General features: G+C 43.1%; 1 protein-coding gene across 1 annotated transcript; it reads left to right on the top strand.

Moving 5' to 3' along the window:
- Positions 1-513: 513 nt before the first annotated feature.
- Positions 514-7,155, top strand: IFT22 (intraflagellar transport 22). The gene is made up of 5 exons (XM_063091849.1): positions 514-591; positions 4,412-4,488; positions 4,621-4,710; positions 5,529-5,731; positions 6,628-7,155. Exons 1-5 carry the CDS (start codon positions 553-555, stop codon positions 6,774-6,776), a joined length of 558 nt encoding a protein of 185 aa, XP_062947919.1. The 5' UTR covers positions 514-552; the 3' UTR covers positions 6,777-7,155.
- Positions 7,156-60,948: the final 53,793 nt, after the last annotated feature.

Below are 60,948 nucleotides of genomic sequence, written 5' to 3'. Positions count from 1 at the left end.
CCAACGCATCATCTTTTTGGTTTTTCCCAGACCATGAAAATGATGGTGCATGGTGAATCCCTTTACGAGGCTAGACACTCGTTTTTTCCTGACTTTTTGTAGGCCGGGCGAAAGCTGTGATAAACCCGTTCCAAACGTGGACGTATCATGGCAGATATGAGTCCTAGGGCCTGGTTCCAAGCCCAGCTCAACAGCTACATGGCCTGTTTGAGCTCCCAGGGTTATTGGGAGGTAGATTAGGGACCGGCAATTCCTCCCCCTCCCGGAGTCTCACTTTCTGCAACTCTACAAACAGTGTGGCTGGACTTGCGACCCTGCGTCCGCAGCCCCAGGTACGTGGTTCCCCTCCTGCCCTCTACGGGTCCCTCTCACGCCCACTTCCCGCCTGGAGAGTCAGGAATTGGTCGAGTCCCGTCGGCCCCTGCGGGCCCCTCCCCGTCACCATGGAAACGGAGGCAGCCAATCAGCGCGGCGGCTTGCGCTCCGCCCTGACGACACGCAGGCTCCAACAGCGTCGGGTGGGCTCGGCGGGCTCCCGGGCAGGGGACTGCGATGCTGAAGGCCAAGATACTCTTCGTGGGGCCCTGCGAGGTGAGGCCCGGCCCAGCGCGGCGGCGGAGCACCGAGCGGAGGCCCCGGGGCCCGGGCGGGGGTGTCCCCCGGGTCTGTGCGTTGCGCCGGGAGCCCCCAAGAGGCGGGAACACGGTCCGACCGCTCCCACCCCGGCGGGCGCCGCTGGATTTGCAGGGATCTCCGCGCTTCCAGACCCGGATCCCAGCCACCGCCTGAAGGAGGCTGTGGGGGCGAACCCGTGTTGCCGAGGTCTGCAGGAGGCCCAGGGTAGTGAGTGGCATCACCGGAACCAGAGCCTAAGTCTGGTGACGCTCTTTGCCCGCGAGGTCGTTCCTGGTGGTTGTGTCTGTGAGATGAGAGAAAACTGAATTATTATATGGCCTTGGAACAACTCGCAATTAACGTGTGTGTGGTGGTGGTGGTAGGGGAGATTAAATCTCCATGTGTACTTCACACCGTACACAAAAATAAAATTCAGGTGGACTAAAGCTAGACGTGTAAAAAACAGCAACAACAGCCGTAGAAGTAGTAGATGAATATTCTCCAACTTTAGCGTGCGTCAGAATCACCTGGAGAGTTTTTGAAACACAAATTGTTGGGTCCCACCCCAGAGTTTTGATTCAATAGGTCTGGGAAGTACCTGAGAATTTGCCTTTTGCTGATACTGTTGGTTCAGGGACCACAGGTTGAAAACGGTAGTAGATGACTATATGGAAAGATATGTTTTTAATCTCGAGATAGGGAAGGTCTTCTTAAGCACAGCACAAAAATGAAGACTTAAATGACAGTGAAGTTGACGCCTGGCGAAAGTATTGGCAAAATAAATTACAAAGAAAGGATTAATAGAATACACAAGGAAACTTTAAAAATCAGTAAAGAGAAATAATTCAATAGAAAATCAAACATAGGCTCTGCACACAAGAAATAAAGTTGCCCAATAAGTATGAGAAGACGCTCAACCTCACAATTACAGGAACACAAATCAAGACAAAAAGATGATACTTGTTTGCCCATCAAATTGGATGGGAAAAGTTTAAGACTGATAACACGGTGTTAGGATGCATGTAGGGAGATGGGTATTCTAGGATTTTGTCAGTGAGACTATAAATTAAGAACAGTTTTTTTGGAGATCAAAGTATTATAATTTAAAATGTGCATAGCTTTTAGTGGAGCAATTACATTTCTCAGAATCGACTGTAGCTAAATGCTTGTCCATGTTCCCAGTGAGCCATGTACAATATTGAACCATTGGAAACACATTAGCCCATCAATAAGAGAATGTCTAGGTAAACGAAGGTACATTCTTACTTTGGAAGACTGCAGCAATTAAAATGAGGCAACTCTGTGTGCACTGACTTTGAGAACTCTTCCAGACATGAACTTAAGTAGTCAAGAACGAATAATATGTGCAGAATTATGAAAAGCAAAACAAGTACAGTGTTTTAGTCCATTTTGTGCTGCTGTAACAGAATACCTGAGACTGGGTAATGTATAATGAACAGAAGTTTGACCCACTGTTCTGGAGGCTGGAAAGTCCAAGATTGAGGGGCTGCATCTGGCAAGGGCCTTCTTGCTGCATTATACCATGGTGGAGAGGTGAAAGAGCATGCTCCAGAGAGAGAGAGAAGGGGGGCCAAACTCATCCTTTTATCAGGAACCCCCTCCTGTGACTACTAATCTACTCCCACGATAACAGCATTAATCCATTCAAGAGGGCCTACCCCCTGTGGCTTAATCACCTCTTAAAAGTCCCACCTCAACACCGTTGCATTCGGGATTAAGTTTCCAGCACATGAATTTTGGGGGACACATTCAAACCATAGCATATAGATATCTCGTGTGTGTGTGTGTGTGTGTGTGTAAATTCTCAAACATATACAAAGCGGGAAAGAACGATGAACTCCCAGTACTCGTCCCCAAGCTTCAGGAACAAAATATATTTCTGCATATGTATTTCTCCCCCTCCTTCACTACTCTTCAAACTCACCAATCTTTCTATTCCTTTAACCTGCTATAGCCATTTCTGCCCTAGTACCTTCGAACTAGCTATTCCCTCTGCTGGCTAGCATCCCAGTCATTCAAATCTCAATTTAAACTTCACCTCTTCAGCCTTCCTCACCCATTTCGAAGTCTCTATTTATCATAGCTCTTACCACTACCTCATCATTTTCTCATTTATTCAACAGCACCTGACACAAGGTAGATACTTAAAAATGTCCTATAAGCCTGACTAACAAGCATTCTTCATTTTCCCATAAGAACCCCTCCTGCCTCAATAAATTGGTTTTGGCCAACTTATATATATAAACTTTAAGGGCATGGATAAAATATACTTTTGTAATGTTTAGTTAGTTGATGCAGTTATATACACATGTATACGTCCATTGAGATATATTAATTGGAAATGCTGTTCATTCTATTTAATTTAATGATACAGTTTTTTTTGTTTGTTTGTTTTGTTTTAAAGATGACTGGTAAGGGGATCTCAACCCTTGACTTGGTGTTGTCAGCACCACGCTCCCCCAAGTGAGCCAACTGGCCATCCCTATACAGGGATCCGAACCCACGGCCTTGGTGTTATCAGCACCACACTCTCCCAAGTGAGACACAGGTCGGCGCTAATGATACAGTTTTATTCAAGCTCCTAACCTGAGCCTTGGACACCTGTGTTGCCTTCATGACTAGAGCAACTTTTTGAATCAATTTCCAAAGCACATCATCTTTCTTAGCTCATCTAAGTTGTTAGGAAACAGTACTTTTTGAATCTGTGTATGACACCATTTTTTGAAATGTATTCCAAGCCCCAGGAACTGTTCCTATAACATCAGGCTATTTGCTTTATTCATTCATCCTAAAAGTAAATATTCATGACTCCACAACATAACCACTTACTGTGTTATTTTTAAGTGATACTTAATTTGTGACACCACATCCTCAGGAAAAATTACTAAAGCAGTGTTGAGCATCCTCCCTATTTTTTCTTTTTCTGTCCAGTTACCTCTGCAAGCCTCCCAAAATAGCATTGATTGAGTCAAGCAGTCAAAATAAAGTAATTGAAAGAGCAGAGCATGATTGGAGAGATTTTTATAAGGACTTAAGTACAAGAGATTGCCTTCCTTCTGAGGAATAATTTTGGGGGAGGAAAAACACTCATTTTATATTCAGGCATATACAGTATTTGTTAAATGAACAATGCAAATGTATAGAAAAGATCTGAAAAACAGATCATAGTTGTTAATTCGGGGAAGGGAATAGGACAGATGCACAGATGGATGGTTTGGGTGTAAGGATCAGGAGGGCTGTTTTGTTGATTTTTTTTAAATGGGAACGTGTATTATATAATCTAGGAGAAACAGCCCTTTATGAGATTGTGGCACAGCCAGCCAGGAGTCCCCGGACCTGAGACTCTGCTCTGACCTTGATGTTTGTGACTTTGAAGAATCCTTTCCCCTCTCTGAGCCTCAGTGGCTTTATATCTGTGACAGACAGTTGTTTCTCAAAAATGTGGAGAGGAGTAGGCAAGCAGAGAGACACACACACTCACAATTTTTTGTTTTTCTTGTTCTCAGATAAGTTAACTGAGCCAACCAGGGAAAGCTAGTTGGGTAAAGTCACCCAGCAGCAGACAGCACTAGAATCTCATGCTCCCTGGGTCCCAGACCAGGCCATACCCACTTCTCTAGAGCAAAGCAGTGCGATCCCAACCAGAGAGATCTCGGGGTGGCCATGGCCTGTACTCCATCACACCTAGTTCCAGGCAGCTATTGGGGGGCTCTTTTATGGCTTACTTTTCTGCTTTTCAGCAAAGACGTTCTTTTATCTGTTTTCATGTTCACAGAGTGGAAAAACTGTTTTGGCCAACTTTCTGACCGAATCTTCCGACATCACTGAATACAACCCAACCCAAGGAGTGAGGTGAGGTCTGACAAATCTGTGTCCCAAACAGTCCCTGACCATCACCCACCCCCTACACCGGGTGTTGTTGGCATTCCAAAAGCATAATATTTCCTAACTATAGGTGTTGCCGCTGTTGTTTTTATTTTTTAGGATCCTGGAATTTGAGAACCCACATGTTAGCAGCAACAGCAAAGGCGCAGGGTGTGAATTTGAGCTATGGGACTGTGGCGGTGATATAAAGTAGGTGTTCTCTAAAGAAAGTCTGCTTCATCAAATGACATAAAATCAGCTGCCCACCAGGCACCATGGAGTTGGGCCTATTGTGTTTCCCAGCATGTCTGAGGGACTTGATAAATTATTTTTCAACATGCATTGCTTTATAAACTTTAGTGATTGGGTGTATTAGTCCATTTTTGTTGCTTATAACAAAATACCTAAAACTGGGTGATTTATAAAGAAAAATGACATTTACTGCTTACAGTTTCTGAGGCTGAGAAGTCCAAAGTCCATCTGGTGGTGGACAGTGACTCAGGGGTCTCATATTGAAGATGATGGAAGCAGAGAGAGCAGAGCAAGAGCAAGATAGACCCTCCCCTTTTAAAGCCCTCAGAACCACGCCCCTGACCACCATTTTTAATCCATTCATTACTGCACAGTTCTACAATCCAATCACCTCTTCAAGGCTCCACTTTGCAAAGATCTCCCACCCTCTTAACAGTCACATTGGGGGCTAAGTTTCTTCTTCTTCTTTTTTTTTTTTTAAGATGACCAGTAAGGGGATCTTAACCCTTGATGTGGTGTCAGCACCATGCTCTCCCAAGTGAGCCGTGGGCCGGCCCCAATTCCAAATTCCAGCCCTCTAAGATGTTCTTTTTAAGTCAACAGTTAGAAAGCAGAGTGACCTGGGCCGACCCGTGGCTCACTTGGGAGAGTGTGGTGCTGATAACACCAAGTCAAGGGTTAAGATCCCCTTACCAGTCATCTTTAAAAAAAAAAAAAAAGAAAGAAAGAAAGCAGAGTGACCTAACATTCCCTCTGACCCCTTTCCTGCCTTGCAGGTTCGAGTCCTGCTGGCCAGCTCTGATGAAGGACGCCCATGGAGTAGTGATCATCTTCAATGCTGACAGCCCCAGCCACCTGCAGGAAATTGAAATGTGGTATTCCTGCTTTGTCCAGCAGCAGTTCTTACAGGACACTCAGTGTCTGTTAATTGCACATCACAAACCAGGCTCTGGAGGTGATAAAGGAAGCCTATCTTTGCGTAAGGAGATTGGAATTTCTTTTCTACTTTTGTCTGGAATGTTTTGGGTACTTATTTATTGCTATATGTCTTTAAAACCAGCAGATACATGCAGTTATTGAGCACTTACTGTGTCCTAGGCATTTGTTTTTCTCACCGTGTATGAGGGGACTTCAAAAGTTCTTGGAAAATGGAATTTGGGCCAGCCTGTGGCTCACTCGGGAGAGTGTGGTGCTGATAACACCAAGGCTACAGGTTCGGATCCCTATATAGTGATGGCCGGTTCACTCACTGGCTGAGCGTGGTGCTGACAACACCAAGCCAAGGGTTAAGATCCCCTTACCCATCATCTTTTAAAAAAAAAAGAAAGAAAGAAAAGAAAATGGAATTAAAAGATAAAAATAAAAAATATAAACTTTATTTCTCAATATAATCTCCATCAGGTTCAAGACTCTTTTGAAAGTGATGATATCAGCCAGTTAGTCCATCCCCAAAGAACTGAGGGTCCTGAGAATTTAACCATGTCAATGCAGTCTTCTTAACATTATGACCTGATGAAAATTGGGTGCTCTTTAAAGATTTTTTAACATTAGGAAACAAAAAGAAGTCAGAAGGAGGCAAATCAGGACTGTAAGGTGGATGCCTAATGATTTCCTGTCAAAACTCACAAAACTGCCCATGTTTGATGACAGGAATGAGCAGGAGCATTGTTGTTTTGTTAAGTTGTTACCTCATCACCAGAGTGTGGTGTGGTGAAACCCTTCTCTGTTCAATTGTCTCACGTAAGACATAACTTTATTTTGGGACTTTAGAAAGTTAAATGAATTGGCTTCTAGAACTCTCAGGTCATTTGGAGCTAGAAAGGGCCCCTTATTAAAAGTTTATGCCTAATTAACCTTATTTTCTTCCTTTTTAAGCACCACCCTTGAACAAGCTGAAGCTGGTGTACTCGAACCTTGAGGATGCCCCTGAAGAGATCCGGCTGGAATTCATAAAGTACTTAAAAGGCATAATCAACTCAGTGTCTGAGAGCAGAGACAGGGAAGAGATGTCAATTATTACCTAATTCATCTGCGACTGCCATACCCCAAACGAAACAACTTCTTTCCTGGTACAGATCTGAAATCTCATCCAGCTACTGATGTTTTCTTCTGCCAATGGCTATAAAAGAAATTTTCCTTATCTGCTAGAAGGGAGTTGACCCATACCATCTACTGTCTGTCCTTAGTTCAATTGAGAAAATTCTGTCATTGAATTCTGATTCCTTGGCCCCAGACCTTTCCAAAGAGCCAGAAAATTGAGGTTTTGTTTTCCCCCCTTCACATATGTCAAGTTACAAAAATTGTGGTATTATAACTGTCACAGTCCAATGATACAACTGTAGTTTAATCCATGTGTATTGGTTTGAATGTAATTTTCATTCCTTGATTTACTCAACAAATCCTGACTGGTTGAGCATCTACTATGTGTGAGGCACTGAATGAAACAGACAAAAATCCTTATCCTCATGGAGCTTCCATTCTTTTGTTTCTGAATAATAGTAGAGTCAAAAACTTAAAACTACATCTTGAATATGCAAGAAAAATTGTAGATCCTTCATTTTCTATAACTGATTTAAATCTCACATGCTCCCACCCCCAAGATAATGAGGGACCTGGGGTACTTTCAATGCCAAATGAAGGTATAGTTGATCCTCATTTCCGGATTTTGTATTCAGGAATTCATCTACTTGCTAAAAATTTATTTGTAACCCCAAATCAATACTTCTGGCATTTTCTCAGTTATGTGCAGACATACACAGAGTAGCAAAAAAGCTTGAATCACCAGATATGCACGTTTCCAGCTGAGGACTAACAAGGGACACTCTGCCTTCCTGTGTCAGCTCTCATAGTGTAGACAGGTTTCCTTTTCATGGTCTTCTTAGTGCCATATTTCCACATTTTTGAGCTCTTTTGCGGTGATTTCACCGTTGGCCCCAAGTATAGTGCTGAAGTGCTGTCTAGTGCTCCTAAGCATGAAAAGGCTGTGATATGCCTTATGGAGGAAATATGTGTTAGATAAGCTTCATTCAAGCATGCATTATAGTGCTGATGGCTGTGAATTCAATGTTAATGAATCAAGAATATATATTAAATAAGGTGTCTTTAAAAAGAAACACAAATTAAGAAGGTTATGCATCGATCAGCTGATGAAAATGTTGTGACAGAGGCTCACAAGAACCTAACCCTGTATTTCCCTAGAAGCAATGTTCAGTGTTTGCTAATTCAGTGTTCATGGCAACTTTATGGAACATAACTACTGGGAATAACAAGAATCTACTATATCCATCTCTTACAATGTAAAGTCTTTCAGTTTAGTTCAGTGTCTGGGAGATAAATATTTAAGCAGTTCCTGGTTACACTACACTTCCTCTGTCTTCTCCCCAAGATGATGTCAGGCTGTCTGGAAAGTGTCCTATTGAGGTGGGGCAGCTGTCCCAACGGCAGTTCCTCTGGTTCCTCCCTGACCTCTGTGGAGATATCACTGGCCACCCTTCTGGCCATCTGCAAAGTCCAAGGCTTGTGGCATGGGCTCTCCCCACACATTTCAGAACCAGGAGTCCCCAGGCTGATTCTGCCCCATTAGAGTTGGGGCTGAGGCCATCTTCTGAGAGTCAGCTCTGTCCTCTACCCAATCCCAGGCTTCTAAGTGTCTGTATGGCAGGATCACTTTTTAACTGTGATAAAAAAAACGTGTAACATAAAATTTACCATTTTAACCATTTTTAATTGAACAGCTCAGTAGCATTAAACACATTCACAGTTGTGCAGCCATCACCCCCTTCCATCTCCAGAATTTTTTCATCTTCCCAAGCTGAAACTCTGTCCCTCTTATAGACACACTGCTCGTTCCCCCTCACCCCAGCCCCTGGCAACCACTATTCTACCTTCTGTCTACAATTTTGACTCCTCTAGAAACTTTGTATAAGTGGAATCATACAGTATTTGTCTTTTTGTGACTGGCTTATTTCACTTAGCTTAACAACCTCAAGTTTCATCCATGTTGTAGCATGTGTCAGAATCTCCTTCCTTTTTAAAGCTGAATAATACTCCATTTTATGGATATACCACATTTTGTTTATCCATTCATCCGTCAATGGACACTTGGGTTTTTTATACCTTTTGGCTATTGTGAACATGCTGCTAGAAATATCTGTTTACAATTCACCCAAGATATTTTTGAAGATTATCATTTAACTTCTCCAAAATTTTATATTTATCTAGATATCCTTGATATCTTGACATTATATCCAATCGGAGGGTGGGCGAAGAGGAAGATAGAGCAGTCACAGATTCTCCTCTATGTTTAACTTGATGGTAAAGCTGTTTCCTGTGGCTGCTATAACAGACTTGGCTTAAAACAACAGAAGTTTTTTCACTTACAGTTTTGGAGGCCAGAATTCCAAAATCAGTCTCACTGAGCCAAAATCATGATGTTATCAGGGTCACACTCCCTGTGGTGCCTCCTGGAGAGAATCCATTTCCTGCCCCTTCCAGCTTCTAGTACCTGCTGTCATTCCCTGGTTTGTGGCTGCATCACCCATCTTTAAGGCCAGCATGTCAAATATCTCTCTGCTGTGTCTCCACATTGCCTTCTCCTGTGTCTCTGTCTCAAATCTCCTTCCGCCTCTCTATTATAAGGACAACACTTGTAATCGCATTTAGGGCCCACCCAGATAATCCAGGATAATCTCCCCATCTAAAGATTCTTAATTACATCTGCAAAGACCTTTTTCCAAATAAAGTAACATTTACAGGTTCCAGAGATTAGGGGCTGATATCTTTGGGGGCCCTTTTTCGGTCTGCCACAGATGCTGTTCACTGAGGCTTTAATGGAAGAGGAGGAGCAGATTTGGAAGGGAAGATGACAAATGACTAGTCTAAGGTGACCCAGCAAGTTAGAGAAAGGGACAGGGCAGGACCCACACCTGTGTTCTTTCCACTTTCTTGTAATAACTGGGCAGATGATTCCACAAGTGAACATGGCTAAGACTGTCACCCTCTGAAACTGAAACTAGTGAGACAACAACAACAGCAGGAGAGCAAATAAGGGACATTTTAACTATTTTTGAAGTGGAGCTATCCAGAAGATGGTTTGCAAGTATGTTGCAGGTAGAACTAGCATCATTTCTTTGAACCAATCAAAATTGCCAACTAGTAGTCTGAAGCACTATCTGTCCTAAAGAAAACTATGATCTATTCACTTAAATTGTAACTTGAATATGCATGTCTCAAAATTGTTCAGACAAAGTTCCTAGAGATCATTACACTCTTTGTGGGATGCCGTAAGACCCTTATATCCATAAGGTAGGCTAAACTGCTATAATAAAGAGTAGAGCTTTTGCTGGTAACTGAGGATGCATAGGATCTGATTTTAAAAAAAAAAAAAAAAAAGCAGTACTCCTGATACGCATAGAAAAGACAACTGGATTTGTACCACTTAAGAAAATTACTCTGAAACATGGCTTTTGCAGATCTTGACCTTCAAGGTGACCGCACCTTCCCCACTGTATTAGTCTGTTTCTGTTGCTTATAGCAAATACCTGGAACTGTGTACTTTGTAAGAAAATGTAATTTATTGCTTACAGTTTCAGAGACTGGGAAGTCCAAAGTCCAGATAACACATTTGGAGAAGGTGTTATTTGGTGGTGGCTTTACAGCAATGCAAGGATCTCACATGGCAAAAAATGGTGGAGTATAGAGACAGGAACTTTCACGTGCTCTCCTTGTAAAGCCCTCAGAACCACTCCCATGACCACCATTATTAATCCATTCATTAGGGCATGATCTTCAGAATCTAATCACCTCTTCAAAGCCCCAGCTTTCAATTACAACAATAGGATTTCCCACCCTCTTACCACTGTCACAGTGGGGACTAAGCCTCCAACACATTAAATTTTGGGGGGACACAATTCAACCCACTGAACTCACCTAATTGTTGAGAATTACATGAAAATCCTGGCCTTGGCTGATGCTTTCTCAACAAATGTACTCTTTTCCTAAGCAAGAAATGAATGATTCCATGTTTTGAAAACCAAAACCAAAGAAATTAAATAAATGAGGAGGGAGGAAACTGATTTTGAATGTTAAAAAAACACATTACACATTTTTGATATGAATTCTAAACTGCTTTATCAGTTAAATAATTCTCAACATTTATGATGTGGGCCATTCTTCCTACTGAAAAAAGCCAATGGAAATGTTGTGTCTGCCAACTCTTCCCACTTCAAAAGGAAAGCTCTCGGTGCTTTGATGTGAGCAGCACATCATTTATCTTTCTGCACTCTACAGTTCATTCCTATCTAGGCTTTTTGACAGGCTTTAAATATATGCTTCCTTTCTCTAAAGCCTCAGTGCAGATTTACTCTTTGGGTCACATGTAATTATAGTTCTTAACATTCAAGGTGTTGTGTGAAATAAAAATAACCTATCTCTTTTACCTTTACAGTCTTACTGGAGTTCTGTGATAGCACTTTCTTAAATAAAAAGAACCATCTTTTTTCTTCTGTGTGACTTTAAGAGGCCCAGAAAAATCCTTATCATGTAATGAAATATTTTGTTCAGAGGAATAATGTTAATTTTATCAGAGTAAATGAGGAACTTGGTTTCTACACATAGAAACCAATTTCAAGTACTTTTCAAGAATGTACCTACTTTGCAAATCCAACTACGCTTGGAATTTATAACCCTTTCTGGATGCAACTGTTAAAAGCAGGAAATTGAGCTCTGCATTTGGAAAAACAAGTGGAAAAGGCACCAGTCATAAGTAAAATGAACAATCTAAGTATGATTATTTTGTATGAAGAGGAGAATAGTGGAGGACAGTAGGTGAGGTCCATTATACAAGCCAGCCAAGGAGCACAGACTTGATTCTATTAGCCGTTGAAGAGCTGTAAGCAGAGCAGGGACAGATTACTTCGATGGCCACGTGGAGAACAGACTTAACAGAAAGAAGAATGCGGACAGGCTAACCAGGTAAATGCTCCACCTAGGAAACGTAAAATGTCTGAAACACAGCATTGAGAGTTGGCTTGAAGAGAAAGGGACAGATTCTGAAAGCATTTAGGGGGCAAAGTTTGTGCTTGAGTGGACAAAAAGGGAGAGAGCTTTACCCCCTCTTCTCGGGGTGCCTGGCTTGTGCAGGTGCAGCAGGTGGCGTCAGGTAATCAGCGACTACATTTCCCCCAGTTCTTCGGGCAGCGTCGCTCGCATTTCCCAGAGGGCCGTGCGACGTTCGCGCCGGCCCTGAGCGTCCCGGTAAACAAAATAAAGCAAACAAAAGGGGGCGTGCTCTTTAACGTTGCTTTGTAACCAAACTTCCTATTCTTCCCTTCTCGACCCCTTTTCTCTAACTCCCGCTCTTCTGCTCGCTGGCTTCTGGGGCCCCAATACCCCAGACTTATCTCCTTGGCAACAACTCCCCGACGTTACCGTCCTGATACCGCGCGACCAGAAGCGGCGTGTGCCCGGAGCCTTCTGGGAAATGTAGTTCGGCCTCTCCACCGGCCCCGGCTCGTCGAATTGTTCAGCCTTTTCGGGCCGGGTGGCGGGGGCGCGTGGACGGCCAGCTTCGTAAGCCATGGAGGCGGGGGTGGTTCTGCGCACGGCCAAAAGCAGGCCCAGGCCACCGACGGCCGCCCAACTGTCGAGCCTGCCCGTCTCCGCGGTAAACGGTTGGCCGCTGAGGGATCTGGGAATTGTAGTTGAGCAGAAGCCGGCCCGAGCCGGGAGGACTGAGCCGCCGCCGTTAGCGCTCGCCACCGCCCACTGCTGGCTAGAGGCCGGCACCGCAGTGAGAGCGAGGCGGGGATCCGCAGTCCGACTCGCCCTTCAGATGGTGAGGACTTCTGGGTGTCCCGGGAGAGATCTTCCTGTCTTACCTCGGCCTCCGGATGCGCGAGAGGCCGGGCCCCAGGGATCCACGAGGGGGCGTCGCTCCGCCTCGGCTCTCCGCTGGGCTTCCCTAGGAGTGTATTTGGCCGGACTTTGGCGTAGAATCGCGGAGTGGATCCTAGTGATCAGAGGGGTCCGTAGAGTGGGTCAGAGTGGAGCCTTCACGTACCATCTAGCCCGGTCCTCTTCTGTTAGCGAAGGGGAAACCGAGGCCAGAGGGTGTCCGCAGGGTCCGGGCCGCGGCTGCCTGCTCAGTCCTGCATTTCCAGCACAAAGCACAGTGCCTGGCACAGAACCGGCGCTCAAACCTGTGTTACGTGTCATTTCGTTCTAAGGACAACCAGCTGAAACACTTCAACAAATACATGATTTAAAAAAATTTTTTTTTATTTAAGAAGGCCGGTGAACTGGCCAGTTAGCTCAGTTGGTTAGTACACGGTGCTAAAAAAAATCCAAGGCCCGGGGCCGGCCCGTGGCTCACTCGGGAGAGTGTGGTGCTGATAACACCAAGGCCACGGGTTCGGATCCCATATAGGGATGGCCTGTTAGATCACTGGGTGAGCGTGGTGCTGACAGCACCAAGTCAAGGGTTAAGATCCCCTTACCGGTCATCTTAAAAAAAAAAATAAAACCAAGGCCCACGGTTCCATACCTGCCCCGGCCAGCCACCAAAAAAGAATAAAGAGAAGAAAAAGTTCCTAAGAGGGAAGTGGGCCTATATAGATGAAGAGACTTATCAGCCAAATGCAATGTGTACACATTCGGACCATGACTCTAACAACCAACAGAAACTTTTTAAGATCAGGGGTATGTGAACATTGATTGATATGAAGGAATTATTGTTTAAATTTTTTAGTTGGGATAATGCTTTTGAGGTTGTGCTTTAAAAAGAAAAAGACTCTCAGAGACACATATGGCAGATTTTATGGATGAAATAATGTCTGAGATTTGCTTCAAAAATACCCAGTGTGGCATGGGCATATGATATACTATCATATATCTTCAAATTTTTAAATTTCAAAGTGTAATTTTAATTCTCATCTGCTAGAGATACATACTGAGTTATTTATCAGAACAAAAGTATGTCTGATTTGCTTTAGAATACTCCACCAAAAGAAGTGTGCAGCGTGGAGGAAACGAGTGGCGGAAAATGACTCGTTATTGAAGCTGGGTGATGGGTGTGTGAGAGTTCATTGCATTATTGTATCCTCTCTGCTTTAGTGGGACTGAAGATTTCCATAATCAAGGGTGATTTGGTTTGGGTTTTTAAACAAATGTATGTGTTTCAGGAAGTGTCTGAAAAATAAAGAAGCTCCTGAGAAGTTTCTTTTAACCATCCAATGGCCCAAGTGAGCCTCCTTGAGGTTCTAGTCAAGAGTGGGGGCTGTGTTCTTGTCCCCCCAGGTCCTTTAACAGCAGAAAAGAGTTCTGATGGTGAAGGTGGATGAAGAGGACAGAAAAAGAGACCTGCTGCCCAGAACCATCCACCCTGCTGTAAGCGGGCCCATCAGCACTTCAGACAGTTCTAGGAGGGTTTACAATGTCCCCGGGAGGTTTGCTCTGCCCCAGTGGCTGAGGAGAGAGAGGCACAGCAAAGAGCCCAACATGGAGCAGCTGGTGCTGGAGCAGTTCTGACCATCCCACCCAAGAAGCACCAGGCGTGGGGCTGGGAGCGCCGCCTGGGCACTGGAAGGAGGTGCAATCGTGCTGGAGAGTGGGAGAGAGAATTCAGTGAAGCAGGACAGCAGGTAGGCAGAGAGAGAACTGATTTGTCAAACTGGGTAGGCCCTCCACAGAAAACTAACACCAGACCTATTTTGACCCAATGTCAAATCTCTATCCCTCTTAGCTCTTCTGTTTTACCTTTAGGGCATAAAGTAGACTTGGGATGATTTCATAGGTTTTTGTTTTGTTTTTTTTCCCCCTTCTGGTTTTCATTCATATCTGGGTATGGTTCCTTTAAATCATTGTTTAACCCACTCAATTTTTTAACCATTCTCTACAGAAACAAAAATACATATTCTCCCTTCCCCGTACAGAACTAAGTGCAGGTTCCACATTTCTTGCTGAGCTCTACGAGTTTGAGGCTCTTTATTATCCTCTGAAACTTTTAGAGAAAAGTAAGGGCTTTGACTCCATACACTTTCTCATGCCTTCTTGCTGCAAGAGTAACTATAGGGCTCTGACGTTTGTTATCTTTCTGCACTGTGTTCTTAGCAACCTTGTTATCTCTGGGGACACAAATCCAAAGTTTTAAAAAAATTCTCAGCCTTAGCAGACATCTTGGCCTCAACCTCATGAGGGACTCTGAGCTGGAACCACCCGGCTCAGCCACTCCCAGATGCCCAGCCCTTAGAAACCATGGGAGATAATAAATATTTGTTGTTTTAAGCTAAATATTGGGGCAATTTCTTATGCAGTGATAATGTAACAAATCTAACAAAGAATTTGGGTACTGATGACAGGTTTTAGAAGCTGTCTGGGAGAGGTACTTTGGATTCAGAAAAACTGGAATTTCTGGGCTATTTTAATGGCTTTTGAGAACAACTAGACAGATTATTTGAAATTCGGACATGTAGGGAAAAATTCAAGAAATATGGTTATTGTTTCGATATATCCAAATTACATCTACATTAACATAAAGCTATTTAGTTTTTAAAACTATAACTATTTTATCAAAAGTTGAATTAAAGTATAATTTAGATTATTTCTGGGAGATAGCATTGTGAAGGACTTTGCCTTTGTATATTTTTATAAGTATGTAACATTTAATTGTTTCTTGCCATGTATAGATGTTTCTTGGTAATCAGAAAACAAGTTTTAAAGAAATACACTGGGGAAAAAAAATCTAACAAGAAATTTTCTAAATAGAAGAAAGCAAGTAATCACCTTCATTTCCTTTAGAGCTCCCGATGTTCTTCACTGTTCTCAGAACAGGAAGTTTTCTGGGGCAGATGGCACCTCCACAGTGAGTTCAAGAATCACCAGGCAACACCAGCTTCAGCAAGTTGAGACCCCATTCAAATGTGGATCTTGGGAGCCCTATCCCTCTGAGCCAGTGGTAAGAAGCAGGAATCCCCAGGGAGGGGATCCGCATCCTTGTTTCTTTTTTCTGGGCCCTTCTGTGTTGAAGAGCAGGACAGACCATCAAAGCTGACAGATCTGTACTGGAGCCAAGTATCATGATCAAATTAGCATAAGGCCCGAAGTACAGAACTCGGCAAGGCACTGAGGTCATTGGGGGACACCAAAGAGAATGAAAACCCTCTTCTCAGTTATCTGTGGGTGCTTCAGCCCAAGCTGAGTGCCCTTCATTCCCTCAAGAGTTGCACACTGCACACAGGATTTGGCTTTTTTGAATTGTAGTGTGGTACCTTTTTAGCCAAACCACACTCCGTGTTCACATACTTCATGGTTCCTGAAGACCTTCATTGACGTTAACATCATTTCTTCTTTCCTTCATAAAGCCCGTACTCAGGATTTAAGGGAACCCTAGGAGCAATCAAGCCACTTTGTGAAGTATATGCGGGGGGGGCCTACTCCAGGGAAAGTCAGGGGGGTTGAGAATCAAGAGAACAGACCCGATGAGGCATCTACCCCAATCTGACAGGCAGAGGGCGGGCTGGACACGCTGGCTGCCTCCTTCAGGGAGGATTCGTTACATCACTGTTCTGATTGCTGTAAATTCTCAGAACTCAGTACATGTATTCCTTTATAAAGGGACTATAAACATTCATTGCAAGGCCAAATTACAACACTGTGGGGTTGCTTTTTTAGATTAGCAGTGCCCACTGATCTTGCAGGAGGAGCCAAGAGCCACAGATTTGGACATGTCATTGAAGCCAACATCAGGGGACCATCAAATCCCTTCACTTTGGAGTGTGGTTTGACTGAAAAACTACCACACTGAAATAACTGACACATTGGACAACCTCTGAGTCTCCTATCACCATTGCAATCCACATGACATAGAAGTAGAGGAGGCCGGAGGCAGAATGACATTCATCTGGGGCCCACCAGAGTAGATGGATGGGTTGTGAAAATAATGAAATGCTTCAGGACTGGTTGCTAAGCAGCTGCTGCTCTGTTCCCCTAAGTGCCCTGCCAGCCACCTTAGCTACTGCAGCTACCCACCCCCACCCCCCAGCTCCTAAGACTATTTCAGGGTCTAGCATCTAATGGTTACTGCCTGGTCCTGCGAGAGGCCCCTGCTCCAGCCACGGGACCAGCATCTGTTCTGATCTACAGTGTTCGGGCCCTACCAGTTGCTAAGTAACTTTAATATCCTCCTTGGCCTCAAGCCTTTCCGCACCTTCGCTGCCCAAGCTCACAGTACAGTGAAATGAGCACCCAAGCCAGCTGGGTTCGGGTCCTGGCTCCACTGCACACTAGCTGTGCAGTCCTGGATCTTGGGCAAGTCTTTTAACTTTTCTGAGCTTCAGTTTCCTCATCAGTAAGCATCAAATAGAATAATAGATGAGAAAGTACTTTGGAGTTCTTTTTCTTTTTTTTTAAAAGATGACCAGTAAGGGGATCTTAACCCTTGACTTGGTGTTGTCAGCACCACGCTCAGCCAGTGAGCGAACCGGCCATCCCTATATGGGATCCAAACCCGGGGCCTTGGTGTTATCAGCACCGCACTCTCCCGAGTGAGCCATGGGCCGGCCCTACTTTGGAGTTCTTTGTCCAACACAGGACCACAGCCTTAAACCCAGCTTCCTTCCCTCTGCTTCTTCCCTCTATCCTTCCTTTACCCTTTCTGCAGATCCCTCAGGCCTGGATCTCATAAGCCTGCAGCTGCCTTCCAAGCTGCCTCCAGGCCGCCACTGCTACCTCCCTCCCTACCCTGAAGGAACTCTACTCCTGGAGGTCACTGCCCTTTGCCCCTTGGGCAGCCTCCTCAGCTCCCCGCTGGCCACACCCTCCTGCTGTTATTCTTCCCAAATGTCGCACACTGCCCTCCTGCTGTCCCTCGTCCCTCACACACTGCCCTTCTGCTGTTCCAGCCGCTGCTTCAGTCTCCTGCTTTTTCCTCCTCCTTCCCCAGACTTACAAAATAAGACTTTGAGGGTTTTTTCTTATTATAAAATTAATACATGTCCATTGTAGAACATGTATAAAATACAAATATGCCTAAAAAGAAAAGGAAAATAACTCATATCTCATTGCATATATAATATTTTAGCCTGCTTTTTTAAAGGAAGTGGGATGGTAAAGGGTTCAGATACCATTACTGGCCAGCCACCAAAAAAAAAAAAAAAAAAAATTGAGATCATTAAATATTCTTCTACAACCTCATTTTTCATTGTTGTGGTATATGCCATCAGTTATTTAATTAATCCTGTGGTAGGCATGGATTTTATGTAGATGGCCTTTTTGTTCAGTCATGAGTCACTAATGACAGGGATATGTTCTGAGAAATGTGTTATCGGGCAATTTCATCATTGTGGGAACATCACAGAATTCACTTACACACTGGGCCGAGCCCGTGGCGCATTTGGTAGAGTGCGGCGCTGGGAGCGCTGCGACGCTCCCGCCGCAGGTTCGGATCCTATATAGGAAGGGCCGGTGCACTCACTGGCTGAGTGCCAGTCACGAAAAAGGACAAAAAAAAAAAAAAAAAAAAAAAAATCTCTTGGGCCGGCCCGTGGCTCACTCGGGAGAGTGCGGTGCTGATGGCACCAAGGCCCCGGGTTCGGATCCCATATAGGGATGGCCGGTTTGCTCACTGGCTGAGCGTGGTGCTGACAACACCAAGTCAAGGGTTAAGATCCCCTTACCGGTCATCTTTTAAAAAAAAAAAAAAAAGAATTCACTTACACAAACCTAGATGGTACAGCCTCCTACACACCTAGGTATATGGCACAGCCTATGCTCCCGGCTACAAACCTGTGCAGTGTGTTACTGTACTGAATACCATAGGCAACTGTAACACAATGGTAAGTATTTATGTATCTAAACATATTTAAACACAGAAAGGTACAGTAAAAATTTGGTATTATAATCTATGGGACCACCGTCATCTCTGTGGTCCCTCACTGACTGACATATCACTATGCAGTGCATGACTGTACAGGAAACAGATAATATTTGTATTTTTTACAGATGATTTCAGATGGTGACAACAGGACTGACAACAAGGAATTCACCTCTCATCAGGGACTTTCTCAAAGACAATCCCATGCAGGCACCAGAGCTGAGAGATACATCAGAATGTTCCAGTGCCTTCTTCTGGCATCAGAGAACCTCCCAGAGGGGAGGCTGAGCAGCTGCCATTCCCAAGAGAAGAGTTCCAAACAGGAGAGAGGAGCCATGAAGGGGACAAGAGTGACCCAACCTGCTGGCCAGGTGAGCCCCCTTGTTCCAAGTCAGAAGCATTATACGGGCAGAAGACCCCATCAGTGTAACGTGTGTGCTCATGTTTCCTAGCAGACCCAGCCCTTATTTCACATCAGGCCACTTGTGAGAGAAGCCCTTTGGATGTGAGAGAAACATGAGCTGTCATTAAACAGGGGAGGATTCGCACAGAAGGCAGTCCCATGAGGGACCGGGAGACGGGGCACCTTCCCAGGGCGCTCCGACCTTGCCCAGGGAGAAAAGCTGCTGCACCCATGGATTATGGGAAGGCCCTGCACCAGATCCAGGTGTAGAACCCATTAGAAAATCCATACCCCAGAGTGACCCCACAAGGTAATAAACTTGTGGAAGCTCCACCCTGAAACACCCTGTTTGGAGTCTGCAGGGAAAATTCCAGGCTATGCATAGCCTTGACTCGCAGCTGCACCCATTCTACCAGGAGGTTCAGAAATCAAGAGACACCATAAAGCACTAGCAGGTGCCTCAGAAAGAAGGCTGCTGAGTGTCACCTGAGGGCCAGCGGGGGGGTAGGGGGGTGTGCTTCAGGGGCGAGCCCTATGAGTGCAAGTGGAACCTCAGGTGCTTCCTTCTTGGGATTGTGCTGGCATAGCACCAGAGAACCATCCAGGTCCAGCTTGGAGCCCTTAAAAGGCGTCACAGAGACCCCTGGTGAGGGGAAGCTGCTTCTGCGAGCAGTGAGTGCTGTGAGAGGGACAGCTCCCTAGAGCCCACCCTGTCAGATACCATGTGACTCTGAGCATCAGGAGCCAAAGCCCGAGCGTCACCCTTGGCCTTGGACTGCACCTGGCCCAGTGCCACTTGTGGGTCCGCCCTGATGGAAGATGATGGGTGTGAGAGCTGGGGAAGGGCCTCAGTCCCAGGTCCTCTGTGCTTACCCAACAGAGAAGTCACACCCAGGAGACCCTCTGAGTGGTGGAGCTGAGAGTCACCCGGGATTAACATGGGTTAGACATTGATGCCCAGCTTCAGCTGCGAGTGGCAGCAGGTGCAGTGGGGGGGCTCCAGTTACACCCAGAAGACCCACGTGTGGGCCCCAGCTTGTGGGTAAACTTGGGCAAGTTCATTTCCTTTAGCTTAAGTTTACATGTCTCAGCCAACTATGTGTGTGTGTGTGTGTGTGTGTGTGTGTGTGTGTGTGTGTGTAGGTAGCATTTTTAGAGCTTGTTAATCTTCCCAGTAACTTGGTGAAAAGGATATTTTATACTCATATATGCCACATCAGAGACTCAGAGAGGTTCAGAAACATTTTCAGGACCACACAACAAAGTAAAAACCTGTACGAAGTTCATCCGAAGATGTTCCTCAAGATCAAATGAAATAAACGTGGAATTATGTTGTGAATTCTAAACTATTGCACATATTAGGAACTGTTTTAATTCCCTTTCTCGTAAATGTGTTGAGTATTACATTTTAAGTCAGGGCTTCTCAAACTTTAATGTGCACACGGATCATCTGGGATCTTGTTAAAAATGCAGAGTCTACAGGACCGGCCCGTGGCTCACTCGGGAGAGTGCAGTGCTGATAACACCAAGGCCACGGGTTTGGATCCCTATACAGGGATGGCCGGTTCGCTCACTTAGGAGAGTGTGGTGCTGACAACACCAAGTCAAGGGTTAAGATCCCCTTACTGGTCATCTTTAAAAAAAAAAAAATGCAGAGTCTGACTTGTAGGACTGGGGTGAGACCTGAGATCCTGTATTTCTAACAAGCTCCCAGGCAATGTCAACTTGCTCACACTTTGAGGAACAAGATCTAGATCAGAGCTGTCCAAGATAAATATAACAGTAGCTACAAATATAATTTTAAATTTTCTAGTAGCTACATTAAAAAAGTTAAAAGAAACAGGTGAGCTTAATTTTAATAACATTTAAAAATCTACTATATCCAAAAGATTATCTTTTCCATATATAATCAGTACTTTAAAAATTATTAATGAGTTATTTTACATTTCTGTTTTCATACTAAGTCTTGAAAATCCGGAGTATATTTTACACTTCCAGCACATTTTGGTTTGTACTGGCCACATTTCAAGTGCTCAGTAGCCACATGTGGCTAAGAGCTACTATATTGGACCATGCAGTTCTAGATCTTCTTGTAACGGAAGGAGTAATCTTTTTTTTTAATTTAATTTAATTTTATTTTATTTTATTTTATTTTGTCAATATACAATGTGGTTGATGATTGTGGCCCATCACCAAAACCTGCCTCCCTCCTCCCTCTCCCCCCCTCCCTCCCAACAATGTCCTTTCTGTTCACTTGTCTATCAACTTCAAGGAATTGTAATTGTTGTGTTTTCTTCCCTCCCCCTCCCCCAGGTTGTTTGTGTATTTATTTATATATTTTTTAGCTCCCACAAATAAGTGAGAACATGTGATATTTCTCTTTCTGTGCCTGACTAGTTTCACTTAATATAATTCTCTCTAGGTCCATCCATGTTGTTGCAAATGGCAGTATTTCATTCTTTTTTATAGCAGAGTATGGAAGGAATAATATGACAAGTGAGATTCCTAAACCTCTCTGTGAAGAGTATGTGCCCTCTTGTTAGGTAAAATCATGAAATGAAAACTTGTGCATATACTATGATTATAACAATGTAGCATAAACCCTAAAATGGAAAGGAAACATATTTTAGTGAATATGTTAAGGGCTTGGGAGATTATGTGTGACTTTTTTCTTGAGTTTTCAAATTTTTTATAATGTGGTTATTTTTACAATGTAAGAACATCAGTGTTAACAAAGTTAGGGCAGAGACAGAGGCCTGGGTGTGTCGGGGAGGACTTAGGAAAAGCAGCACCCACTGCCTGAAGTGAAAGGGAATTTAGAAATTAATTGTTTTTGTGTCTTTGCCAGCCTTGAAGGAAGAAGAGGCCCCAGGTGAGGGCCACTGGTTCTGGGGCAGGGCTTATGGTGCTGAGAGCAGCCAGAGGTGACTTGCCAAGGCCATGGCTAAAGCAGCAGTGGGAGGAGGGGCACCCCTCTGTCCTGGTCTCCAACCACCCACCTCCAAGAGTAGAGGACTCACTCTGGAAGAACTTGACTTTAACACTAGCCTGATTAAGACCCTTCTCTGATATCCCACCTTCCCTTTCCACAACGCCTGAAGGGAGGACAGGAGGAAGGGACTGAGGAACTTGCCGTGGCCTGCTCCTGGCTCACGAGTGTCCACTTTGCCACTGTTCCCACCACCCAAGTCCTTGGAGCAGCACAGGACTGAGCCTTGGCCCAATTTTTGGAATCTTCATCCTCAGATGCTGCCAAGCTGCACTTTATTTCAGTCACTTTATTTCTCTACAAGTCTGGGGTCCTGCCGTTTCCTCAGTAGGCCTCACTGCAGACAGTTCTACTCCTGACTGAATTTGGGGTCTTGCCTGAACAGCAACTGCACTCTGCTCTGCCCTACAGGAGCCACCTCCTGGCCCACCCAGAGCCCAGCCTTCACCCAGTTTCTTGGCTTTAGCTCTGCCTCAGGAGCACAGGGCTTTAGGACTCAGTCTGAAAATATACTTCCACACCACCTGGTAGTCAGGCCCATCTGTGTGACAGGGTCAGAGGGGTGTGACTTTGAGGGAAAAGGGGGAATGTGAGAGAAAAGCCAAAGGACAGTGGCCGCCAAAGCCATGAGCAGGAGAAGCCATGGTGTGCATGAGGCCAGGTGTGGAGGGGGCGTGAAGGGCGTGGCTAGAGAGGTACGTGGGGAGAGCATTCCTCTGGAAGCCAGGTCCCCAAACACAGGCCTTCTCTGCAGGCCTTTGTAACCAGCCTGGCTTGGAAGGGAGCGGGGATCTGGTCCAGCAGCAGCTCGTGACAGGCCACTCAGTTCTCACATAAGCCACCTGGCCTCCACCTTAATCCCCTCTTGGGCCACTTTTCTGACACTTCTCTTTTAAAAAACATTAATACATTTTTTTCTATTATCAGCAAAAGTAATGCATGGAATAGAAAATTTTAATAAACATATAAATAAATGAAAAAAGAACTATTCTGGAAAGAATCACTGGTAACATTCGAGTGTCTCGCTAGCACTATTTCTAAGTATATGAGGGCACTTCAAAAAGTTCCTGGAAAAATAGAATTGAAAGATAATATGAATCCTTCCATGAACGTTTTGAAGTACACGCGTATATGTACATTTTCCCCATTAATCTGATTTCTCTGGAAAAAAGAGCTGGGGAATCTCCTCGGGTCCACAAGCCACATGCAGCCCCTGGCTTGCTTCCATCTGGGTTTTAGGGTGAGAACCTGTGGCCGTCCGGCCTGCGCTTGCGAGCTGCCCTCGCCCTGGGCCCTGCGGCGGCAGTACCGCTCTCGGCCGCAAGAGGGAGGTGTTTGCCCACGAACGCCTGCCCGGGCCTGTGGGACGCAGCCCCGGCGCCTTCCAGCGCAGACGCGTCTTGTCCTGCGGCCCAGAACTGGCGCGCCCTCATTGAACCAGTCTTTGGACACATCTCCCCTGTCGCAGCCTTGGGCTTCCGAAGGAAAGCATCATCTACGAAGCTGCTGGCACTGTTCGCCGGCTCCCCACGGTTGCCCTCTGAGGCCTGTCGGGCCCTGGACGCGCTGGTCCCGCTTTCCTGCTCCTCGCTGACGCCCCCCTCCGCCTGGCACCGTCACTTTCTGAGGACGCTGCTCTGTCAGCAGCGGGCCTTCCCACATTCTCCTTCCTGGAAGGCTTTTCCCAGCATTTCACAAGCCGTTCCCTCTTCCCAGCAGCCTCCCCCACCTCCTCGAGTCTGGGTTACAAAATTCTCCGAGCTTCCCTGGGGCCCGGTCCTTCCCTTCAAAACATTTGGCACCTGTGTTTGCTGCCGGCCTTCTAGAATGAGAGTCCTGGGAGGGCGAGGAGCGGCAGGTCTCATTCAGTCCTGTGCCCACTCCTGCACACGGTGCCTGGCCCTCCACAGGGCTCGAGGGGGGTTTGCTCAAGGGACGAGGGAGTGCGGCCTTCCCTGCGCCTGAGGCGGAGTCCGCGGAAGCCGGCGTTTCCTCCCTTCTGTCTCCTTCCCCGCAGCTCACCAGGTGCTGCGCACTGTCCACTGAGTCTCTGGAGACATATCCCAAGGCGAGGTGTTGCTAAAGGACCGGTTCTCTCCCTGTGGGGGTGGAAAGACAGCGGGACTGGGAGTGAGACAGACCCAGCGTCAAGTCCCGGCTCTGCACTTACTAGCTGTGCCCGTGCTTATTTTCTGTGTTCACCACGTGAGGACAGTGGTGCGGAGCTTGCAGGGCAGCTGTGAGAACCTGTGGGGCCTGCCACATGGCGGCGGGCAGTCCTTAGGTCTCCCTCCTCCCTCCTCAGCTCTCCTGCCTAAGCCCCTCTGGAACCTGGGACACACACCCTGTAATCTCAAGGCTGCTGCCACTTCCCTGATCCCCTCCCTTCTTCCCAAGGTCGCCAAGCCACTTGTTGCTGACACCGCCTTCTTCCCTGTCCTGTGTACCCAGCAAAAACCATAGTGCCAGGCACAGAGTAGAGTCGATGCTCCATATTTGTCAAATGAATGACGAATGAATGAACCAGCCACAGCAGTATCCCCTGGGGCATGTTCACCAGCCTGTGGATGGGCAGGTGGCTCCTGCCCACCACAAGCCAAGCACAGCATGCATGAAGACACAGGGGCCAGGAGACCTCCCAAAGCCAGGACAAGAAACAGAAAAAGTGACACTGGACTTGACTGCGGAACAAAGCGGAAGGAGAAGGAAGATGAGGAAAAGTTGTAGCCAGTGGGAAAAGGAAACTTTGAGATCTGCTGAGCCTGGATTCTCGTCTTCTGCACAGCATCAGGCACCCCTGCCAGTGGGCCCCAAGGATCACATGTACACGACCATGTGTCATCTGAACAAGCCTCTCCCAAAGGCTGTCCGCGTTCCTTGTAGCCGAAGTCCTTCTCTCCATTGCTAGTGCTAAAAGTACGAGTTGCAACAAAACCATTTTCTAAATTCTCCCCTTTCATTGTGTTTTTCTCTTGAGTGAACATCTTATATCACGTGTGCTCTGACAGTCCTCCTCGGGCCACCTGCATGCCACCCCATGTTTCATGAGATCGGAGCACCCGCAGAGCTCCAAGGGCTCCGTCATCCACAACGAGCACCCGCCTTCTCTCCAGTGGGAGCCTTGGGCTGCTGAATAGGGACTGATTTCTCCTCAAATGATCACCACTCCCAATTCATTACAATCAAAAGATTGCACTCAGAATGGCTTATCTGATGTTGGGCGAGGTTGTGATTTCCCGGAACATCGTTCCATTCATTGAAGATGTAAGTTTTCTCCTGCATGATGCATTCAAGCGTGAGCTCTGACGTGGGTTCCTCTTTAGTCTGTACCCTCCTCCCCTGTGATTTTCTCATCTCTAATAGCTGCTTACCTCCATCTGAGGATTTTCCTCCACTGGTGCCATTCATAGGGAGTCTCTCAAGAATGAATTATGAGATGAATGGAAATTTTCCCTTATTCATAATACTGAAAGATTTCCTCTGCTGTGTGAACTCTTTGATATTCTGCCAGAATTCTGTCCAAATTCAGCCACATGTATCACGTCAGTGGAGCGAGGTTTGGGCTTAGAGTCTGCAGTTTCCCCAAAATAGTATCTTTATCAGCATGAAGTCTCTCTAAATCCTGGTCTCTGAGGAGTGGTCGTCCTCCCAGGATCCCCCCACCTCAGTCCCCACCCCCATCTCCCTACCCCACCCCCACCCGTTTCTCCTTTGGCAGGAAGGCCTGAGCATCTGTGTTAACAGCTGTGTCCTTGGCCCTGGCCTCACACTGGCCTCACACTACGATGACACCACAGGAATGAGAGTGTCACCAACCCCCATTTCTGAGAAGCCAATCTCTTTGAGTGTGCACGAGCACTCTGGCTATGTCCTCGTGTGATTACAGCAGCAGGAAAAGAGGAAGCCCTGGCCAGCGCTTTCATGCGCAAGGGGAGGATGAGCAAAGCCAAGCCTGTGCGAGCACCTGTGGTGGTTGCTCATGCAGCAGCGCCCCCCCAGCTGTGCTACCCCCGCACTTTGGCTCTCCCTTCACTTCTGCAAGAATTCACTGCCAGTAAAACCCGCTTAGTGCTCAGGTTATGGTATAGTTCTTCATTACCTTTCTATGCCTTTTTTTAACTAGACAGATTGAAATCTCTTTGAAGAACCACGTCTTGTCCTCCGGATTCTCCACAGGACCTTTGAACACGGAGATGCTCAGACATGCCATGTGGATTGGTGGCTGTGGGTGCTGCGGTCTCAGCAGGTGGGTTTGTGGGCCAGGGCATTCACCTTTGACTGAAGACGTAGCCTGCCCTCTCTGGGATGGTTGTTGGTCAGTCTTTCTTTTCAAGGTCACACAGAAGAAGGTGATCTCATACTAATTGCCACCACTTCCTCCAAACCCCCACCACCAGGTAGGCCAACCACATTAGGCCTGATACCCCATAAGGTGGTAGATGCTTCGTCCCCACTGCCTCAGCCCTGCCTGAGAGATGTCACTAGTTGCCATGCATTGTGCTAGGCTATGGGAGTGGCCTTGGGGGTAGGGGGGAAGCAAGATACAAGCAAGAAACCTGTACTGTCACAGAGCTGTTCAGTCACAGTGTCCTAGTTAGTAAGACTGGCTCATGGACCACCCTTGACATGACCTTGGAGCTCTTTAGGGCAAGGCCTGTGTCTTAGACCTGTCTCTGTTTTCACAATGCTTAGTTTAGCCTCTGGCACCTAGTAGGTATTCCTTTGGTACCTACTGAATGAATAATTGCTTCATGGTTACTAGGCAACCCAGGAGTTCACAGGGGCAGCAAGGAGAACAGATGGTAATGACTACTGAAGTGTCGCCCCTGCCTCCCCTCCCCTGTGAGTACATCATCCCATTGGCGTATGGCTAAGTTCTGATCCCAAGCAGAAAAGCCCCTTATGTTTTGTTAGTTGCAAAATCTCTATCTCTCCCGAACAATGGGGCAAATTCTGTGTATAAATTGAGGGTTTTATATGGCCTTGGAGCACTCTTCTAATTTTCTTTAAAAGCTAGTAAGTTAAGAATGTTCTTGGTGGGCCAGTTCCGTGGCTCACTCGGGAGAGTGCGGCGCTGGTAGCACCAAGGCCGCAGGTTCAGATCCTATATAGGGATGGCTGGTGTGCTCTCTGGTTGAGCGTGGTGCAGGCGACACTGTGCCAAAGGTTGCCATCCCCTTACCGGTCAGAAAAAAAAAAGAAAAGAAAAGAATGTTCTTGGTGGGGATAGTAAGAACTAGTCCTTAGTGTTGGCGCTGCCCATGAGAACTGCATTTCCAGGAGACCCAGGTCATCTTCTATGCAGCTGAGCCTTTGACTTGGTGAATGTGTCATCAGGTCATTGAGCATTCAGGAGAGAAGCAAAGGGAAAGCCTCAGCCAGCTGCCTGTTCATCTGCCTGCCCAAGGCCTATGCACCCACCCAGTTCTCTCCGGGTCACAGGGGACAGCTGGCCACTGGCTTTATGTGCCTCAGTCCTGGATGTTTATATCTGGAAGGTCATTTACAGTGAGTCTCCCAAATACCCTCTCAAATCACTCCTCTAATGACTATCCCAAGGCCAAGTTGAATAAGGAATTACAAAAGCAGGTAGAGGAGACTGAAATGGATAATCAAGTGAAGGGTACTGGTGGAGGAAAAGACAGAAGGGACAGGTGGACCTAAACTAAGCACTCCTGGGCTGTTGGTGAAGGCCATTCCAAAGAGAGGGACGGGCTTCTAGGAAACTGCTCAAGAAACTGAGTCTAGGTGGAAAGCTGTAAAGACACATGCCCTACTCGACCCTGCCATGGGGAACAGTGGTAGAGTTCCCCTCCCGAACAGCCAGGCCAGCCTCTGGATGGCTTTTAGCTGGTTCTCACTGGGCCTCTGACCCTCACTCTGACAATATTAGTAACTAACATGTGTGTAGCGCTCACCGTGCCAAGTGCCTCACATGCAATATCTCATTCAGTCCTCCCACCAACCCCTTGAAGTAGGTGTATTTCTATCCTTATGCTACCGATGAAGAAAATAAGACTTAGAGAGGTTAAATAACTTGACCAAGGTCATGCACCTAAAAAGCAGAGGAGCAAGGATTCAAATTCAGGTCTCCATTACCAATGCTTTTAAAAGTTCTGGTTTGTCCACTGCAGGATTTTTAATTCCATTTGCCCCAGCCCATTTTCTGTCTGTTAGATGGCCATTTTGAAATAGTCCTGCTTCTGCAATCCTTTCTTTGGCCTGTCAGAACAACAAAAAGTTCTCTAACAGACCAAGTCTGGTAGGTAATGAACATTTCCAATCCCTGCTAAAGACATGTCATGAGTTACATCGAGCTTTCCACCAGCAGTCACTGGAACCTCTGCTATGGGAATGTAGGGAGACTTGAATCATTGCAGACCCAAGAAAAGAATCAGTGACTGTGCCCTCAGCTCTGTTAAGTTGGGTATTACATTTATTTCTGCTCCACTATGTCTGGGGCCTCAACAGGAGTGGCCCAAATGGCTGAAGATGGTGAGATGGGCCCGCAGGGGCTCGTGTCTGGGGCACCTGGATCCCCACTCCTCTCCTGTGGCATCCACTGGCACTGAAATGTCCTGTTCAGCTTCTTGCTCACGTGTGTGGTGCCCCTGTGTTCTTCCACGTGGCTTCTGTCTCCTGCAGAGTAGACTTACCTTCTTTTGTCATTGTCAAGGCTCTGAGAGCCCATCACCTGTGCTCTTCCTCACTGCACTGTCTTGTTCTAGGTCACAGCCCTTCTGTGGGCCTCATTCAGCCCCAGCCACCCAGGAGGCTGTGTTGTACATGTGACCCTGTCCTTGTGCCCTCCCGCCCCCCACACATACAGTTCACTGGACCAGGATCCAGTATAGGCTGGCCAGCGACATTTGAAGTCATCTGGCTCAAAAATGTAAGGAAAGCCAGTCAGACTAGTCAGATTCCCCCTTTGGGAAATGTGAACCAAAAAATCAGGCAGTACAGTGTGTAACAAGATGTCACGAGGGCAAGTAGGCCCTGGATGGACCAATGTGCTGGCCAAAATTACATCAAAGAAGAAACTTGGAGACTGAAGAAAATCAAAAATAAGCTATGACATGGGGAAAATCCACTCATCATGGAGGGGAAAAGAATCCTGTTTTGGGCAAGTTGATAAAGGAGGGAATGAGCAGAGCAGAGCTGGGACTCCCTGACAGCAGAGAGAGGAGCCAGCCCAGAGCTGCCCTACTGCCCTGTGGCTCTCCAGGCCCAGCCTTGCTGTGGGTGTCACAGCAGCAGACTTGGTACTTGTTCCCTTTGCTGTCAGTGGGCTTAGAAATGGCATGTGACTTAGTTCTGCCAGTGTAACTTAAGGGGAAATGGCTGGGCCATCTTGAGACCATGAGGCTACAAGACCAAAGGAAAAAGCCAACATGCGGATGGTAGGGCAGACAGACAAAAAGAGCCTGGGTCCTTGATGACATTGTTGAGCCACTATACCTATCCTGGAACCACCTACTTCCAGTCTTATTGATATATGTTAAGTGTTTTTATTTTCTAAGCAGATTTCTGCTACTTGCAGCCTAAAGCATTCCTAACGTTTTCTCTTGGCTCTTGCTTAGCTCCAAATAGAAAATTAACTTTAGACATCAGAAATCTTTCTCATATGGTAGGAATTAAAAATCAGGACTTGTCACAGCCTACAAAGCAACCCCAGCTCTTAGTCCCAGCCCCCAGGGCTTATAAGACCCAGACAAGGAAAGAAAGAAACATTCCAGAAAGTTACATACATATGAGTGTGAGTTTTCTAAAATGGGGCTTAATGGTGAATTTTAGGAAGAACAAGTTTAGTAGAGATTTTAACGCCTGAGACACAGAGCCTAAGCAAGGGCCAGGAAGTGCTGGAAGGCACCTGGAAAGAGCTGCAGGTTGGAATAGACAAGTAGGAGGTGGGTTGGATGAATTCTGGGGAAAAAGGCCATTGTCCACAGCTGGATTGTGTGTGTTCCTAGCTGGAAGTTTACAGTAGCTAGAACTAGATTGGTGGAAAATTAGGCCTCTCCAGCCAACCTTAATGACATTTTAGGTCTTTTTAGGAGTAAGGTGCCCCCCCGTTACCACTACCCATGAATAGGCACTCCCCATTTTCTTCATTTCTCATCTCTTCCCCACCTCTGCCTTTTTTTCTCTAACTTTTCTGTCTTCTCTAGGCAAAGCCAGGAGCCAGAAATGCACAAGGACTGAATCACTTGTAACTCAAGTGGAGAGTCAATATAGTGGCAGGCAAGGATGTATTTTGGTTGACATAGAATGCTAGCCTAAGGATGAGTTAGGTTGGGAGGCGAGGAAGCCATTGGTTGATGAGGACTGGAGAAAGCTTCCTTCTGGTCCAACTTTCATCAAGTAATGATTTTCTGTGTTTCTTCAACACAAGAAAATGTACCTGATCCTTCCCCTTATGAAATGAGCTGAACTCAAGAACTCTAGCCCTTCCTATCTATCTATCTATCTGTCTATCTATCTATCTATAAGATGACCGGTAAGGGGATCTTAACCCTTGACTTGGTGTTGTCAGCACCATGCTCTCCCAAGTGAGCTGACTGGCCATTCTATACAGGGATCCAAACACATGACCTTGGTGTTATCAGCACCACACTCTCCCAAGTGAGCCACGGGCCAGCCCCCCTTCCTCTTTAAAACTCTAAAGTATAGAGTTTTCTAAAATATAAAGCAGATAAACTGGCATCCTCCTAATGTATCTTACAAATACAAATTATTCCATTATATTCAGATCTTGAGAGAGGTCGCCCACCCCATTTCCCATCTCAAAATAATAATCTTCAGCAGTATAGAGATGTGGCCCATAGAAGTTCATCACATTTATGGGATCCAATCACAGAGATGTTGCAGTGTTATTAGAATTAGCAAACACCAGATTCTGCCACTAAGCCTAGCCCCTCTCCCTGCAGTCCTGGTGCACCCTACTTATTATATGGAGTCCTGCCTGCCAAAGGCCAAAACAGTGCAGCTCTGATGTTTTCCTATCTTCTCACTTCATTCAAGAGAAACGTACTGAATACCTAGTAGGATGAACTTATGCTTATGAAAGGAATAAGGAAGATAAGTCATTAGGGATACAAAAAGTCCTATGAGATAATCAGAGAAAGGAATGAAAGCTTTGGTTGGGGTGAAAGAAGCAAAAAAGTTAAATCCCTACTGTGATGTGATTAATGCTTTAATGTGATACTTAAACCCTGAATTCCCCCTGAAAGTTTCCCTGTAAATCTTAAAGATTCTCTGAAATCCAATAAGGAGAAAAACTGAAGGCTCTTCCACATTCATCATCATCAAGGTCTTTCTCCAGTATGAATTAGCCTGATTACTGACTAACTGCTCTCCCACAGTCCTTACAATGACAGTGTTTCTTTCCCATGAATTTCCCAGTGATGAGAAAGAGCTAAGCTATCCCAAATGATTTTCCATTTTGATTATACTCGGAGTCGTCTCTTCAGGGTGAATGACCTTATGTTCAGAACATTCCACATTTCCCCCTGATCGTTTTCTACATTCTTTACATATGACCAGTTGAGGGCCCAGATGAATTAGCTGATTTTGTCTGAGGATGGAACTCTGATTGGAGTTTCCTCCTCATCGTCATGCTCACAGGGCTCCTCTCTGCTGCGAAATCCCAGATGTCTAATTGGCTCTGTGCACTGTCTAAGAGCATTTTTAAAGCCATTACATGCATATGGTTTTTCTCCAGTGTGAGTTCTCTGATGATGAATGAGCTTCACTTTCCTGAAAGCCCTCACACACTTACTGCATGTGTGGCGATTCTGTTGTGTGGGAATTAGGTGATGCTGTGTTGGATGCTGATGGATGCCTCCCCCACCCCCTGGTATTCTCCCCAAGTTGAATGTTATAATGTTCAATAAGATGGGAATCCCAGGGAAAATTGCCTCTATTCACTACAGTCAAAGATGTTCTCTCCAATATGAATACTGTACTACTGAATAAAGTCTGAATTCTGTTCCAAGACTTGATCACACGTATCTTATTTGGGGTTTTTCTCACTTCTAAAAATGGTAAATAGAATTGTAAATTTTTCCCATGTTCATCACACTCATGGGATGGGAATCCCTAAAATGATTCTCTAGGATGTCTCCATATTCACAGACCCCTCCAAACTCAGGGACCTGGTCATCATCCCATGGGGACATTCTCCTTATATCCAGCTGAGATTCTATTGCTGCAGAAAGTCCCTGCTTTGGAGCCAGCTCATTGTTCTTGGTCCCAATCTCAGTATGAAATTACAGAAAATGTAAATATTAACCATTCTCTCTTGAAGGATAAGGAAATTTCTTGGACCCATAATGAAAGATTTTGAAAGAAGTTTTAAATATAAGAATGCCTTTGGGCAACTATATAAAATGATTGTTATTTATATTCTCTCTTTCTCTCTCTTTTTTTTTTTTTTTTTTTGGTGGCTGGTCGATACGGGGATCCAAATCTTTTGACTTTGGTGTTATAACACCGAGCTCTAACCAACTGAGCTAACTAGCCAGCCCTCTCTTTTTCTTTCTTAACAAACCCAATTTTGGTTACAGTGAGAACATGCCCATTAAAAACACCTGTAGTGATGGGGCAGGAGCGTGCAGGGAGTTGCAAGGAGGCTGTTACTCTTTCTTGATCTGGATGCTGGTCAGATTGGGCCTGTTCACTTTGTGAAAATACATCAGGTTACAAACTTATGATTTGTGCACTTTATCCAATGAAAAGTTTAAAAGAAAAAAAAAAAAAACACAAAACCCCTCACTTCCCCATACTCCCATATAGCCATGAGATGAGCCATGGCAAATGAGGCTTAAGCAGATTTGGGGCTTCCAAGAGAACTAGTTAAAGGCAGCAGCCCCTGGATCATGAACCTTTTGTCTTTTCCCATCTGTCCCCCTTCTTCTGCCTGATCCTGGAGGTGATTTCTGAGGGTGAAGCAGCCATCCTGTGACCAGGTGCGAAAGACACAACAAACATGAGGAAGTCACCTGATCCCTGATGGCCTTGAGCTAAATACCTCTGGGACTTTCATGTTTTTTATCTAGTGGGAGAAAAATGATTCACAATTAATTGTAAGGTTAGATGTCAGTTTCCTACGTTTATTGCCTCTTATGTTTTATTTTTTGTTTGTCTTTCCCTTTCTTGATTTGCAAAAGTTCCATATTCATTGAAGGTTTGTATGGCAAATGTGTTGCAGATATCTTTCCAAATTGTCATTTGTCTTTTGAGTTTGCATGTGTGTGCTTTGAAACTGTCAGAGGTTACTATATTTTTATTTTACTACATTTTATTATTTCTTTGTACAATGTTTATACTTTTCCCAGTCCAGAATTGTTAAAATGTTAACCTTTTTTAGCAGTACTTGTATGATTTTATTTTTTATATTTAAATCTTGAATCCAAGTGGAATTTAATATGATGTAAAGAATGAGCTAACAAGCCAGTTTTCCTCTCTTATCCATGTTTAAACCAGTTGTCCCAACACCGTCTAGTGAGTAACTATCTTGAACTGCTGCCTTTATCATGTGTTAAATTCTCATTTGAATCTGGGTCTTTTTCTCAAGTTGCTATTTCATTTATCTGTCTGCACCTTCTCAAGTACCCATGTATTCTAATTATTTTACATTATAATTTGTTTTAATATCCAATAACGTTAGTCCCCTCATTAATCTTATTTTTCAGAATGCTTGTGCTAAAAACAAGGTAGTAAGTTGAAGTTGATGAGAGTCACACAGAGATTGGAAAAATAAATTTTTAAAAAAAATATAACCTAGGGTTCTTTATTCATACCAGACAGGGCTTCTCATAACCAGGGAACACATCAAGTGATGGACATTTCAAAAATAACATGAGAAAAATTAGATTATATTAAAAATACTGAAAGTGCATTTTAAAATATTCATAATCCATTTCTAATGGAATTACCATAAAAAAAGAGTAAGCAAATAATAGTACTTTAATGTGATAAAGATCATTGATTAAAAGGAATGAAGTTCTGATATAAGCTACGACACGGATGAACCTTGAAAAGATGCTACATGAAAGGAGCCAGACACAAAAGGCCACGCGTTGTATAATACCACGTATATGAAATATAGAGAGGAGGCAAATCTATAGAGACAGAAAGTAGATTACTAGTTGCCAGGGCCTGGAGGCAATGCGGAGTGAGTGTTTAATGGGTATGGGGTTTCCTTTTGGTGTGACAAGGAAGCTGTGAAACTAGATAGTGGTGACTGTCATACCACATTGTGAACATACTTAATACCACTTAATTATACATTTTGAAGTAAAATGGTAAATTCTAAGTTATGTGTGTTTTACCACAATTAAAACAATGCTGTCCTATAAATGTTAAAAAAACAATTTAAAGGTGGGGGTGACAGATAAGGCGAAGTGTGATTCTAAAAAAAAAAATTCTAAAACACTTGAATAAAATTTAAGGTCACTATCACCAATATTACTTAACAATGATTAGAGATTCCAGCACATGTATCAAGAACTACAAAATTATAAATCTTATTTTTTTTAAAAAATTGAAAAAGAAAGCCAAATGGAACATTTGTGTTGTTCATAGGGTTGAGTACAAACACACGATACATAGAAAATCGATGGAACGTGTAAAAAATAAAACACAATAAAATTACTAAGATAATTCAACAAGTTTGCTAAATAAAAAAAAAAATTATAGGAAAATAACTTTTTTCCTATATGAATCATATGAACCTAAAAGTGAAAACTGGAAAAAATATTCCACTGAAATATTGCCGAGGCTATAAATCGCATAGACAGAAGTTTATTAAAGGACATCACCTTAGTCCCTCACCCCATGCCATCATGTACATTTCCATCGATGTTCTATGTCTTGGGGTATCTGGGCATGTAGCTTCCGGGTGATTTTTCTGTAGAGGCACCAACAGCAAGTCCAACGTGTCTATACTGTAGACATTCTCTAAGTTTCTCCCAGCAGACATAAGCCACACAAAATATTCCTATCGCGGGAGCACCTTTGTCTTTTCTTCCTCGTTCCATTTCATAATCACTACACGTCTGACCGTCTGTAACTTCGGGTCGAGAATTGGTGAAGTGCTAACATCCTTTCAGATGCTCTGTCTCCTCACTCAGCACCTTGGTGCTCATCAGCAATCACAGCTTTCATTCCCCACTCTGCTTTGCTTGCTGTCAGAGGAAAACATCCCCTGTGCCTGTTACAAAATGAAAAATATCTTTGAGAGGTATGAAATGTGGTTAGTTGTCTACGTGGCCAAGAAATTAGATAAAATGAAAAAGGCTGAAAGGAAATTACGTAACATAATTACAAAATATTATGTTTATCATGCTGTCAGGGATTGCACAAAGATTTCTCAATACAGATAACATTTTAACCACATTCTTATTTTAAGCAGTCATCCTTTTTTCTCTAAAATATATTGCTGGAGCCATTTTGTAAAAAAGTCATATTTTCTCTTAATAATTATTCATATCTGGAAACTCAGCATCAAAAAATTCCAATTCTAATAAGTACATCATAAAAGCAAAAGCAGAAAAGTTAGGGTGGTCTTTAGTAATATAAAAGGGTAATTTTATGCTTCAAGTCCTATTTCATGGATATGTGTGTATAACTCAAGACTGGTTATTTTAGAGGCTTCGGTGTACTGTGAAGTCTACAGAAAACACAAGCTATTCCACCGTCCTATCCAGTACAAAAATAGCCATATAATCAAACAAACAAACATAACTTTAATACTTGTGCCTCCCTTTTTGGAATTCAGGAGAATTGTGAGGAAAGTATGTGTAGGACCCTGATCTCTTTATAAAATAAAATTTCTGGAGAAAACTGAAATGATCCTTTCTCTTTCTTCTGATAATTTTCCCTGAAACAAACAGAAGTATTCAGAACAATTTGATTGATCTTATAGCTGCATATAATTTTAGGTCTTTCCTAAAAATGTCTTAAAGGCCTCATTAGGACATTAGTTTTGAGTACATGAAAGTATTAAGAGAACTAGTCTCTCACATCCTGCCTTTTTATTCATCTTTGCCACATACATGCTCCATCTTGGTGTAAGGAACATAAAAATGAAATGTTTGGAAAAGTATGAATCCAGTAAAAATTAATTCCTCCAATAAGTCAGTACTTGCAAGATAAAAACAAGGTCTGTTGTAAGACTGAAAAAAGAAAGTGTATGGGTTGAACACAGTGACTTCCTTCTAAAGAGAACATTATGCGAAGGGGGGATAAAGAATAACTTAGCTGTGGAGAAGCCGTGAAAATCCCTACCTCAGCCAAGTCATGAAGGTTAACTTTGGTAGTGATTAGACATATTGATAGTATGGATCCTTGATATGATGTGACAGGGACTTTACCTCCGTGATCTTCATCCCCAAAACCCATAACTCCAGTCTAATCATGAGAAAAACATCAGACAAATCCCAAGTGAGAGACATTCTGCAAAATATCTGACCAGTACGTGTTTTGCCGAAAGTTTTTACTTTCGTTTAGGTCCAAAGGATTCATTGGTAAAAGAAACCACTCATCACACTAATATGCCAGTTTATGATATTAAGATACAGCAATAAGCAAGTAAACAAAGAAAGTAAGATTATGCAGGCATATTTTAAAAAGAAGAGAGAAAAGAATTAAACAGTGTTTACATCACCAAATTGGGAAAACACCTACACCCAGATCCAAGCAGTGCTAGAAAGTCCTGTGAACAGTGATCTGGAGTCCCAGTTGAGATTGTCCTGGGCAGTGTGTCCACTCCACGGGTGAGACTTCAGAGAGCAGTTTGGGGAAATCCTGCTTATATCTCCCAGCCAAAGACTGATAATATTAGTCTGCGTGCAAACGTGAAGCTGTGGTTATTTTATTAACACTTGGATCTTTTCTCACAAGTCTTCAGGATGTTCTTCGGCCGTGGGAACTGTCCAGGTTCCCAAGGTCCAAGAAGCTCCAGGACTTACTTTCCTTCTTCTCTGACGGTTACCGAGCACCTATCCCGTAGGTCTGCACACAGTTTCTGAGAGTCTGGCACAGCCTATGCAGGGTCATTCTTTGGTCAGAGGCCTAGTGATGCCTCTGAAGCCTGAACGAGACTATAAACCTTAATTTTCCCAACATTATGCCTCAAAACAGTCAAGGCTGTCAAAAACAAGGAAAGCCTAAGAAACTGTCACAACCAAGAGGAGCCTGAGAAGGCAGAACAACTAAATGTAATTCTGCATCCTAGATGAGATCTTGTAACAGAAAAAGATATTAGGTAAAAACTAAAGAAATATAGATAATGTATTAAGTTTATCTGATAATATATATAATTTTTTTTTTTTTTTTTTTTTTTTTTGGTGGCTGGCCAGTACAGGGATACTAACACTAGATCTTGGTGTTATAGTTGATAATATATTAATATTGCTTCATTAATTATAACAAACAGACCATAAGATATTAATAATAGGGGAAACTGGGTATGGGGTATATAGGAACTCTCTGTACTGTCATTGAAATCTTTAAATCTTTCTTTGAATATAAAGCTATTTGTGCGGAAAATAGAGCAGTCTAGTCAGGCCCCCTCACCTCAGGTGCAGTTGTGGGTGTCGCAGCACATTCTCTATCAACAAGTTGTGTCTGGGTGGAGTTAGTGTGCATATGCATCTTTTTAGCTTATTGCTATTCTTGTGTGTTCTTCAGTGTGTGAAGCAGCAGCTCTGAACTGCTGGTTGGCAGAGCTTGTGTCTAAAAACAGAGCATGTTCACTTTGCTGGCAACTGCTTAGTTTTTCTTTGGACATTGCCAGCAGCTGCTCGGTTTCTCTTTGGACTGCCTAGCTCTTAGATGTGCATGTGCTGAATAAAGCTTATTACCTCTTCAACCAAAGCTCCAAGGACCTCTTTCCAGTTACCTAGCTCATTAGACCTGCATGTGAACGGTTTGTGACCCAGTCTGTACAACAGGCTTGAGGGGTCTGTGAGCTCCAGACCCAGCCCTAGCTCTATAATATTGTAAAAAATGTTTATTTAAAAAATAGCTTAAAAATATGGAAGTATTAGAGGAGGTTGATGTTGGTTCCAGACAAGATGAAAGACATAGTTTTCTCTGTTATTCCCACTGAGTACAGCTAAAACCTTGGACATGACACATAAGACAAACATATGAAGACTCTGAAAAGTAGAAAGAAGAAAGAGGACAATCCAGGGACTTTGGGACTCAAGGAGTGGCACAGCACTGACTTCCCTGAATTTTCTTTTTGCTTTCTATATATCCTGGGCTGGGCAAGGAAGAAGCCTGCAACTCAGAAAGACCAATAGGAGCAGAACAAAAATAAGTAAATAAAGGCCCTATCAAAGCGTGCTCTCTTTAGCCAAAAGACCAGGAAAGGTCTATCAGGATGGAAACTTTTTTGACAATGTCTACCCAACTCCAAAAAACACCATTGAGAAAAACACACCTCACCCCCCCACCCAGCACACATCAGCGGAGTTAGAGGGGTGAGTTTAGATTCCACTCTCACCTAGCAGTAATGAGACACTCCTCTCCATGCCCACAGTGCCACCAGAGACCAAGTGAGGAACATGGATTCATCCCTGCCTTGTGGTAGTGAGGCAGCATCTACCTTGTCCCACCAGTGTGGTGTCAACAGAGGCCTGGTAAAATAGAGAATTTAAATAAGATTGAGAGTCTCATGACATAATGCCCTAAATTTCCAGGATACAATAGAAAACCACTTGCAATACAAAGAATCAGAAAAATCTCAACTGGAATGGGAAAAAAACAATCAACAGCCACCAACACTGAGACAACACAGATGTTGGGATTATCTGACAAGGATTTTAAAGCAGCTAAACATAAAAGTAGTCTCAGCAAAGAAGTAGAAGATATGAAAAATCAAATGGAAATTACAGAACTGAAAAATATGGTAACCAATTTTTTTTTTTAATTCACTGTATGTGCCACCATATAGAAGTGACAAAGAAACAGTAAACAAAGGTTGATTGATACAAAATATCCAAACTGAGCAACACAAGAAAAATTGACTAAAAAAAAAAAAAAGCAACAAAGCCTCAGGGACCTTTGGGACAATAACAAAAGATCTAACATTCATGTCATTGGAGTCCCAGGAGAAGAAAAACGTGGGACTGAAAAATATTCAAAGAAATAATGGTTGAAGTTTCCCCAAATTTGGTAAAAGGCATTAACCTACAGATTCAATAAATGCAAAGAAATTCACACCAAAACACATCATAATCAAACTTCTGAAAACCAAACTAAAGACAAGAAGTCTTGAAAGCAACTATGATGTTTCTTGAAAGAAACAATGCATCACCTGTAGGTATGACTTAAATGACAGGTTTTTTTTTTTTTTTGTCTGCTTGGGTTATTTCAAAAAGATTATCTTCAAGATCAGATATTCTTTCTTCTGCTTGTTCTAGCCTGCTGCTTAAGCTATCAGTTGTGTTTTTTATTTCACTGAATCTTTCAGTTCCATTAGTTCTGCTACATTCTTTTCTTAAGGTATTAATTTCAAATTTCCTCCTTCATATCCTGGATTTTTTTTTTTTTTCTTGTTTCACTATGTCGTCTGAATCTTCTCATATCCCAGTGAGTTTCCTTAAGATTGTTGCTCAGAATTTCTTTTCGGTCGTTTCAAGGGTTTCCTGCTCTATGGGGTCTAGTATTTAAGAATTACTGTATTCTTTTAGTGGTGTCATATTTTCTTGGGTTTTTGTATTTCTAGTATCTCTACACTGATGTCTGGTCATCTGGTAGAGGAGTTGCTTCTTCTATTACTCTGGAGAGGGATTTGAGAAGAGAGGCATCCTCTTCTTTGTCTGGTCTCTGATGGTGACTCTCCTTGTATCAGTGCAGTCAAGTCTGTGGTGGGCCACCTGCACAGTGGCTATGGCTACTGCTGTGGCATCAAGCCTCTTTTGCAGCAGTCATGGCTGTGGCAGTGGCTGTGATGGACCATCCACATGGAAGTGGTGTCCTTGGTGTGCTTTCTTCCTGCTTCTGGGAGGAGGGTGTGGGATGCCCTAGGCTCCTGCCTAAATCCCTGGGCACTGCTCTCTCGCCTGCTTCCAGGCAGAGCAGGTGGGCTGCCCTTGGCTCCTGAATGACAATAGATTTCTCACAAGAAACCATTAAAGCCAAAAATAAGTAGCAAAGTGCTTTTCAAGTACTGAAAGAAAAGATCTGTCAGCCAAGAATTCTACATCCAGCAAAAATATCCTCCAGGAAGGAAGGAAAAACAAAGACATCCTCAGATGAAAGAAAACAAGGAAAATTTGTTGCCACCAGACCTACTCCATGGCTAAAAGAAGTTCTTCAAACTGAAAGGAAATGATAAGAGAAGGAAACCTGGAACACATGGAATGAAGAAAGAACAACAATAATGGTAAAATTATGGGTCAATATAATAGACTGTCCTCCTCTTACATTTCAAAAATTATGTTTGACACTTGGAGCAAAACTCATAGCATTTTCTGATGTGTTTCTCATTGTATGCAAAGGAAATATTTAAAACAATTATAAATGGGGTGGTGTAAAAAAACCTACCTCGAGGTAACATGGTAAAATGTTGATATCAGTAGACTGTTATGATAAGTTATGTTATGTATAATATAACACCTACAGCAAACACTAAAAAACTATACAAAGAGATGTACTCAAAAGCAGTATGAATAAATCAAAACGGAATTATAAAAATGTTCAAGTAACCCATAGAAAACCATGAAAAGGGAGATGGAAGAATAACAAACAAACAGAAAACAAAAAGTAAAATGTCAAACTTAAGCCTTAACATATCAAAAATATGTTAAATGTAGATGGTATAAATACACCAATTAAAAGACAAAGATTAGCAGAGTGGATTTAAAAACATGATCCAACTACACACTGTATACAAGAAACTCACTTCAAATATAAAGATATATGTACGCTGAAAGTAAAAGGATGAAAAAAGATACACCATGCAAATGCTGATCAAAAGAAAATAGGAGTTGCTGTATTAATATCAGATGAAGTAAATTTCAGAGCAAAGAAAGTTGCCAAGGACATTACATACTGATAATAGAATCAGTCTACTAACAAGCTATAGCAATCCTGAATGTGTATGCACCAAACAAAAGAACCCCAAGGTGCATGAATCAAAATTGATAGAACTGAAAAGAAAAATAGATGAATTCACAATTATAGTTGGAGATGATTTTAACACCATTCTCTCAATAATAGATGGAATTACTAGTCGGAAAATCAGCAAGGATATAGAAGAACTAAATACCATCAACCAACAAGACCTAATTAATATTTATGGAACACTGTACCCAACGGTAGCAGAATACTTATTCTTTTCAAGTGCCCATGGGGCATTCACCAAGATAGACCATATAACAAATATATGTCATAAAACATATGTCGAAGATCACAAAACAAACCTCAACAAATTCAGAAGAATTGAAATCATACAGAGTGTGATCTCTGAATCAAACTAGAAATTGGTAACAGAAAACAGCAGGAAAATCTTCAAATATATGGACATTAAATAACACACTTCTTAATAATTCATGGGTCAAAGAGGAAGTCTCAAAGGAATTTAAAAAATCACATTGAACTGAATGAAAATGAAAATACAATGTATCAAAATTTGGGGGACATTGCTAAAGCAGTCTAAGATTAACTCATAGCAATAAATGCTTACAGACAGATCTCAAATCAGTAATTTAAGCGTCCACCACAAGAAACTGGGAAAAGAAAAGCAAAATAGGCCCAACACAAACAGAAGGAAGGAAATAATAAAGATAAGATTAACAATCAATAAAATGAAAAACATAAAAACAACAGAAAGTTAATGAAACAAAAAGCTAGGTTTTTTTTAAAGAGCAAATTCATCAATCAAATTGATGAACCTCTAGCAAGACTGATAAAAGAAGAGGAAGACACAAATTACCAATATCAAGGATAATATTAGGACTTCTGGTCAAGATGGCAGAATAGACAGTCCCCAGTGTCACTCTCTCCCACAAATCAACCAATTTACAACTATAAAAAAGCAACTACAAAATCCAAGCTGGGGCCACTAGAGCTCAGGGGAAGAGGAGGAGAGAAGTACAGAGTGCATGAAGGCAGGAGAAGCCACAATGAGAAAAAGAAAGAACCGCTCCATTTCGAGCCTTGGCCACTTCCAGGCTAGAGCTCCTGAGTGCACAGGGCAGGAGCTGGCAAAAGCCTCAGCTGTGCCCTTTGGATGAAGTTGCTTAGAGGCAACAGGGGAGATGAGGGCCTTGGTGGCCCCCAGGACAGCAAGACCACTATGTGGGTTCCTGTGGACCCACACAGGAGTGAGGAGCCACAACAACTGAAAAAAAGGAGCCACTCAGAAGCTGGTGAGTCATCGCAAGGGACCAGAGCATGGCCCATCCTATGGGAAGTATCTGCAGCATGGGTGGTGGGGGAGACAGGCCCACCAGGGGAACAGTGGGGCACAGCAAGGACAGCCGATCTGCCCTCCAGTCAGTGTAGGACCAGAGACTGGTCAGGAATACAGAATTGCATGGGGTGCAGTTTGATGAAAAGACTCGGGCCCAGACCAGAGTTTCTACACAACCCAGGTGCACCGAATTTCACCAGACATGGAAGTACCTATAAAGTCAACCATTAAAACCTGAGCTGCACAAAAAGCCTTCCCTAGGGAATCAGCAGCAAAGAAGCAATTTAGCTCAACCACAGAGCTCAAGTACTGGTCCCCACAGGAATTTACCCCACTTTAGAAGTAAGCAAAGGACAAAAAAATTAGTTCCTGCATAGAATTTCAGTGGTGGGAACAGCAAATAATCCAACACAGAACTGAAAGAAAAAACAAAGTACCCACAACCAGAGACAAACTTTGATCTTAACTAGTAAAAGTCTCATTTCACCAAAGTACACCTATAACAGCTAGAAGGACCAGAAGTCCCCTGGGCTACCAATCCAGAAAGGGCAAAGGGCTGGGGGCCTCAGACATGCACCCTGACACCTGCAACCACCCCAGCGACGACCACTGAGTCACCGCAGGAAATGTCCCAGGTTCTCCTGAGCTGGGGCGGTGGGGTGCCGAGGGCCTTGGGTATGCCCCCGCCAACCATGCAACCAGCCTGGCAACAACCACTGAGCCACCACAGAAAGTGCCCTAGTCTCTCCTGAGCTAGAGCAGTTGGGGACCAAGGGCTCTGGCCACAAACCCCCCAACACCCACAACCAGCCCAGCAACAACCAACAAGCTGCAGCAAGAAGTGCCCCAGCTTCCCAAGATGGGGTGGTGGGGTGTGAGGGCCTTTGCCACACCCCTCCTGACATCTGCACCTAGCTCAGCAATGACCAAGCCACCGCTGGAAGCCCCCTGGTCTCCCCTGTGGGAATGAGGTAGGTGCCACAGGCCTCAATCCTGCCCCTCCTCCTTCCTCCTTCTTCTGTCACATTTCCTTCCCCTTTCCCCTCTCCCCCTCCTTCCCAACTGCTCCGCAACAACATCCTAGAATGTAAAAAAATAATATTAATAAGATAAATTTGAAAAAAAAAGAATAACATTGGCTATCACTACAGACTGTCCAGATCCTAAAAGGATAACAAGATAAACAACTACACCCATATAAATTTAACAACTTGGATGAAATGGACCAATTTCACTCAATATTAAATAAATCATTTGAAAAGTCTTCTAACAATTTTTAAAAATTGAATTCATAGTTTAAAAAAAGCAACTTCCTGTCTTGGTGGACCCACACAACTAGTTTGGAGATTCACAGGAAGGAACCACAGGACTCCACATAAAGTTCTACTCTAGATTAAGGTTTATTACAACAAAGGACACAATGCAGGAACAGCAGGAAAAAGATATTTATAGGCAAAGGCTAGAGGGGTCAAAGGCATACTTTCTTGTCCTCTCTCTGCAAGGATAGCACAGACACATCTGCAGAGATGTGTGTGAGACATCCTTGCCCAAGAAATCCCACTTGAGTCCTGAAGACAAAATTCTTACTGGGAACTGGTCACATACCTCCCATGTGACAAAGCATAGCCCCAAACCAGGCACCAGGTATGCATCTTGAATCTGTATGTTTACCTTAAACATGCTGACAACTTGGTTCATCTTGACCCACTGCTTTGGGCATAGAGAATATCTTACCCAGTAGCTATGTGAATACTCCAAGTGTTTAGTTCTCAGAGTTTGACCAAGGGTCATCACCATGGCTACAGAGATAAGTGAGAAATGAGTAAAACAGACCTGCTGTATTAACTCTTTCCTTGTACTCTCAAAAAAGAAATCTCTAGACCCAAATAGTTTCACTGGAGAATTCTACTGATATTTAAAGAAATATTAACACCAATTATACATAACCTCCAGAAAATAGAAGAGGGAGCACTTTCTAACTTATGAGGCCAATATTACCGTGACACTACAACGAGACAAAGACTAGAGACCAATGTCACTCATAAACATAGACACAAAATTCCTTAACAAAATATTAGCAAATCAAATCCAGCACTAAATAAAAACAATTTTACACCATATCCGAGCAGGGTTTATTCCCCAAATACAAGGCTATTCAATATTCAAAAATCAAACAATGTAATCCAACATATTAACAGGCTAAAGAAGAAAAAAAGCCCATATGATTATATCAATTGATACACAAAAGCATTTAACAAAATCTACAAAAAATATACAGTTTACATCATACTTAATGGTGAAAGGCTGAACATTTTCCACCTAAGATTAGGAACAAGGCAAGGATTTCTACTCTCACCACTCTTATTCAGCATAGTACTGGATGGAAGTCCTAGTAAGTGCAATAGGCAAGAAAAGGAAATAAAAAGGATACAGATTAGAAAGGAAGAAATAAAGCTTTCCCTACTTTCAAATAACATGAATGTCTACATAAAAAATCTTAATAAATCAACAGCAATAAAAAACTTCTAGAACTAATAAGTGAGTTCAGCAAGGTCTCAGGATACAAGGCAACATAAAAAAATTAATTGTATTTCAATTAATTTAAAACAGTAATTTATAACATAATAACATTTACAATCACACAAAAAGTTGAATACTTAAGTATAAATCTGACAAAACATGTATCAGATTTGTATACTAAAAACTAAAAAATGCTAACAAATAAGATCTAAGTAAATGGAGAGACATACCATGCTCATGGATTGGAAGACTTAACACAGTAAAGATGTCAGTTCCCAAATTGACCTATAGGTTTAATGCAATTCCTATCAAAACCCCAACAAGAATTTTTATAGATATTGACAAGCTTATTCTAAAATATATACAGAAAGGCAAAGGAAGTAGAATAACCAAAACAACTTTGAAAAAGATTAAAGTGGTAGATATTACCCCACCCGACTTTAAGACTTACTATATAGCTGCAGTAATTAAGACAATGTGGTATAGGCAGAAAGATAGACACATAGATCAAATGAACAGAACAAAGAACCCAGAAATGGGCCCACACAAACACATCCAACTGATTTTTTTACAAGGGTGCAAAAGCAATTCAATAAAGGAAAGAGTCTTTTCAACAAATGGTACTAGCACAACTAGACATCCATAGGCAAAAAAGTAAACCTCAACCTAAACCTCATACTTTATACAAAAATTAGTTCAAAATGAATCATAGACTTAGTTCATAATGTAAAACTATTAAACCTTTATAAGAAAATATGTGAGAAAATATTTGGGGCCTAGGGCTAGGCTGGTGGTCCTCAACCAGGGGTGATTTTGCCCCCTGAAGGTGTTTGTCAATGTCTGGAGACATTTTTTATTTTCATGGCTGGCATCTAGTGAAGGGAGCCCAGGAATGCTGGTAAACATCCTACAATACATAGGACAGCCCCCCCAAAACAAAGAATTGTTTAACCCAAAATGTCGGTAGTGCTGAGGTTGAGAAACCCTGGTGTAGGCAAAAAGTTATTAGACGTGACACCAAAAGCATGATCCATAAAAGGGAAAAAAGACTGATACATTTGATTTTATCAAAATTAAAAACATTTGCTCCACCAAAGACCCAGTTAAGAAGATGAAAAGACTAGCTACAGACAGGGAGAAAATATTTGCAACAACATATGTGACTTTTGTGGTCTGTTTCTACTCACAATGCTTCTGATACCAAATGTGTTGGTTTTTTCCACAACAACAAATAATTCTTCAACTCTCCAGGCACCAACTAGGCGTCCAATGATTCGGTTCAATTCTGACACTAATTACCTAGAGTTCGCATCAGATGCCACAGATTCAGGGCTCAGTTCCACAAGACTGTCTCCACTTCAGATGCCAATCACAAGTCCCAGGCCAACCATACTTCTCACTGACTGGCTAAATCAGGGTTTCCCAGGATCCCTTCCTCGGGTTTAATAATTTGCTATAATGGCTCCAAAATTCATGGAAACACTTTACTTACATATACTGATTTATTATAAACGATACAACTCAGGAATAGCCAAGCTGAAGAGATGCCAGGGGGAGGCACAGAGCTTCCATACCCCCTCTGGGTGTGCCACCCTCCCAGTACCTCGATGTGTTTACCAACCTGGGATCTCTCTGAATCCCATCGTTTAGGGGTTTTATGGAGGTTCTATTACATAGCCATAATTAATTAAATTGTTGGCCATTGGTAACTAACTCAATCTTTAGCCCCTTTCCACTTCCCAGAGGTTGGGGTTGGGGCCAAAATTCCAACCCTCTAATCACCAGGTTGGTTCCTCTGGCAACCAGCTCCCATCCTGAGGCTCTTTAGGGGCCCACCAAGAGTCACCTCATTAGCATAAACACAAGTATTGTTAAAAGGAGCTTATTAAGAATACACTTCTCACCCCTACCCCTCAGCAAATCTCAAGGGTTTTAGATGCTCTTGTGCTAGAGACTGGGGATGAAGATCACATATGTATTTCTTATTATATCACATTATCACAGTGACAAAGGACTTGTATCTAGAATATACAAAGAACTCAATAGTAAACAAACAAACAAATAATCCAATTAGAAAATGGACAACATATATGGACAGACATTTCACCAAAAAAGACACATAATGTTCAACATCATTAACCATTAGGGAAATGCAAATTAAAACTGCAATGAGATAACACTAAGCATGTATTAGAATGGCTAAATGATAACACTGATAATATCAAGTACTGACAAGAATGCAGAGAAACAGGGTCTCTCCTAAATTTCTGGTGGGAATAAAAAATGGTACAGCCATTCTGAAAAACAGTTTGGCAGTTTGGCAGTTTCTTGTAAAACTAAACATACACTAACAATAAGACCCAGTGAACACACTCTTGGGCATTTATCCCAGAGACATGAATATGTGAATTGTTGTCCTTAATTAGTTCTAAAAAATCTCAGCCATTCTCTCTTCACATATTGCCTCCACCTTTTCTCCCTGCCCTTTCATTCTGGACTTTCAATTAAATGTATGTTGGACCTCCTTATCTATCTTTCATGTCTCTTAACTTTTGTATTCATTATCTTTGTTTTTATCTTTTTGTTTCTATATTTGCATTCTGGATAATTTCTTCTGATCTGTCTGTGAGTTCATGAATTTTACTCTTAGCCGAATCCTCTTTGCTGCCAAACCTATCCATTACAGGTTTTTCTTTTCTTTTAACTTCTTTTACCATAAAATATAACACATATAGAGAAAAATACATAAGACAAAATATACAACTTAACAAATCATCATGGAGCCAATCTCCTGTGTAACTACCATCTATCAATATCCCTCCTCCCTAGATGTAACCAACCTTCTCTTACAATATTCATCTTTTTTGTTTGTTTGTTTTACAACCCCTGGATACAATCCTGAAGAATACAGTTTAGTTTTGCCCATTTTTGAACTTAATATGAATGACATCATTATATGTATGTAACAAATTTTGTGTCACTTCTTCAGCTCAACATTGTGAGATTATCTCACATGTAATTGATATATCACATGTAATTTATCATGTAATTGACTTATTTCTATTAACTGGTATTCTATAGTATACAGTGATTTTATCCATTCTAAAATAGAAAGGGGGAGGAGAAGGGGTAATAAGAGAGGAATTGGTAAAGGGACACAAAAAACTATTACATTGTATAACATTGAATATACTAATTATCCTGATTTATGCATCACATATTGCAAGCAAGTATTGATATTCAACTCTGTACCCCACAGATATGTACAATCAACTATGTTACAATAAAAAATAAATTTAATTTAATTTAAAATAAATAAATTTAAAAAAACAGATGTTTGAGTTTTTTCTTGTTTGGGGTTATTATAAACACTGCTGCTAGTGCATTGTCTCCTAGTGCACAAATTTATGCATAATTCTAAAAATCCATATCTAGAACTAGAGCTGCTGAGTCAGAGGATATGTGTATCTTCAACTTGACAAGATAATGCCAAACTGTTTTCCAAGGTAGTTGTGTTGATTTATAGTCCCAGCTGCAGCAGATGAGAGTTCCCATAATACCTATCACTTTTGTTTCTCTCCTTTCTGGCCTATTTTTAGATTGGTTATCGATGCATTTTTTTTCCTCTACTGGTTTGGAAATTTTATACTTCTTCTGGTTTTTTAGTGATTATCCCACTGAGTTTTTAGTTACTAAATTTTTAGTTACTTTATTTAATTTTAGTTACTAAATATTTCATTTCTACTTAGTTCTTTCTCAAGTGTGTTTGTCACTTTTATAGTTTTATCTTTCTTTCTGATGTTCTTTGACTTTTTGGTTTTGGTGGCTGGCCAGTACAGGGATCTGAACCCTTGACCTTGATGTTATCAGCACCACACTTTAACCAACTGAGCCAACCAGGCAGCCTCTTCTTTCAAACATTTTAAAGTTTGTACTTTAATTTTTTAGAGAGTAAGGAGAAACATTTTTAAATCTGAGTCTAGTAATTCCAGTATCTGAATAGTCTTAAGGGACCAGATGTTGCTGTTGCCTCTACCGATTCCTTCATGTGATGCCTTTTTCACTGAGTGCTTTGTTATCTTTGAATGTGTGCTGCTCATTACCCTTGAGAAAAGTTTCCTGGGGCTTCCCACAGGCCTTTGATGAAAGGGCCTTCCTCCAGGGAGGATTCACGTTTGCTGCTTTTTGTGGGTGTGTGGCTAGCCCTCTACATGCATTTGCTTTTGACAGATGTGTGCGGCACTCTCAAAACCAGAACCACTTTCAGCTGAATTCCCTGCTTGAGTTTTCTTGTACTACCTCTGAGATGCAAATCTGGCCTACTATTTCTCAGGAAGACTGGACTTGGTTTCCAATCTCACAAGGATTTTCTCCTGCACCAGGGAGCACTGGTTTACATCTAGTCTAACCTTCCTCTGAGGGTGTTGGGGAGAGCTGGGTATACCTGACCTTTAAACTCTGCTCCACCATTTTGTGATGTGATACCCTGATGTCACTGAAGTCACCACCAAAGAAAGCCTTCACCAAACATGTTTTCTGGACTTTGGACTTCCCAGCCTCAGAAACTGCAAGCAATAAATTTTGTTTTCTTATAAATTACCCATTTCCAGGTATTTTGTTACGAGCAACAGAAACAGGCTAACAGAGCTCCCCTTCATCATTCACTTAAATGTGCTTCCCAGTGTTGCCCTAAGCTCGCCTCTCTCGTCATTCAGCACAGTCCAAGTGAGCAGTCACTTCCCCTCCCAGACTGAGGCTGCTGCCTCCCAGATCTTCACTTCCTGCACAGCACAGCCTCCTCATTTTTAAGCCCGAATATGCCCAGCATGTGGACATCTACCCTTCTTCCCCGGCACATCCCTCTCCCTCGCTCTCTACATCCAATCTGTTACCAGGGCCTGACAATTCTTCCATCAAATACTTGTGGCATCCATCCTCTATCCCCTGCTTTAGCCTACACTCTCCCTAAATCATTCCTCACCAGGACAAATTCATCTCTACGTCTTTCCCTCAACCCATCCTCTTTAGTGTTGCCAAGGTGATATTATTATGACGTAAATCTGATCATGTTATTCTGCTTAAAACCTGCAATGGCTCCCCACTGCTTACAGGATGAAGTCCCAACTCCTTCAACTTAGCAAACGAGCTCCTGCGCCATCTAGACCCTGCCACCTCTTTAGCCACATTCCTCAACCTCGCCATTCCCCTTTGTACACAACAAGTCCTCTGTTTCCTTTCTTTGGAAATTCCCTGTGATTTACTGAGCACCTACTTTTTTTCAGGCAATGTGCGTTATTTTATCTGATCCTCAAAATAACAATATGAAGTGGTTATTATTATTTTCATTTCACAGATGATAAAACTGAGGCTGAGAGAGATTGAGAAACTTGCTCAAGGCCATTCAGCTATTAGGAGCCAGGGCTAGATCCCACCCAAGAGCAGGACTCCAAAGTCACATTTTTAGCCTTTGCACTGAACTGTGTCCTGTGCACTAGACTGTTCTCCACCTGATAAACTCCTACTCACCATCCAAAACTCAGTTCTGCCATGACCTCTTCTAAACTTTTCCTTAACTTTGCGGTCTGAAGTTCAAGACCCCTCCCATCTGTGCTCCTTTGCCCATCATATGGTAATAATTGCTTTACCATTTCCTCTCACTAAACAATGCACTTGTGTGGAGGAGGGGCTGGGTTTTCTTTTTCTTTGTAGTCCTCTTAACACGTACCAGGCATGTGGTGGGTCCTGAATAAAGGCTTATTGTCCGGAATTCTTGGCTCTGCTACTAAGTAGCTTGTGTAAACTCAGGAAAGTTACTTCCCCTCTTTTTTCTCATCTGAGCCTGTTTCCTGATCTGTAAAGTAGGTATAGTGATAGCGACTATGGAGAGTCACTGGAAGGACGAAGGCAGAATTTGTCTCTGTGCTGGCACCCTGCTGAGTTAGCACTAAGTGGTGCTTATTGTTACACTGCAATATACCCCTTCCCAAGGGTCAGCCTCTGCCTCCTGCCCTTTGGCTACACATCTTGATGAAACTTTTCATCAGGGTCAACTGGGACCTGGCTCCTGCCCCACCCAGTTCTGTAAGGCTGAAAGGTTTATGGCAAGAATAAAGACACCTCCCTGCACCCAGATATTACTGCAGTGTTGGCAGGCTGGATGGTTAGAGCTGAGGGGAAGTGGGGCCATCCAGGCCTGTCCAGAGAAGAGAAAGAAAGCATGTTACAGGCTCACAGGTCTCTGAGTTTAGCCCCTCCCTGAGTATGGGAATGACACTCCCACGTGCTTCTGAAGGGCGCCGAAGCTCAGCTCTTACCCCCTCCCCAACCCCCCTCCAGACTCACGGCAGGAGGAAGGCACCCCAAACCCCTGCACCAGTATGCCAAATAGCATTCTTAGAATAATAAGAGGCCAGTAGCCCCATCCTGAGAGCCTCCATGATCACAGGAGATATGCAAAGACTGTGTTCTTTGTGCCTTCTGGGAGTTAATCACCAGAATAACCGCATGCCACACTCAGAGTGAATGGCAGAAACAAAGAGGCTTGTCTGGGAATTAGATCCCGATAGCTCTGGGATAGAAAAACTGAACCCAAAGAAGATTGTATTCTGCACTCACCAGAACTCTGTGAAACATGCTTCAGTGTAATTACAAGAAGACATGAGCTCACTGACTTTCGCAAGTTGTATTAGTTTGCTAGGGCCACCGAAACAAAGTACTGCAGACTGGTACTTAACAACACAATTTATTTCCTCACAGTTCTGGAGGCCAAAGTCCAAGATCAAGGTGTTGGAAGGTTGCTTTCTTCTGAGGCCTCTCTCCTTGGCTTGTGGGCGGCTGCCTGCTCCCTGTGGCCTTACGTTGTCTTCCCTCTGCATGTGTCTGTGTCCTAATTTCTTCTTCTTATAAAGACAGCAGTCAGATTGGGTTACTGCCCTCCCTGAAAACCTCATTTTAACTTAATTTCCTCTTTAAAGACCCTATCTCCAAATACAGTCACATTCTGAGGTCCTGGAGGTTAGGACTTCAACACACGAATCTGGGGGACACGATTCAGCCCATGACACAAAAAAACTCAGGCAATTCAACATCGAACAAAAACCTTCCCAGTATAGAAAAACTTATATGTTACAGATTCTTTTCACCCTTTTCCACTGCTTTCATCCTCTCAGCTGTGAAAATCAATAAAAGTCTCAGAGTTTTAAAAATACCTTAACAGTTTTGACATTTAAAGTTTCCGTGCTTTAGCTAGCTCTCAGATTTGCCCAGCTTGATATGATCTTATTTTTCAGAGGAGGCAGCCTCTATTTATCTCTTAGTCACAGCTGGCCTTCTGGAACATCCTTTCTAGCATTTGAATACTTCCAAGTGGTGGGAAGGGCTGTCTTTTACACTGGAACATTATGAGTCATCTAGCTCACGCAGGCATTTCTCTTCATGAATGACTGACCTACCTGACTTTTTACCAGAAACAGATAATCTAGTTTTGCATCAAAATTACTTTTTTTAAAAAAGGTGACCTACCACATATCCAAAGAGATAACAGTGCATAAAAAAGTTGCTTTAGAAGGAGAGCAAGAGACCTAGGAGGGCTTCCATTACTAGCTACAAAACTTTGAGAAAGTTACCTAATCTCTTTGATTATGTTTTATCATTTGAAAAATGGGCAGCTGGGTTACAGTTCTTCAATCACTTCCTGCTACAAAATTCTAAGATTTTAATATAAATCAAATACACAGCTTTCATCACACTGGCATCCTCCTAATTTACCCTAAAAATGAAGTTTATTTCATTAAACTCTGAATTTAAGCCTAGTTGCCCAAACATTATCCATCTGCAGTAATCCATAACAATGCAGAATTGTAGTGCACGGGAGTGACCAGATCTATAGGACACAAGCACAAACATGCTGCAGTGATATCAAAACTGGCCCCCAGAGCATTTCTCTTAAAAACTTTTCTTTTCTTCCTTGTGCTCATTTACATAGCCTCTGCATACATAGGGTTAAGAAGCCAAGCTGAACCTCCCTCCTGTTTCTCCCACTCTCCTACTCAACCTTTGTGGACAAAGACAGTCAAAGAGAGACCAAGCTGGTTATTAATCTGTGCTCTTGCTTAAAGAAGATGGCCTTATACATGTACCTGGTCAAGGGCCCAAGTCAGGTATTTTAATATTTCACTGAAGGTTGGCTGAGATTACTGTCTTTGAGTTTTTCCTTAGGAAATATCACTGATCACAGACTCCCTGATGTCAGAGACCCTGTCCATCATGGAACCCTGATGTCTGACTCAAACCACCTCCTAATCCCATGTCACCACCCGCCCCCCCCATGACCTTCTTGCACACACCTGCATTCCTTCTCTTCCTTTAAAAACCTTAAACTTGAGTCAGTCAGTCAAGGAGGTAGGCTATTTCCCCTCCCATCATTCCAGGCACTACTTTTGCCTCACTGAATTGTTGGCTCTTGGCGTCACGAGCAACCAAACTCAATGAGATCTTTACTGCTCGGTTACAATATCAGAGTTAATAGTCATGAGTCTGCCACTAGACCTCCCATCTCATCCAAAACAGGCCCTTTTGACTTGACCTTCAAGTTCCTTCAATGTCTTGTGGAGTTTTGGACTTTCAAAGGTCCCTGTTTTCCTATACTTACTACTTTTTTTTTTTAATTTATAAGAAAACAAAACTTATTTCTTACAGTTTCAGAGGCTGGGAAGTCCAAAGTCCAGGGAACACAGTTGGTGAAGACCTTGGTGGTGACAGTGACCCAAGGGTCTCACATGGCAGAAAATAGTGGAGCAGAGAGAGAGGACAGACTCTTCATGCTCCCCTTTAAAGCCCTCAGAACCATACCCCTGACCACCATTATTAATCCATCCACTACTGCATGGTCCTACAATCCAATCACCTCATCAAGGCTCCACCTTTCAATTACCCTAATAGGATTTCCCACCCTCTTAACACTGTCACAGTGGGAGTCAAATTTTGGGGTGACATAAGGCAGAATACTTATCTTCCAAACTAATACTGTGAAAAAATAGAATGAGAATGGAAAAATTGTCAGTAGAAAAGGAAATAAAAAAAGAGAGGGGATAAAAATATAGGAAGTGCAACAAATGGAAAGTAAAATAAGCTCGTAAAAAATAGCCCAGATACACTAGTTACCATAGTAAATGTAAATGGGCTTAATACTCCCATTAAAAGACCAAGATTGTCAATATGAAGAAAGAAAAGCCATATACTTGCTATTTGTAAGGTAGAAAAATAGAAAGGAGACAGCAAAAAAATCGACTTCTACAGCAAGAGCAGGTTTTAGTAAAGGATAAAAACTGAGACGGGCTCCTCTTGCCACCAGTAGAGTCTGGCAGGCAAAAGGGTGTCTTCTACAGGCTGAGGATTTCTTTTCCGGGCAAAAGGACCAGAAGGGGCAGAAACAATAGAAGAAAGGTGGACATAAAAAAAGGGCAGAAGCTGGTGTCATCAGAACAGGGAAATGAAACTCAATCATTCATCTTGCTCTAGTCCAATGGCCTCATTAAGATGGTGATCCTCCTTAAGATGGCAGTTCTGGCCTCCTGCATCCATCACTGTTTAGACCTAAATCATAGAGATAAAGAAATATGGAACATAGAAGGATGGGAAAAAATGCCTATACTTACCACTTCTTAGATTCATAAATATGTATTAAAGACCCCATGATATGGGAGAAAACCTCATGCAAGTCAAATACAAGACCAAGTGCTAGATGGCATTACAGAAGTATAAGGCACTAAGAGATTTCTGGAAAGGAGAAGATTACTGCAGAATGAGGTATAACTGGGCTCATGAACAATCTTATATTCTCAGAACTAATCTTTGGTATAAATGGTCTGATGTTTAATAAACTTTCAGTGTCCTTGGAAAGCTTCTTCAAACTCATTTCTTCACTACGAGTTCTCTGATACTAGTGAGGTAAGCTTGAATCGGAAGCTCTTCCATGTTCTCCACGTTCCTAAGGCTGTTTTCCAGTATGAATTCTCAGATGATGAATCAGACCGGCTCACCAGCTGAAGACTCTCCCACATTCCTTGCACTTACAAGGTTTTTTCTCCAGTAGGAGTTTTCTGATGATGAGAAACAAAGGCTGACCTTCCTCCAAACAGTTTCCTGCATGCTTTGCACAAACAGGGTTTCTCTCCAGTGTGAATTATTTGATGCTGGATAAATTTTACATGTCTCCAGAGTGCATTTCCACATGTGCTACACTTGTGTGGCTTCTCCCTATGGATGACCCAATGGTGCCCCAAGTTTGGGTGCCAATCAAAGGCCTCCAACAGTCATTGCACTCACAGGGCCTCTCTCCCCTGTGAATTCTCTGTGCCTATGAAGCCTTGAGGTCCACTTGAAGATTTTTCCACCCCCTTCACAGTCATTTGGTTTCTCTCTAGTGTGCATTCTCTAGTGGGTAAAGTGTGAGGCTCAAATGAAAGATTTCCCACACTCAAAACATTCAATGACTGTCTTTCCAACCTAAATTATCATATACTGAGTGAGTTTTCACTTTCCCCAAAAGCTCTTCCACACTGACTACATTTTTCTCTTGTATGAAGAGATTACATAATGTTGGGTAAGATTTGGACTCTGGTTGAAGGTTTTCCCACATTTAGTATATTCATAGAATTTCTCTCTAGGACAAATATTCTTGTGTCTAATAAGACCTGAACTGTGCCAAAATGCTTCCCCACATTCCTTACATTCATATGGTTTTTCTCCAGTGTGAATTCTCTGTCATCCAATAAGATGTAAAAGTTTTCCCACACTCATTACATTCAAAGATTTTATCTCCAGCATGAATCCTATGGTGTTGATTGTGTTCTGAATCCTGCTAAATACCTATGGGGTTTCTTTCCCATAGAAACCATCAGATGTACAATAGTCATTGAGCTCAGACTGCAGTTTTTCCCACACAAAGTTTCCCCAATGCTGCTCCAGGTTGTTTCCCTAATTGCAGACAGCTCAGGCATAGTTGTGTGTTCCATAGCCTATGAGCATCTTCTCAATTCAACAAATGATGATTTCACTTCTGCAAAATGTTTCTGTTTTTCAGTCAACATCTTGTTCTCACTCCCAGTCCTGTATGCAGAAACAACAGAAAATGGAAATATCATCAATTCCCTTTATGAGGAAAAGGGAAATTACTGATTGGATAGCCATGGAATTTTAGATGCAAGCTGTGAAGTTTAATTCTAGGTGTCAACTTGACCTGATGAAGGAAAGCCAAGAAACCTGGTAAAGCTATCTTTTCAGGTGTGTCCATGAGGGTGTTTCCAGAAGAGATTAACATGAGAGCCTGAGTGGACGGGGTGGGAAAGATTGGCCCTCAATATGGGTGGAAACCATCCAATCTGCTGGGGTCCCCAAGAGAACAAAAACAGAAAAAAGGTGAATCACTCTCTCTATCCACTGGAGCTGGGACACACCCTTCTCCCCTCTCCATGGACATCAGAGCTTAAGACTCTTCAGCTTGTGGGTTCCAGGACTTACATCAAAGACACCATCAGGGGCCGGCCTGTGGCTCACTGGGGAGAGCGTGGTGCTGACAACACCGAGTCAAGGGTTAAGATCCCCTTACCAGTCATCTTTAAAAAAAAAAAAAAAAAAGATATCATCAGCTTCTCTGGTGTTGAGGCATTTGGACTTGGACAAAACCACACTACTGGCATCCAGTTTGCAGATGGTCTATTGTGGGACTTCTCTTCACAATCATGTGAGATAATTCCCCTAATAAATCCCTCTCATATATTTATAACATATCTTATTTATTCTGTTTCTCTAGATAACGCTGGCTAATACAGATTTTGGTACCAGAAGTAAGGTGTTGCTTATAACAAATACTTGAACATGTGGAAGTGGCTTAGGAACTGGGTGTTGAAGAAAGGCTGGAAGAATTTGGAGGAGCCAGCTAGAAAAAGCCTACGTGCTGGTGAAAGTTCAGAAGACAAGAAAAGCGGGGACAGAATGCAACGGATTGAATTGTGTCCCCCCAATCTCATTCTTGCTGTTAACTGTGAGGGCAGGAAATCCTATTATGGTAATTGAAGGGTGGGATTTTGAAGAGGTGATTAGATTGTAGGACCATGCAGTAGTGAATGAGTTAATAATGGTGGTCAGGGTCATGGCTCTGGGGGCTTTAAAAGGAGAGCATGTGGGAGTTTCCCTTTCTCTGCTCTGCCATTTTCTTTCTTTTTCTTTTTTTTTCTTTTTTCCTTTTTAAAAGATGACTGGTAAGGGGATCTTAACCCTTGACTTGGTGTCGTCAGCACCACACTCACCCAATGAGCTAACCAGCCATCCCTATGTAGGGATCTGAACCCATGGCCTTGGTGTTATCAGCACCACACTCTCTCAAGTGAGCCATGGGCCAGCCCTCTGCTCTTCCATTTTCTGCTATGTGAGACCCCTACATTGCTGTAAAGCCACCACCAAAGAAGACCCTCACCAGATGTGTTCCCTGGACTTTGGACTTCCCAACCTCAGAAACTGTAAGTAATAAATTTCGTTTTCTTATAAATTAGCCAGTTCCAGGTATTTTGTTACAAGCAACAGAAATGGACTAATTCAGAAAATTTATACCAAGAGTGGTCCATGTCCCTAAGGTATCTACTGTTAAATTGAGGGCATTGGTTGGGAAAGAATGGTGTCATGGATTGAATTATGTCCTGCCAAAACTCACTGAAGTTTGAATGTGTCCCCCAAGTTCTATTAGAAATGTGGACCCCACTGTGACTGTTAGGATGGGAAATCCTATTATGGTAATCAAAAGGTAGGGCCTTGAGAAGATATAACAACCACAATTATTTGAAGTTGATACAACAAGCAAACAGAAAGGACATTGTTGGGGGGGAGGGGGGAGGGAGAAGGGAGGGAGGTTTTGGTGATGGGGAGCAATAATCAGCTACAATGTATATCGACATAATAAAATTTAAAAAAAAAAAAAAAGGTAGGGCCTTGGAGAGGTGATTAGATTATAGGACCACGCCATAGTGAATGGATTAAAAATGGTGCTCATGGGCATGGTTTGGAGGGCTTTGAAAGGGGAGCATGAAGCGTCTGTGTCTCTGCTCTCTCTCTCTGCTTCCACAATCTTGCAATGTGAGATCCCTGTGTCACTATCACCACCACCAGATGGACTTTGTACTTCTTAGCCTCCAAAACTGTAAGCAAATAAATATTGTTTTTCTTATAAATTACCCAGTTCTGTGTATTTTGTTATAAGCAACAGAAACAGACTAAAACAAATGGGATCCTGCAAGTTGGGATTGGGACATGTGGGAAGACCTTTATGAAGCTGGGGACATGGAACCCATAAATTGCATTGCGTTTTGTTTGCCAGAAATTAACTCCCCACCCCCATCCCCAGAGACAGTGGCTTTTCCACCTCTGTGTGAGCGGATTAACTCTGCATTGCCTAAGGAAACAGTAATGGCTTCCCCTCAGGCAGTTACTGAGCCAGGCAGTGCTGATTCTCCGCAGGACCCACCCCACCATCTATCTTTGATTCTAGACCCATAACTACACTCAAGGCCCGGCAGGCCCTGAAAAGTGAGGTACAAAGTGTGACCCATGAGGAGGTGCATTACATTCCAAAAGAACTACGTGAATTTCCTACTTCATACAAGCAGAAACTGGGAGAATATGTATGGGAATGGATATTAAGGGTGGGGGATAATGGTGGAAGGAACATAAAATTGGATCAGGCTGAATTTATTGATATGGGCCCACTAAACAGAGATTCTTCATTTAATGTTGCAGCTTTGGAACTTAAGAAAGGTGCTAATAGTTTGATTGGTTGGGTTAAGTATGAAACAAAAGATGGCCCACTATGAGGGAGTTATAGATGCCTGATCTCCCTTGGTTAACTGTACAGGAAGGGATTCAAAGGCTTAGGGAAACTGGAATGCTAGAGTGGGTTTGTCATGTAAAACCTATTCACCCACACTGGGAAGCTCCAGAAGACATACTTTTTACTGATACTTTGGGAAACAGATTTGTGAGGGGAGCCCCAGCATCCCTGAAGGGCCCTGTGATTGCTCTTCTCTGTAGACTGGACCTTACAGTAGGAAACACAGTCAAGCAATCGGAACACTTAAATGCAATGGGACTAAGTGGATCCCAGGATGGCAGGGGCCAAGTGGCGGCACTCAACCAACAAAGGCAAGGTGGGTATAGTTACTATAATGGACAGCAGAGGCAAAGCAATAATCAGAATAGTCGGACTCGTGTAGATCTATGACACTGGTTAGTCAATCAATCTGTTCCTGTAAGTCAAATAGACAGGAAGCCTACTAAATTCTTACTTGATCTGTATAAGCAGAAAACTTCTCAGTCAAGTGAACAAAAGTCTAACTCAAATAATGAAAACAAAGAGTCACAGCCTCTCAATCAATTCCCAGATTTGAACCGTTTACAGACCCAGAACCCCTTGAATGAAGGGATGGCCGGGTCCCCTTGTGGAAGCACCCTGGTATACTAACAAAATTTATGCTATTAATCTTTCTCCCATCCTTCCCCAAAGAGACCTGTGGCCTTTCACCAGAGTAACTGTGCACTGGGGAAAGGGGAATAATCAGACCTTTCAGGGACTACTGGACACTGCATCTGAATCGGCACTGATTCCAGGAGACCCAAAACATCACAGTGGTCCTCCAGATAGAATAGGGTCTTAGGGGGGCCAGGTGATTAATGAAGTCTTAGCCCAGGTCTGACTCACTGTGGGTCCAGTGGGTCCCCGAGCCCATCCTGTGGTTATCTCCTCAGTTCCAGAATGCTTAATTGGAATAGACATTCTTAGCAGCTGGCAGAATCCACACATTGGTTCCCTGACATGTGGAATGAGGACTATTATGGTGGGAAAGGCTAAATGGAAGCGATTAGAACTGCCTCTACCTCGGAAAATAGTAAATCAAAAATGATACCACATTCCTGGAGGGATTGCAGAGATTAGTGCTACTATCAAGGACTTGAAAGAGGCAGGGGTGGTGATTCCCACCACATCCCCATTCAACTCTCCTATTTGGCCTGTGAAGGAGACAGATGGATCCTGGAGAATGACAGTGGATTATCATAAGCTTAACCAAGGAGTGATTCCAATTGCAGCTGCTGTATCAGATGTGGTTTCATTGCCTGAACAAATTAACACATCTCTGGGTACCTAGTATGCAGCCATTGATCTGGCAAATGCCTTTTTCTCCATTCCTGTCCATAAGGCCCACCAGAAGCAGTTTTGTTTTCAGCTGGCAAGGCCAGCAATACACCTTCACTGTACCACCTCGGGGGTATATAAACTCTCCAGCCTTATGTCACAATTTAGTTTTCAGAGATCTTGATCACCTTCCCCTTCCATAAGACATTACACTGGTCCATTACATTGATGACATTATGCTGACTGGACCTAGTGAGCACGAAGTAGCAACTACTCTGGACTTATTGGTAAGACATTTGCATGTCAGAGGATGGGAAATAAATCCAACTAAAATCCAGGGGCTTCTACCTCAGTTAAATTTCTAGGGGTCCAGTGGTGTGGGGCATGTTGAGATATCTCTTCTAAGGTGAAAGATAACTTGTCGCATCTGGCCCCTCCTACAACCAAAAAAGAGGCACAGAGTTTAGTAGGCCTATTTGGATTTTGGAGGCAACACATTCCTCATTAGGAATCTACCAAGTGACACAAAAGGCTGCTAGTTTTGAATGTGGCCCAGAATAGGAGAAGGCTCTGCAACAGGTCCAGGCTGCTGTGCAAGCTGCTCTGCCCTTTGGGCCATATGACACAGCAGACCAACGGTCCTTGAGGTGTCAGTGGCAGATAGGGATGCTGTTTGGAGCCTTTGGCAGACCCCTATAGCTGAATCACAGCGAAGACCCTTAGGATTTTGGAGCAAGGCCCTGCCATCATCCACTACTCTCCTTTTGAGAAACCGCTCTTGGCCTGCTATTGGGCCTTAGTAGAAACTGAA

Source organism: Cynocephalus volans, chromosome 3 (assembly GCF_027409185.1).
Source record: "Cynocephalus volans isolate mCynVol1 chromosome 3, mCynVol1.pri, whole genome shotgun sequence".
Taxonomy (NCBI): Eukaryota; Metazoa; Chordata; class Mammalia; order Dermoptera; family Cynocephalidae; genus Cynocephalus; species Cynocephalus volans.
The sequence above is the reverse complement of the archived record's forward strand: the minus strand, read 5'-3'. Positions and strand labels throughout refer to the sequence as shown.

Bases quoted from the DNA above. Each gene is read 5' to 3' on its own strand.
- IFT22 (XM_063091849.1), top strand. From the start codon at position 553: ATGCTGAAGGCCAAGATACTCTTCGTGGGGCCCTGCGAG. The intron at 592-4,411 runs GTGAGGCCCGGC...TCATGTTCACAG, and splicing joins TCTTCGTGGGGCCCTGCGAG to AGTGGAAAAACTGTTTTGGC. The intron at 4,711-5,528 runs GTAGGTGTTCTC...CCTGCCTTGCAG, and splicing joins GACTGTGGCGGTGATATAAA to GTTCGAGTCCTGCTGGCCAG.